Source organism: Salvelinus fontinalis, chromosome 13 (assembly GCF_029448725.1).
Source record: "Salvelinus fontinalis isolate EN_2023a chromosome 13, ASM2944872v1, whole genome shotgun sequence".
NCBI lineage: Eukaryota > Metazoa > Chordata > Actinopteri > Salmoniformes > Salmonidae > Salvelinus > Salvelinus fontinalis.
Window position 1 is genome coordinate 43,395,020 of NC_074677.1, and position 60,948 is coordinate 43,455,967.

At 42.0% G+C, this 60,948-nt stretch overlaps 3 protein-coding genes across 5 annotated transcripts; 1 reads left to right on the forward strand and 2 right to left on the reverse strand.

Annotated features, from left to right (window-relative positions):
- Positions 1-1,783: 1,783 nt before the first annotated feature.
- Positions 1,784-20,786, reverse strand: arcn1a (archain 1a). Its single transcript, XM_055942953.1, has 10 exons — positions 20,600-20,786; positions 11,920-12,183; positions 11,418-11,597; positions 10,980-11,182; positions 10,617-10,778; positions 10,211-10,376; positions 9,820-9,967; positions 3,757-3,865; positions 3,469-3,673; positions 1,784-3,253 (listed from the first exon to the last, which is right to left on the reverse strand). Exons 1-10 carry the CDS (start codon positions 20,600-20,602, stop codon positions 3,164-3,166), a joined length of 1,530 nt encoding a protein of 509 aa, XP_055798928.1. The 5' UTR covers positions 20,603-20,786; the 3' UTR covers positions 1,784-3,163.
- A 12,925-nt stretch (positions 20,787-33,711) lies between these two features.
- hmbsa (hydroxymethylbilane synthase a) lies at positions 33,712-58,256 on the forward strand. 3 transcript variants are annotated; one of them, XM_055942954.1, is made up of 15 exons: positions 33,712-33,896; positions 44,926-45,105; positions 45,208-45,261; positions 50,067-50,139; positions 50,485-50,534; positions 50,698-50,753; positions 51,553-51,630; positions 51,938-52,015; positions 52,339-52,414; positions 53,576-53,689; positions 53,950-53,988; positions 54,972-55,091; positions 55,351-55,404; positions 55,642-55,728; positions 55,956-58,256. In XM_055942954.1, exons 1-15 carry the CDS (start codon positions 33,870-33,872, stop codon positions 56,121-56,123), a joined length of 1,254 nt encoding a protein of 417 aa, XP_055798929.1. In that variant the 5' UTR covers positions 33,712-33,869; the 3' UTR covers positions 56,124-58,256. The 3 variants fall into 3 exon arrangements, with proteins under 3 accessions (XP_055798929.1, XP_055798931.1, XP_055798930.1); XM_055942955.1 differs by lacking the exon at positions 33,712-33,896 and adding an exon at positions 43,425-43,527; XM_055942956.1 differs by lacking the exon at positions 44,926-45,105.
- LOC129868740 (histone H2AX) lies at positions 57,597-58,266 on the reverse strand. Its single transcript, XM_055942957.1, has one exon. It carries the CDS (start codon positions 58,191-58,193, stop codon positions 57,765-57,767), a length of 429 nt encoding a protein of 142 aa, XP_055798932.1. The 5' UTR covers positions 58,194-58,266; the 3' UTR covers positions 57,597-57,764.
- Positions 58,267-60,948: the final 2,682 nt, after the last annotated feature.

Below are 60,948 nucleotides of genomic sequence, written 5' to 3' on the forward strand. Positions count from 1 at the left end.
CCTCTTGAGCTTTAGTCTGGGTGCTGGGTGTGAGGAGAAAGCCTCTCCTCTGTCACTGCAGTATCCTGGGATACTCACCATCCCCGTCTTTGTGCCATCTTCCAACTGAGAATCACAATACATCCCCAGGTGTCTCCCCTTAATGTTTACCTTACAGGTTCACTCCACGACTGTCACACCCCAGCCGCAATAAGAAATAGAGGAAGAAAGCCAATAGTCCAAAAGAAACAGCTTCTTCCTCAGAACTAATAACAGATAACTTTATTCCAGGAGAGCCCTCTCAGGTTGTGGCTACCATCCGACACACCAAACAGCACTGAACTGTACGTCCATTCATTTCCAAAATGCGACACACCCGCTCTCTCGTCCCACGCACTCTACCCCAAAGAAGGAAGTTGCTGCCTCTCCAACCTTCTCCAGATACGAATTCCATGCATTAGTGTGTGTGAGTGGTGCATGGAAAACACTCCCTAGCTATAATAAGTCTGCCTTTCTCTCATTAGAGTTGTAATATCCTGCTTTGATTTAGCTATATCCATTCAACTCAACTCACACTCCAATCTCTACGTATTCCTGATCGTATGTCTCCATCACACACGCTACGAAAGCTGGTCAGGGAAGCCAAATCATTAATCCCTTACTTTCTCTCTCTCTCACACACACACACACTCTCTCAAGTACAGAGCAGTAAACAGATCATTTCGACGTGCATTCTCTGCCACTGAAATCCCTTTATAAAATGCACTTACGACAGAAAAGGGATGGAATAAAAGCAAAATAATGTATTTCCCCCCAGATTCAATCAGAACTTGCCCTGTCCCTGTGGAGGGATCATCCTGTTGCTCGAGTGACATGGCCCGAATATCCTCTGTGGAGGCGGGTTGAGCTCATAGAATGAGCAGTGTTCAGTAGGGCGAAAACGTTTAGAAATTGAGTGAAACCGGGAGGTACTACCTGAACTTGCCCAATACAATCGCTTTGTTTTTCTTTTTGCAAAGCGTTCCGCTACGGTGTTGCCCTACTGAACAGTAGACAGGGACAGGACAGTTCCCTCAAAGCTTCACCTCAAAAACGTTCAACACATACACCATGACTGGGATTATTTGAATCATTGTGTGTACTACCTCAATTGGGCCGACCAACCAGCGCCCCCGCACATTGGCTAACCGGGCTATCTGCATTGTGTCCCGCCACCCACCACTCTTTTACACTGCTGCTACTCTCGGTTTATCATATATGCATAGTCACTTTAACCATATCTACATACTACCACAAACGGCCTGACTAACAGGTGCTTGTATGTAGCCTCGCTACTGTTCATTTTCACTGTCTTATTACTGTTGGTTTTAGTTCTTTACTTACCTATTGTTCGCCTAATACCTTTTTTTTGCACTGTTGGTTAGAGCCTGTAAGTAAGCATTTCACTGTAAGGTGAACCTGTTGTATTCGGCGCACGTGACAAATAAACTTTGATTTGAACGGAAGCAATCAGATCATCAGACATTTGGATCAAACCAACAGGTGCCATTCAACTCTGGTCTTGTCGTTCACTTGTGACTTGTGCATCCATTCCATATCAAATCATGTAAAACTTATTTTCACGTGCTGTCACCACTCCTAGTCATCACAGAACATAGTTCCACATCTATCCCTACTCAAACATACTTTGATTGTGGAAACCATTTTTTTGTATGCAGTCTCTAGATAAGACTGATTATTGAAATGACGACAACTAACCTTGGTAAAGCACAACATTCGGAAAATACTTCCATTATAAAAGATCTGAGTTTATAATACACTTTAATCTTTTTCATGTTTACATTGGAATGTTAATTACCCATGATCATTATTCTATAGGGTTACAAAAGTCTGATTCACTTATTTACCTCCAACCTGAATCCCACATAATTCAGAATAACAAAGAAAAAGAAAATGAAACAAAAAGACAAATGATTTAACTTCCCCCTCTCGCAATTGTATTTCATAAGCAAAGTCAAGGTGAATATGGCCATCTATATAGATACACTCTGAAACAAGAAGAGCCCTGACATTCATTCATACATACATAACCATGGGGGGCTTATTGTAACGGGGCTGGTTTGAGGTTGGACCGTGGGTGGTGTTGATGGACAGGGTTCTCCTGTGGCACAGTTGATAACCTGTTGGGGTTACGTATTTAATAATATGCAAGCACTCACTGTACTGTAAGACGCTTCGGATAAAAGCATCTGATAATTGGCATATCAAGTTTTGATGTTTGGAGTGTTAGAAGGTCATGGTTCTTGGATAGATCATTTCCATTTGATAAGTAGACTCATAACAGTTGAAATCTCAGACAGAACTTTTTCTTTGAATGACCTCCCTCCATTGCAACAAGTGCATACAACTACTGTGCTGCAGTTGTACTGGTCTGGTACAAAAACTTATTTCAGCATTGAATCACTCCATGCATCTGATTGGATAGCATATCACAAACAAAATATGCCATTATACATTAACTAGCCTGTAGACAGATCAGTGTAATGAAAAATAAATTATTTAATAATGAGGTCTTTCAAACTCGAGCGAAGCTAAACTATAAAACATGCCATCTTAATAATTGTAGCTAAGATTTAGCCTTGCGGGAGACAGGTAGTTCAGGTCAGTACCAATCACGCAAAGAGTGGTTGTAGTGTTATACCATGGACCGCAAGCCTGTTTTGTATTGGAGTATGTGTATCAAAGAGTATTTCCGTACATGATTACGACATATCTGTAAAACTATTAGCCAATAGGTTCACAGAATCTGTCTGTCAATGGATTTGATACAAACTGGACCGACGAGAGGGTCATTCACAAAGCCCACCCCAGATGTCATCACCCCCCAGGTCCACCCAACCTAACCCGGATATAGTTACCTAACGTTGTCCTGTTTGACTTTACCATTCCTGCTTGCAGGTGCATCGAGCGGTTCTTTATACATACAGCTATAGGCCGATCAGTTGATAGATTTCTGGTAAAAATGTACAAAGACACTAAATGCTGGCAAGCCAAGCCATGGTGGGAAGGGTTTTTCTTTTCGAAAAGGGTTTCAAGTCCACTTCTCACTTTCATCTTGTTTCATTTTTTTCATATGTCAACCCACTGATCTTGATGTTTGCTGGTAGTACTGCATGTGAATATATTACAGTATTTCATACTTGTCGACCAGGAACGACGTCTCTGAGGAGAACCTCACTGGAACTTCTCCATCTACCTGGGACACTTTGGCCACCTGGAGGGGGAAACAGGAGTCATGACACACCGTCACAATGGAAATATAATCCAAATACCATTAGGTTAATACAATAGATGGAGATCAAAATGGTCTCACAAACTGCTGAAGAGACTTACAGGCCGTCATTGTAAATAAGAATTTGTTTTTAAACCGACTCGCCTTGTGAAATAAAAAAGTGAAATATAATACAAAGAAATAAATGAAACACTGACCGTTATGTCGCAGTAGTTTCCTTTGGAGACGAAGGAGACATTGACAGGGAAGAAATCATTGGGCTGGCCTGCCACGCTGAACTCCAGACTTCCTGTCTTGTTGTTGACGTCCACCACGGGTAAACACCACTCTAGAACATTCCGCCGGCTGTCGTGCCGATACTCTCCGTCCAGGTCGCCAATCACAGGCGCACCCACACCTGACCTGCAGGGACAGATAAACATACGAAATTAAACTCCGATGACAGACTGCAACAGTGAAGAGGTGCTTCAGAGAGGTTTACTTACGGGATGGGAATAGAGATGACTACATCATTCAGTTCAAGTGCGTCTTCCTGAAGCTCGTACTCTATGTTGACATCACAGCCAGTGGCACTCTCAGAGGGCCAGCAGTTTACTGGGGAGAAATAGAAGAACACAACAGATAGAATGTTTAAAGCGGAACTGACAGCATTTTAGCAACATTCAATCTCATTAAAATCTATTCATATACACCCCTAGGAAGATATCATAAAAAAATAAAAAATAATGTATTACATTTTCTGACTTAGAAATAGTCATTTTCACAAATTCATAGAATGTTTGGGAATGACATATAGTAAGGCATTTTGGACAAGACATCAGTCAGGAAGTTAAAGCTTGGTCGCAAATGGGTCTTCCAAATGGACAATGACCCTAAGCATACTTCCAAAGTTGTGGCAAAATGGCTTAAGGACAACAAAGTCAAGGTATTGGAGAGGCCGTCACAAAGCCCTGACCTAGAACATTTGTGGGCAGAACTGAAAAAGCGTGTGCGAGCAAGGAGGCCTACAAACCTGACTCAGTTACACCAGCACTGTCAGGAGGAATGGGCCAAAATTCACCCAAATTATTTTGGGAAGCTTGTGGAAGGCTACCCGACACGTTTGACCCAAGTGAAACGCAGTTGCATGTTTTATTTTTTGTAAATCAAATAGGCTTTGTCTGCCCTGTTTTTTTTGTTGTTTTTTTTTACAAATATTTATTTATTATGTATGCATGTACAGTTGAAGTCGGAAGTTTACATACACCTTAGCCAAATACATTTAAACCTAGTTTTTCACAATTCCTGACACTTAATCCTGGAAAAAAAATCCCTGTCTTATGTCAGTTAGGATCAACACTTTATTTTAAGAATGTTAAATGTCAGAATAATAGTAGAGTGTGTGATTAGTGATTTATTTCAGCTTTTATTTCTTTCGTCACATTCCTTGTGGGTCAGAAGTTTACATACACTCAATTACTATTTGGTAGCATTGTCTTTCCAAACTGGCCATTGTTTTATTAGAAAAAATCTGGCCTTTTATAATGTCCACTTATGTACATAGGATGTAGCATTTTAACATATTAAAACAAGAGATAAATAATATTTGTCCATCCTTTGCTGCTATGCTTGCAGATGTGCATTATATGCTGCGATCCTAATCAAAAAGTAGTTAACTTCAGATAACAAAAACATAGCTGTAGGTTGTTGTAAGAGGTCGACCGATTAATCGGAATGGCCGATTAATAAAGGGCCGATTTCAAGTTTTCATAACAATTGGTAATCGGCATTTTTGGACACCGATCATGGCCGATTACATTGCACTCCACGAGGAGACCGCGTGGCAGGCTGACTACCTGTTATGCGAGTGCAGCAAGGAGCCACGGTAAGGTGCTAGCTAGCATTAAACGTATCTTATAAAAAAAAAGAATCTTAACATAATCACTAGTGAACTACACATGGATGATGATATTACTAGTTTATCTAGCTTGTCCTGCGTTGCATATAATCGATGCGGTGCCTGTTAATATCATTGAATCATAGCCTACTTCGCCAAACGGGTGATTTAACAAGCGCATTCGTGAAAAAAGCACTGTCGTTGCACCAATGTGTACCTAACCATAAACATCAACGCCTTTCTTAAAATCAATAGACAAGTATACATTTTTAAACCTGCATATTTAGTTAATATTGCCTGCTAACATGAATTTCTTTTAACTAGGGAAATTGTGTCACTTCTGTTGCGTTCTGTGCAACAGAATCAGGGTATATGCAGCAGTTTGGGCCGCCTGGCTCGTTGCGAACAGTGTGAAAACTATTTCTTCCTAAAAAAGACACCCAACTTCGCCAAACTGGGGATTAATAAACAAAAGCGCATTTGCGAACAAATCACAATCGTTGCACGAATGTACCTAACCATCAATGCCTTTCTTAAAATCAATACACACAAGTATATATTTTTAAGCCTGCATATTTAGTTAAGAAATCCAGGTTAGCAGGCAATATTAAACTAGGGAAATTGTCACTTCTCTTGCGTTCATTGCACGCAGAATCAGGGTATATGCAACAGTTTGGGCCGCCTGGCTCGTTGCGAACTAATTTGCCAGAATTGTACGTAATTATGACATAACATTGAAGGTTGTGCAATGTAACAGGAATATTTTGACTTATGGATACCACCCGTTAGATAAAATACGGAACGGTTCCGTATTTCACTGAAAGAATAAACGTTTTGTTTTCGAAATGATAGTTTCCGGATTTGACCATATTAATGACCTAAGGCTCGTATTTCTGTGTGTTATTATGTTATAATTAAGTCTATGATTTGATAGAGCAGTCTGACTGAGCGGTGGAAGGCAGCAGAAGGCTCGTAAGCATTCATTCAAACAGCACTTTCGTGCGTTTGCCAGCAGCTCTTCGCTGTGCTTCAAGCATTGAGCTGTTTATGACTTCAAGCCTATCAACTCCCGAGATTAGGCTGGTGTAACCGATGTGATATGGCTAGCTAGTTAAAGGGGTGCGCGCGAATAGCGTTTCAAATCGGGGACATCACTCGCTCTGAGACCGTGAAGTAGTTGTTCCCCATGCTCTGCAAGGGCCGCGGCTTTTGTGGCGCGATGGGTAACAATGCTTCGAGGTTGGCTGTTGTCGACGTGTTCCTGGTTCGAGCCCAGGTAGGGGCAAGGAGAGGGACAGAAGCTATACCTGTTACATTGGTAATACTAAAGTGCCTATAAGAACATCCAATAGTCAAAGGTATATGAAATACAAACTGTAGAGAGAAATAGTCCTATAATTCCTTTAACTACAACCTAAAACCTCTTACCATGGAATATTGAAGACTCATGTTAAAAGGAACCACCAGCTTTCATATGTTCTCATGTTCTGAGCAAGGAACTTAAACGTAGCTTTTTTTACATGGCACATATTGCACTTTTACTTTCTTCTCCAACACTTTGTTTTTGCATTATTTAAACCAAATTGAACATGTTTCATTATTTATTTGAGGCTAAATTGATTTCATTGATGTATTATATTAAGTTAAAATAAAAGTGTTAATTTAGTATTGTTGTAACCTTCATTGTTATAAAAAAAATATAAAAAAAATGTTTTGTTTTTGAAATCGTTCGATTAATCGGTATCGGCTTTTTTTGGTCCTCCAATAATCGGTATCGTTGTTGAAAATACATAAATCGGTCGACCTCTAATTTAAACGTAAAATATTTTTTCCCTTTTTTGCACTGCATGGATCACCGGTGCAGCTGACTGCAGCATTGCTGTACGGTGCACTCAAAATGTATCCAGACTGCAACATTTTAGTAGCCTAGCTAGGACAGTGGCATGTGTCTGTACACTATCCCTCGGGGGGGGGGGGGATTTAAACGGAACACAGGAAAGCAGCCCAAGTGAAGCTGAATTCACATTCAAACTCAACTGTTGACTGATTAATACTCATTTGTGTGTCCCATTCGGTCCTTGAATTTGACACGCGTGCTAGCCTATTAGCCACGTTATGACTGACTTGTGATCATTGCCCTTGCTAGTTTGATTGTATTGACATGCCCATACTTAGTTAGAGTTGTCCGTCTTTGTTCAAAATAGTGAGTCATTGAAACTGAAACAGTGCATCCCGAATGGGTGGCAGCAGCAAAACAATTTACCAGGCCAGCTGTGATTTACAACCTGACAGCAGTATTTGACTACCAAGAAATGTATTGATGAATTGTATAAAACTGTATCCATCTATTCTGCCAGCAATGCCTTTCTGTACATCATGGAATTTTAAGTCAAGTAGAACCCCCTTTTTTTTTTACTCATAAAGTTGGTTTTGAAGCATAAACTTGGAATTTCATATTTTTGACTCAAATGATTGTCTGTTTGTTTCATATCTGCAAAGTAGTTAAAATGCTGTCAGTTCCACTTTAAAAACACACCAGATAGAATGCTGACAATGCCTAGAACATAAGATTTAGAATGTTTCGAACACAAGAGGCTGTTATCAATAAACCGTCACAATACGGTGCAGACCCCCAGCTCCGCTAAAACCACTGACAACTACGTGCCGTTTACACAAGATTGTGACATTTGAACATCTTGGCCATGTTCTGTTATAATCTCCACCCGGCACAGCCAGAAGAGGACTGGCCACCCCTCATAGCCTGGTTCCTCTCTAGGTTTCTTCCTAGGTTTTGGCCTTTAAAGGGAGTTTTTCCTAGCCACAGTGCTTCTACACCTGCATTGCTTGCTGTTTGGGGTTTTAGGCTGGGTTTCTGTACAGCACTTCGAGATATTAGCTGATGTACGAAGGGCTATATAAAATAAACTTGAACAGTACATCGGCAAATGCGCCCTTCTGCTGCTTGACAGGCAGAGCCCACAAAGGATTGGAAATGAACCGACACCACTCATACTTGTTAAGTACAGTTCTTTTTAAAATGTTCTATCACTCAAATATCCAGTTAAATGGTGGAGAGATGTCATGAGTATACCCTCACGTATCTGAAATTACATTATCAATTTGTATTTATTATGGATCCCCATTATCTGCTGCCAAGGCAGGAAGCTACTGTTCCTGGGTTCCCGCAAAATTAAGGCAGTTCATATAATTTTAAAAACATCACAATACATTCACAACACAATGTGTGCCCTCAGGCCCCTACTCCACCACTAAATCCATGTGTATATTATTGTGTGTGTCCATAAGGTGTTTTTTAATCATTTTTTTTTTTTTTTTTATAGAATTGTATTGCTTGTGTCAGTTACTTGATGTGGAATAGAGTTCCATGTAGTCATGGCTCTTTGTTGTACTGTGTGCCTCCCATAGTCTGTTCTGGCATGTCTTATTGCATGTCTTGTGGGGTATGCATGGGTGTCCGAGCTGTGTGCCAGTAGTTTAAGACAGACAGCTCGGTGCATTCAACTTGTCAATACCTCTCATAAATAAAAGTAGTGATGAAGTCAATCTATCCTCCACTTTCAGCCAGGAGAGATTGATATGCATATTATTAATATTAGCTCTCTGTGTACATCCAAGGGCCAGCTGTGCTGCCCTGTTCTGAGCCAATTGCAGTCCTTTTTTGTTGCACCTGACCACACGACTGAACAGTAGTCAAGGTGCGACAAAACTAGGGCCTGTAGGACCTGCCTTGTTGATAGTGTTGTTAAGGCAGAGCATCACTTTACTATAGACAGACTTCTGCCCATCTTGGCTACTACTGCATCAATATGTTTAGACAGTTTAAAATCTAGTGTTACTCCAAGCAGTTCAGTCATCTCAACTTGCTCAATTTATACATTATTGCAGAAATATTTAGGGCTAACTTATTCCTTGCCACCCACTCTGAAACTAACTGCATCTCTTTGTTGAGTGCTGGAGTCATTTCAGTCGCTGTAGTAGCTGACGTGTATAGTGTTGATTCATGCACATACATAGAAACTCTGGCTTTACTCAAAGTCAGTGGCATGTCGTTAGTAAACATTTTTAAAACAAGGGGCCTAAACAGCTACCCTGGGGAATTCCTGATTCTTACTGGATTATATTTGATAAGCTTCCATTAAAGAACACCCTCTGTGTTCGGTTAGACAAGTAACTCTTTATCCACATTACAGCAGGGGGTGTAAAGCCAAAACACATACGTTGTTCCAGCAGCAGACTATGATCAATAATGTCAAAAGCTGCACTGAAGTCTAATTGATGTTTACTGATCATGAAAAGCATGCAGTTACTTGCTGTATAACTCTGATGACAGAGCTAAATCTGTAGTTGTGACTATGCTCTTCAAGAGGTGATGTTACAACCAAATAGTTCATATTTATTTAACAATCCCTCAAATGACACGCAGTTGTCAATGTTTTTAGCGGAGCTGAGGGTCTCCTTGCCCCCCACCAAGCAAATTTAACGCTCTACACCTTGTGATGCTATATTGATAACAACCTATTAGAATGCTTGGAACACAATAGTTGGAATGCTTGGAACATAGTGTTTCTCTCTCTGGAGAGCTGGAATACCTTAAGGAAAAACAGTATACACTAGTATAGAAATACTTAATACTCTAGTAAAGTGTACTGACTCGTTAGTGGTATGAGGGTCTCGTCTGTGGTCTGTAGCCTCCACTTGAGCACGCCCACGTCATTGTTCAGAGGGAAGGACTTGTCTGGGTTCTTCAGGCCCAGCACGGAGTCTGTGGTGAACAGCTTCTTATCCACGTTGGGGTGGGTCTGAACAGAGCAGGGAGGAAAAAAAGAAAAGAAAAAAATCGATAAAAACACATTGTTAAAATTCCCATGGCATCAGGCTCATGCTGCACCAAAAGCAAATACAACGAACTGTGGTTGTGTGCCATTTTGAATCTTGATTTACACAGGCCAAATCCATGAATGCCTTGACATGTATATCTGTTGTGTTGAGGTGGTGAACCTTTCCCCACTTTGGAACCAATGATGTATTTGTTTGGAACCTACCTGCAGCTGGACTCCCTTCTTGTCTCCGTTGTTGATGGTGAGGCGAATGCGTCCGTTCTTGTCGTCGGCCACTCGGAGGGTGATCATACCCAGCACCTCCAGGTTCTGTAGCCCTCCGTCTCTCCCACAGGTCAGGCTGATTTTCTCCTCACAACGCAGGTGCACGCTGGTGAACCAGGGGGCAGAGGTTAGATACAGTTGAACATACCAACCTGCAGGTGTTTGAGTCCAACTACATTGCAGTCGGGACTGTGTAGAATCACTGATCTACAATCACTTTGCATCCCAAATAACACTGCATTATGGGATCAAGATGAGCAATTCTGCGCCTCGCCTTGTGCAAACTGATTCCTCAAACACACTGCATGTAATCGGTGGGATATAATATAAAACCTGGTAAACCCACCTCTCTGTGTTAACTGGTGGAGGCAGGGCTTTGGATGCCTCGGAGGGCCTCTTCCCTGAGCTGGGCATGATGACTTGTCCCTCAGACTTGAGCTTGTCCACAAAGTCATCTACCTCCTTCCCCCTGGCACTCAGCTTCAGGGCCTTACTGGGACCACTAGCCCTACGGAGGAACACATAACTCATGAGGCATAGGCCTAACTTTCTGCAGTATTAAAAATGCACGATGACAAAACAAGTTTCACAACTTCCATTGAGCATAACCAACCAAGAAATATACTAAGAAATACATCACATAGAACACAGGATACATTCACCATAACAATCGAAACATCTCAAAATCCTAATATACCGAGGGTAGTACCTGGCAGGGACAGGTGAGGCCTTGGGTTTCTCTGGCTCCATGAGGGTGTCTGTGATGATGGTAGCGTTGCTGCTGCTGGACATGCTGCCGAACCCTCCGGAGAACCCTGGGGACTTCTTCCCTGAACGGTCCGCGTCCCGCCTGGCCTGTTGCAGCTCCTTAGCCTTTCTCCTCATCTCGGCCTTAGCCTCTCGCTCCTGGGTCTGAGATGGAGAGAGAACAAAGGAGAGAAGAGAAGACTTTAGAAATAAAACATGAATGTCTTTTGGACCAAAACCCCTTCATTCAGACTAGTGTTGGATTTAGCAATTCAGCTACATTACAACAATAATGTAATGATGTTCAGTTCTGCCGCTCCCCTTCATTCAGACTGTTGTTAGCCTCAGTAATAACGTAATGTAAATCTGTTCATTAGTTCTGCTGCTGCTCTCCTTTCACCTCTCGGACGGCGCGGAACACCTTCTCCTCATGAGAGTCCATCTCTGTGAATGTTCTGATCTGGGCCAGGTTGACGTTCTCCCTGTAGCCCAGCGCCACGATCTCGTCAAAGGCAAAGATCAGGTCAAAACAGTGGTCCGAGACCTCCCCTTCCTCCAGCACCCGACAGTACTCTGGGATCTAAGGAAGAAATATATTTGGTAATTTAGTCATCCGTGCTCTTTTCATCACAAATTCCTACTGATCATTTTACTCAGTGGCAAACTTTGTTTAGGCTCTGCCAAACTGAAAAACACTGTTTAGGCTACTTTAAATTTAGCCCAAACAAAGTGTTTCTACGCTTAACAAACACTGTTTACATAACGTGTGTCCTCTGCCACTTCTAGAAGTATGTGTGGGTGAGACCAGGTGAGAGTCTGTGGGTTGGCGACTGAGGATATTTCTGAAGGCGTGTGCGTGTGAACAGGGCATCTAAGGGCATCTGTGAGAGTGTGTGTCATACCACGCGTGAGAAGAGGCGTAGTGTCTCCAGGTCCTCTAGGATGTTGCTGTTCTTGGTGGTGACCAGCACCATGTAGAGCTTCTCCAGGGGCTGGTAAACATAACGCACGCTCTCAGTCTCCACAAACGTGTGCTGCTTGCCTGTGTTCATCAGCTTGGGGAAGGCGGCCAGCAGGCCCTCCACGCGCGTCCGGGTCATCTCCACAAACTGCCGCGACACGATGGCCTTGCCCGCCTTGGTGCACACCGCTGCTGCCAACAGCACCTGGGACAAGAGGAAGAGGACGCCATAGTTACAGAATAGCAATGATTGAGTCCATGCATGGTTAAGATTCAAGACGTGTAGACAAAATATTCAAGTGTTGCTCCTATTCAGCTAATATATTACAATATACACCGAGTGTACAAAACATTAGGACCACCGTATTGAGTTGTACCCCCTTTTGCGCGAGAACAGCCTCAATTCGTCAGAGCATGACTACAAGTTTCGCAAGTGTCCCACAGGGATGTTGACTCCAATGCTTTCCACAGTTGTCAAGTTGGCTGGATGTCCTTTGGGTGGCGGACCATTCTTGATACACACGGGAAACTGTTGAGCGTGAAAACTCAGCAGCGTTGTAGTTCTTGACACAAACCGGAGCGCCTGGCACCTACTACCATACCCCCGTTCAAAGGCACTTAAATATTTTAAATCCTTCTTTAACCGGTCTCCTTCCCTTAATCTACACTGATTGAAGTGGATTTCACAGGTGACATCAATAAGAGAACATAGCTTTCAGCTTGTCCGCGTCATATTCCTAATGTTTAGTACACTCAGTGTACGGCTTTTGAAGTCAGCTATCACAGTGGTCACTTCTAACAAGACACATGAGATTAATGAACATCCAACACCATAAGGGTCAAAAATATCCTGCTTCGGTAACATAGCAGCAGCTGCTCTTTAAGCCCTGAGAGAAAAACAATGTGATTTTCATTCAACCTCAAAAGATTCAGTTAAAAGAGCACTGTGTTACCTTGGTTTTACGTTTTCAATCATCTTTTTCAGAGGTAGGCTTATACTAACACTAATACACACGCAAATACTGTTGACCACATCGTCTCAGTTTCCTACAGGCGTTCTTCCTAATTCGGTTCCCGGAGAGAGAAAAAAAAAAAAAACACTCAATGATTTCCCCATGAGGCTAATGGTGACTCTAAAAACAGTTACAGGAGAAAACTCAAATCAAATCAAATTAAGAAAAGTAAATATTTTCTTAACTCTATTTTCTTAAGTTAAATAAAATGACGAGGCTATATACAGGGGGTACCAGTACCGAGTCAATGTGCGGGGGTACAGGCTAGTTGAAGTAAATTGTACATGTAGGTTGGGGTAAAATTACAGGGGGGGGGGGGGGGCTGGCGTTACTTCCAGGGGCAGTTTGGAACTCGGTAGTGAGTGTTGGGAGAGCAGGTCCGCTCAAACACGTCAGAGACAGTTTATCAAGGTCTGAGTGAGCAGCTCATTTCTAAAATGTGGTTTGTTAGAAGGGGACTAGAATGAAAGTCTGCACACCCACTAGTTATCCTGGAGGATGGTTGACCACCCTTGATGCATAACATTGCAACATTAAAACCAAAACACGTTTTAATGCCTTTTGAAATAATTCACCAATTTAAAATATCAAAAGGCAAATGGATGGCTACAAATATTTTTTTTCAGCTGAAGCAAGCCCACAAATTTTGAGTTAGTTTACCTTTAAAAGTTTAGTCATATTTATTTTAGAAGTGTTTACTTTGCAGGCTGACTAGTAGGGGCGGACTGGCTGGTCCATTTTTAGCCAAGTTGGTCTGTCAACGTTTTAATACATTTTTTGCAAAAGAATCCTCATCGGGTTCATGGTCAGCTCTCAGACCAAGGCCCTTTACCGATTGCTCAGTTTGTCCAGGCGGCCAGCACTTTGAAGAGTCCTGGTGGTTCTAAAAATTCTTCCATCTAAGAATGACGGAGGCCACTATGTTCTTGGGGACCTTCAATGCTGCAGAAATGTTTTGGTACCCTTCCCCAGATCTGTGCCAACACAATTCTGTCTCAAAGCTCTACAGACAATTCCTTTGACCTCATGGCTTGGTTTTTGCATTGACATGCACTGTCAACTCTGGGACCTTATATGGACAGGTGTGTGCCTTTCAAAATCATGTCAAATCAATTGAATTTACCACAGGTGGACTCCAACCAAATTGTAGAAACATCTCAAGGATGATCAATGGAAAGAGGATGCACCTGAACATTAAAAAAATAATAATTGCAAACATGTTTTCACTTTGTCATTATTGTGTGTAGATGGATGAGGAAAAAGTAGTCCGTTTTAGAATAAGGCTGCAACGTAACAAAATGTGGAAAAAGTGAAGGAGTCTGAATACTTTCCAAATGCCCAAAGTGTAGAAAGCTTTCATCAAGGCAAAGGGTTGCTGATGTACTTCTATTCGTAAATCAGGCGCGCATCCTTACTCAACATTGACAAGAGCGCTCCAAACAAAAGACAATGACTAAATTGAAATGACAAAACTCGAAAATGGAATGTAATAAACCATAACTTGTTTCTCACAAGTGTAGCATAGGTTGTGCGCTCTGCAAACAACGTGTCCACTCTGACAATGATAAAAGATTGGAATAATATATTGAATGCATTAACAGAACGAACATTGTCGATTAGAAATTGTAGGAATTAACTGTAAAATGTACTACGTAATAGGGAAGTGATACACACTAACTATCAAATGCAAACAATTCACTCACACAATGAAGTTATGAAACAATGAATGTGCACAAATTGTCAGGTGAGAGCGCATTCTGGATAGAGAAGTGCATTTTGTGTATCTGGGCGCTGCATGGTCAATTCAATGTCTGCATTGGCCATGCAGCATTTATGGTGATACGTCCTCTGCAGAAGTCAGGGCATTCTTCCGTTTCGCAGAGCAGTGCTGTTGTGAAGGAAGTTGTCAATTAAGTCATTTTGTGGTCATACAGGATGTACCGCCCCCACCTACCATCAACCAATCATGTCAATGCGGAGCTATACAGCGCCTCCCGTATTATTACAACATTTGGGAGGAGCCTGGTGATGCAGTACGGATTTGGCCTCTGCATTCTAACAGGCTGACTACACCGCATGTGAGAGCATTGCAAAATAAATTTAGAAAACTATATTATTCAATAATTGCACCCACACTGCTCGTGTGCGCCAACGAGCGTCAGCTTTGCCAAGGGTGAAAATAGAATTCACTTCTATTTCTGACCTAGATCGCGCTGCAAGTCCTGCCTCTACCATCTCCTCATTGGTTTATAGAAGCAGGTACCCACGTGCCATCTCATTGGTTATACCCATGTGGGTGACTGAAGACCAACGAGGTCAATGGCAGTAATGCACTTAATTTATGGAAGTTGCCAATCGCAAAGTCAAGAGAAGAAAAAGCCTGGAAGGACGAGAGATGACTGGAAACGATTCAGTTGACCGTTTTATGTGTGGATTAATTGGTGGACTAGAGGACCTTGTGCATTTCAGGCAAAATAACAACTCAATGGTTATATACCATGACAAATTAGCTATCAAGTGCAAGCTGTATTGTGTGTGTGTGTGTGTAATATGAAGATTTGTGAAGTTATTTGGATTTTTACGAATTATCTTTGAAAGACAGGGTCCTGAAAAGGGGACGTTTTCTTTTTTGGTGTGTGTGTGTGTGTGTGTGTGTGTGTGTGTGTGTGTGTGTGTGTGTGTGTGTGTGTGTGTGTGTGTATGTATGTATGTATGTATGTATGTATGTATGTATGTATGTATGTATATATATATATATGTATATATATATATATATATATATATATATATATATATATATGTCTGTATTGTGTGTGTGTGTGTGTGTAATATGCATATTACACACACACAATACAGATATATATATATCACATACACACACACACACACCAAAAAAGAAAACGTCCCTTTTCAGGACCCTGTCTTTCAAAGATAATCCGTAAAAAACAGTGTTTAAAGGGTTTAAATACTGTTTACAATGCTTGTTCAATGAACCATAAACAATCAATGAACATGCAACTGTGGAACGGTCGTTAAGACACTAACAGCTTACAGACGGTAGGCAATTAAGGTCACAGTTGTGAAAACGTAGGACATTAAAGAGGCCTTTCTACTGAGTCTGAAAAACACCAAAAGAAAGATGCCCAGGGTCCCTGCCCATCTGTGTGAACGTGCCTTAGGCATGCTGCAGGGAGGCATGAGGACTGCAGATGTGGCCAATAAAATGCAATGTCCGTACTGTGAGATGCCTAAGACAGCGCTACAGGGAGACAGGACGGACAGCTGATCATCCTCGCAGTGACAGACCATGTGTAACAACACCTGCACAGGATCGGTACATCCGAACTTCACACCTGCGGGACAGGTACAGGATGGCAACAACAACTGCCCGAGGTACACCAGGAACGCACAATCCCTCCATCAGTGCTCAGACTGTCCGCAATAGGCTGAGAGAGGCTGGACTGAGGGCTTGTAGGCCTGTTGTAAGGCAGGTCCTCACCAGACATCACCGGCAACAACGTCGCCTATGGGCACAAACCTACCGTCGCTGGACCAGACAGGACTGGCAAAAAAGTGCTCTTCCCTGACGAGTCGCGGTTTTGTCTCACATGGGGTGATGGTCGGATTTGTGTTTATAGTCGAAGGAATGAGTGTTACACTTAGGCCTATACTCTGGAGCGGGATCGATTTGGAGGTGGAGGGTCCGTCATGGTCTGGGGCAGTGTCACAGCATCATCGGACTGAGCTTGTTGTCATTGCAGGCAATCTCAATGCTGTGCATACAGGGAAGACATCCTCCCTCATGTTGTACCCTTTCTGCAGGCTCATCCTGACATGACCCTCCAGCATGACAATGCCACCAGCAATACTGCTCATTCTGTGCGTGATTTCCTGCAAGACAGGAATGTCAGTGTTCTGCCATGGCCAGCGAAGAGCCCGGATCTCAATCCCATTGAGAACGTCTGGGACCTGTTGGATCGGAGAGTGAGGGCTAGGGCCATTCCCCCCAGAAATGTCTGGGAACATGCAGGTGCCTTGGTGGAAGAGTGGGGTAACATCTCACCGCAAGAACTGGCAAATCTGGTGCAGTCCCTGAGGAGGAGATGCACTGCAGTTCTTAATGCAGCTGGTGGCCATTCCTGATACTGTTACTTTTGACCCTCCCTTTGTTCAGGGACACATTATTCCATTTCTGTTAGTCACATGCCTGTGGAACTTGTTCAGTTTATGTCTCAGTTGTTGAATCTTATGTTCATACAAATATTTACACAAGTTCGCTGAAAATAAACAGTTCACAGTGAAAGGACAATTCTTTGTTTGCTGACAGTACCAGTCAAAAGTTTGGACACACCTACTCATTCCAGGGGTCCTATATTTTTACTATTTTCTACATTGTAGAATAATAGTTAAGACATCAAAACTATGAAATAAGACTTATGGAATAATGTAGTAAAAAAATATTTTTTAAGTGTCTTTTAACAAAACAAAATTAATGTTATATTTGAGATTCTTCAAAGTAGCCACCCTTTGCCTTGATGACAGAAGTTCCCACATATGCTGAGCACGTGTTGGTTGCTTTTCCTTCACTCTGCAGTCCAACTCATCCCAAACATCTCAATTGGGTTAAGGTCGGGTGATTGTGGAGGCCAGGTCATCTGATGCAGCACTCCATCACTCTCCTTCTTGGTCAAATAGCCCTTACATAGCCTGGAGGTGTGCTGGGTCTTTGTCCTGTTATAAAACAAATGATAGTGGGACTAAGCCCAAACCAGCTGGGATGGCATATCATTGCATAATGCTGTGGAACCATGCTGGTTAAGTGTGCCTAGAATTCTAAGAACATCACAGACAGTGTAATCAGCAAAACACCCCCACACCACACCTCCTCCTCCATGCTTCACAGTAGGAACCACACAGGCGGATATCATCCGTTCACCGACTCTGCGTCTCACAAAGACACAGCGATTGGAATCAAAAATCTCAAATTTGGACTCAGACCAAAGGACAAATTTCCACCGGTCGAATGTCCATTGCTTGTGTTTCTTGGACCAAGCAAGTCTCTTCTTATTTGTGCCCTTTAGTAGTGTTTTTTTTGTGGCAGCAATTTGACCATGAAGGCCTGATTCACACAGTCTCCTCTGAACAGTTGATGTTGAGATGTGTCTTACTTGAACTCTGAAGCATTTATTTGGGCTAAAATTTCTGCCGCTGGTAACTAATGAACTTATCCTCTGCAGCAGAGGTTACTCTGGGTCTTCCTTTCCTGTGGCGGTCCTCATGAGAGCCCGTTTCATCACAGTTCTTGACGTTTTTTACAACTGCACTTGAAGAAACTTTCTTCAAGTTCTTGCAATTTTCCAGATTGGGTGACCTTCATGTCTTAAAGTGATGATGACTGTCATTTCTCTTTGCTTATTTGAGCTGTTCTTGCCATAATATGGACTTGGTCTTTTTCCAAATAGGATTATCTTCTGTATACAACACAACTGATTGTCTAAAAGCATTAAGAAATTCCACAAATGAACTTTTAACAAGGCACTCCTGTTAATTGAAATGCATTCCAAGTGAGTACCTCATGAAGCTGGTTGAGAGAACGCCAAGAGTGTGCAAAGCTGTCATCAAGGCAAAAGGTGGCTACTTTGTTGAATCGCAAATATATTTTGATTTGTTTAACATGTTTTTGGTTACTACATGATTCCATATGTGTTATTTCATAGTTTTAATGTCTTCACTATTATTCTACAATGTTGAAAATTGTAAAAAAAAATAAAAAAAAATAAACCTGGAATGAGTATGTACACACATACATACACAGTACCAGTCAAAAATTAAATATAAATATATTTGCTACTGCTTTACTTAAAAAAATCCCGGTCGACCAACAGCCTATTGACCAAACATTCGACCAGTCAACTAATTGGGGTTAAGAGATTAATGATTGAAATAAAATTACCACCGATGTAATGTAGTTAAGACTGGTAAATTTTGGTATTTTTTTCCATCAAAATTTTCAAATGTAATGATATTGAATATAAAATATCATCCATCAACCTCCTTGACGCCCAAATATCGGTAGCGGCCCTAAAAAAATCTATATTGGTCGTTCTCTAGCTGATATCCTGTATCATGGGTGCACACTACTTAGGAAACGCTGTACAGTGAATATATGTACACCCCCAATGCAATTATGCAGTCTAATAAATCCAGTGCGACAAGTTCTTATAAATTGTTTGTGAAATTAATTCATTATTGTAAATTATCTAACATTCCAACCTTTTTTAGCGTTCTAAAAAAAAAAAATGGGGGGGTGCTCCCGAGAGGTGCAGCGGTATAAGGCACTGCATCTCAGCGCTAGAGGCGTCACTACAGACCCTGGGTCGATTCCAGGCTGTATCACAACCGACCATGATGACTGGGAGTCCCATAGGGAGAAAAACAATTGGCCCAGAGTCATCCGGGTTAGGCCGTGATTGTAAATAAGAATGTATTCTTAACTGACTTGCCTAGTTAAATTTAGGTTAAATTAAATAGCTCTTAACCAAGTGCGCATGCGCCAAATCCACCTTCGGCGCAGTACAGTATCCCGAAAGATCATTGATTTTTATTTAGACTTTTTTTTTTTGTACATACCGTGCATAACGGCAGTAATTCGGGGCGGCGGGTAGCTTAGTGGTTAGAGCGTTGGACCAGGTTGCTACATCGAATCCCCGAGCCGACAAGGTAAAAATCTGTCGTTCTGCCCCTGCACAAGGCAGCTAACCTACTGTTCCCAGGCCGTCATTGTAAATAAGAATTTGTTCTTAACTGACTTGTCTAGTTAAATACAGGTTAAATGAAAAATATATAGTGACAGTTTCTCTGCGTAACTCATTTTAGTAAATACCGAACGTTTTTTGACATAACGTTTGCAGAGCTGGCAAATGTTGGGACGGACTTTGAATTTAAGGATCCTGAGCGTCAGAGATCGTCATATTCATCGTCTCCTCAAGCTCAGGTACTGGTTCAACCTAACCCTTACCATTTTAACATGTCAACTTTAACGGGGTAGGCGTCCCAAGGATTCCGGATAGCATAGACTATTCCAATATTGTGGCGAGCTTCACACAGCTATCAACTTGGCAAGCTTGGTATAGAAGCTGGGATCCTCAATTTTAATTCGAGTCATACTAGGGAATCGAGACATTTCACCTGTCATTTACAGAGTGGCTATGTTGTAAACTCTGCCATCTAACCAATACCAGTTAAATGACTCACAATTAACTAACAGCCAATATAACATTAGCTACCTCGGCCTGCTGATACAAAACAGACGCAAAGGCTAACTAGCTGACGTTGGCTAACTAGCTGACGTTAGCTGAGCTGGCATTTAGCGATGAGATGGCGCTTGGAACTATTGATAGTTCTTGATAACTAGCTAATGATATAAAGCACAATATATACTAAAGGGGAGTATATTTGCCTGCATACGCAGCAAAATTAGCAATGTTAACTTGCTAGCTACTGTAGCTAGATTGTTAGCTATCTGCAAATGCACTGTTCACAGTCAAGCGTAACAAGACAGATAGCTAGAAGCTAAATACAGTAGATCAATTACATTTCATAGCTCACCATTTTGTTGTTATCCCTTGTGTTACAAATCCTTGTGCAGTTTCCGTAATGTAATACCACGTATTAGTGTCTAAAATATAATATTTATGCGGAGTGAAACTTGCGTCTGTTTAATTTACTGTCTCAATATGGAAGGACCTCTAGCCACGTCTCCACCGGAAAGAGCTCGTCAGCAAGGTAAAAGGGTTATCACTTAGTTACCAGAGCCACAAAGACCAAATTGGCTATGTCGTAAAGATTCATGAAAATACAAAATCACTTTTTGGTCTTACTTTAATGTTAGACAAATTTAGCAGTGTGATTATGATCAAAGTTAGGTTTAAAATCAGATTTTAAGAAGAGAAAGTGTATAAATGGGCCGGGTTTATGACTTTGTGGCTGTGGTAACTAGTGACAACCAGAAAAGGCAGCGACGAAAAAAGGAACATGTGGAAGATAGGGTCAATGATGGTGGATAAATGAAGATAGTCCTCTCAAGACGTTACCATTGAAAAATGATCAGTTCCGGTCTACCTAACGGGGTGGGTCTCCCATAGACACCAATGCAGCTGGGTCTGGTCCACTAATGTATAATAGAGCTCGCCAGCATGTAGTCATAAAACCCGGAAATTAGTTATCTCTCTTCGTTCAGCCATGGCAATATGGAATAATAGGGTTTGGGGATTAACGCCGAAAATAAGATCTGAGGTTAACGTAGAGATCTAATACGTTTTTTCAATGATTTATCTGTCAGTTAACATGACCTTCATGAATTATACCCTTTTTATAATTACACAAATGCTTTAATATTCACCAAAAGTGATGTTAGCTGATGTAGGTTATTTCATAGAAAACAAAATGTATAAGAACTCAATTTTCCCACTAAACTTTGTCTAACGAACCATTGCGGAGTTAGAGCCTACAAAAAGACGCCATTGCTATCGCTCTTTTTAATAGGAATTGGAGACTGTGTCCAAGATGTCCGACCGTTGTTTTCAAGGTAATCTTTTTATTTTTTATTAACAACAAATCAATACAGAAAGTACATGAGGGAACACAAGTATATATAGATTATATACAATGGACAATTGAGCTAGGGGGTACAATATCACAAGGACCTTAAGGGACACACATACACTTATAATTCTAACAGCTTTTTTGTTAGTAGAGTATTTAATTGTCTTAAAATACAGTTCAATTTATTTTTGTAGGGTAAGAAAATGTGTTTTTTTTGTTTGTAAATTTACATTTGTGAATATGAAATTTGGCCAAAAGAATAATGAAATTAATTACATAAAAATGTTTCAACTTATTCCTATCGTAGGTAAAGAATCCAAGCAGTACATCTCTCCACATGTCATGACTGCCGCCGAAGTTGACTCCCCTGCCTGTTCGGGCGGTGCTCGGCGGTCGTCGTCACCGTCCTACTAGCCGCCACCGATCCCTTTTTCGTTTGTCTGTTTGTTTTGTCTTATTAGTTGCACCTGTTTTTTGTTTCGTAATGAGTATCCCTATAATTAGGAGTTTGACCCGCCCTTGTTTTGTGCAGGATTGTTTTTTGTTACGTGTGTGTATGTTTGGGTTTTGGCAAGTGTTCTCTCTGCGCCCTTGATGTTCGGGCTTATTCAGTTTTGAATTAAGAAAAAATATAAGGAATATTTTTTTCCAAAGCGGCTCTCTCTCTCTCTGCGTCTGGTTCTTTCGCCAACCTAGTTCCGCGTGACAGAATCCCGCACCTACACAAAATGGAACCAGCAGGAGCAGCCGCGTCTCCTCTCCCATCGATGGAGGAAAGGGTCCTCCATCACACCAGTGTTCTCCACCGTATTGGGTCGGCTATGGACCAAATGATGGAGAGGATGGATCGATGGGAGAGGAGTGGCCTTCCCACCTCATCTCCAGCACCCCCTCCTCCAACACCTCCTGTTCCTGTTTCAGCATCCGGCTCCGGGGCTCTTCGGCTGGCGCTCCCACGGGAGTATGATGGAACGGCGGCCGGGTGTCAGGGGTTTCTTCTTCAGCTGGAGCTTTACCTGGCGACCGTTCGTCCTACTCCCTCCGGAGAGGAGAGCGTGTGCGCCCTCGTCTCCTGTTTGACTGGACGAGCTCTTGAATGGGCCAACGCAGTGTGGAATGGCCCAGACTCGGCGAGGGATCATTACCCTGAGTTCACCCGCCGATTCCGAGCTGTGTTTGACCACCCACCAGAGGGTCGTGCGGCGGGTGAACGGCTGTTCCACCTGCGTCAAGAGACGAGGAGCGTACAGGACTTTGCCCTGGAGTTCAGGACCTTGGCTGCAGGAGCAGGGTGGAACGACAGGGCCTTAATAGACCATTTCCGATGTAGCCTTAGGGAGGACGTCCGCAGGGTGCTAGCGTGTCGGGACACCACACTCACGCTGGACGAACTTATTGACATGGCCATCCGTCTCGACAACCTGCTGGCTGCCCGCGGACGTTCGGAACAGGTCCTGTCGTTTCCACCTCCCAGCCCTCCTACTCCTATCCCTATGGAGTTAGGGGGGGCAGCGTCAAGGGGGACCGGAGGAGGAGTGTCCTCCTGTACCAGTTGTGGTCGGCGAGGGCACACGGCCGACCGGTGCTGGAGGAACTCTTCTGGGAGTCGGGAGGGCAGGCGGAACACTACTCGATCACCCCAGGTGAGTCAGCACCAGACTTACCCAGAGCTTCCTGTTAGTCATATGTTTGTGTTAACCTATTTCCCCGGGTTTTCTCCCTCTCTACAGCATAAGGCGCTAGTCGATTCAGGCGCAGCTGGGAATTTCATTGATCGGGGGCTCGCATTAAGGCTAGGGATTCCCCTTGTGTCGTTAGAGTTACCTTTCCCCGTGCACTCCTTAGATAGCCGACCATTAGGGTCAGGAATGGTCAGGGAGGCCACGGTACCACTGGACATGGTAACGCAGGGTAGTCATAAGGAGCAGATTAGTCTGTTCCTTATCGACTCACCTGCGTTTCCAGTGGTGTTGGGAATTCCCTGGCTAGCTCAGCACAACCCGGTGATTTCCTGGCAACAGAGGGCTCTGAAGGGGTGGTCAGAGGAGTGTTCAGGCAGGTGTCTAGGAGTTGCCGTTGGTGCGACTACGGTGGAGAGTCCAGACCAGGTTTCCACCGTGCGCATTCCCTCTGAATATGCCGATTTGGCTATCGCCTTCAGTAAAAGGAAGGCGACCCAATTACCACCCCATCGACGAGGGGACTGCGCGATAAACCTCCTGGAGAACGCTGCACTTCCTAGGAGTCACGTGTATCCTTTGTCTCAGGAGGAGACAGCGGCTATGGAGACATATGTTACTGAATCACTGGGACAGGGATACATTCGGCCCTCTGCATCACCTGTCTCCTCGAGCTTCTTTTTTGTGAAAAAGAAGGATGGCGGTTTACGCCCGTGCATTGATTATCGAGGTCTAAATTCCATCACAGTGGGGTTTAGTTACCCCCTACCTCTCATCGCTACGGCGGTGGAATCATTTCACGGGGCACGCTTCTTCACAAAATTGGACCTGAGGAGTGCGTATAATCTGGTGCGTATCCGGGGAGGAGATGAGTGGAAAACTGCATTTAGTACTACATCTGGCCATTATGAGTACCGCGTCATGCCATATGGGTTAAAAAATGCTCCAGCTGTCTTTCAATCCTTCGTAGATGAGATTCTCCGAGACCTGCTCGGGCAGGGAGTGGTAGTGTACATTGATGACATCTTGATCTACTCTGCCACCCGCGCGGCGCATGTGTCTCTGGTGCGTAAGGTACTTGGGCGACTGTTGGAGCATGACCTGTATTGCAAGGCGGAGAAATGTGAGTTCTTCAAACAGGCCGTTTCCTTCCTGGGTTATCGTATTTCCACCTACGGGGTGGTGATGGAGGAGAACCGCGTTACAGCCGTGCGTAATTGGCCGACTCCGACCACGGTGAAAGAGGTGCAGCGGTTTTTAGGGTTTGCCCATTACTACCGGAGGTTTATCCGGGGTTTTGGTCAGGTGGCTGCTCCCATTACCTCACTGCTGAAGGGAGGACCGGTGCGCTTGCGTTGGTCAGCAGAGGCGGACAGAGCTTTCAGTCGTCTGAAGGAGCTGTTCACCAATGCGCCCGTGTTGGCGCATCCGGACCCCTCTTTAGCGTTCATAGTGGAGGTGGACGCGTCCGAGGCGGGGGTCGGGCCGTGCTGTCCCAGCGCTCGGGCGAACCACCCAAGCTCCGCCCTTGTGCCTTCTTTTCGAGGAAGCTCGGTCCGGCGGAGCGAAACTATGATGTGGGGGACCGGGAGTTGTTAGCTGTAGTCAAGGCTTTGAAGGTGTGGAGACATTGGCTTGAGGGGGCGAAACACCCTTTTCTCATCTGGACTGACCATCGTAATCTCGAGTACATACGGGAAGCGAGGAGACTAAATCCGCGTCAGGCTAGATGGGCCATGTTTTTCACCCGGTTTCAGTTCACCATCTCGTACCGACCAGGCTCCCAAAACACCAAGGCCGATGCGCTGTCCCGTCTCTATGATACCGAGGAGCGGTCCGTTGAGCCAACTCCCATCATTCCACCTTCATGTCTCGTGGCACCGGTGGTATGGGAGGTGGACGCGGAGATAGAGAGAGCCTCACGGTTAGAGCAGACCCCTCCTAACTGTCCAGCAGGGGTTCAGTACGTGCCGGGAGGGGTCCGGGATAAACTAATCCGTTGGGCTCATACTCTCCCCTCCTCGGGTCATCCTGGCATCGAGAGGACAGTGCGGAGTCTTAGAGGGAGATACTGGTGGCCCACGTTGGCTAAGGACGTGAGATTTTATGTCTCCTCCTGCTCGGTGTGTGCTCAGAGCAAGGCTCCTCGGCACTTGCCTAGAGGGAAGTTACAGCCCCTCCCCGTTCCACAACGGCCGTGGACACACTTATCGGTGGACTTTCTTACCGATCTTCCCCCGTCCCAGGGAAGTACTACGATTTTGGTCGTTGTGGATCGGTTTTCTAAGTCCTGCCGTCTCATCCCGTTGCCCGGTCTCCCTACGGCCCTGCAGACTGCGGAGGCCTTGTTTACCCATGTCTTCCGGCACTATGGGGTGCCTGAGGATATCGTTTCTGATCGGGGCCCCCAATTCACGTCCAGAGTCTGGAGGGCGTTTATGGAAAGACTGGGGGTCTCGGTCAGCTTGACCTCGGGTTTTCACCCCGAGAGTAATGGGCAGGTGGAGCGCGTAAACCAGGATGTGGGCAGGTTTCTGCGGTCATATTGCCGGGACCGGCCTGGTGAGTGGGCGAGGTATGTTCCTTGGGCTGAGCTCGCTCAGAACTCCCTCCGCCACTCCTCAACGAACATGTCCCCGTTTGAGTGTGTGTTAGGTTACCAGCCGGTCCTGGCCCCATGGCACCAGAGTCAGACCGAGGCTCCTGCGGTAGAGGAATGGGTACAGCGCTCCAAGGACACCTGGAAAGCCGTCCAGGAATCGCTAAAGTTAGCAGGACAACGGCAGAAGAGGAGCGCTGACCATTACCGCAGTGAGGCCCCCGTGTTCACACCGGGGGACAGGGTCTGGCTCTCGACCCGAAACCTGCCTCTCCGCCTGCCCTGTCGGAAGCTGGGGCCGCAGTGTGTGGGGCCGTTTAAAGTCCTGAGGAGAATAAACGAGGTGTGTTATAGGTTACAACTCCCTAGGTATTACCGTATTAACCCCTCGTTTCATGTGTCTCTCCTCAGGCCGGTGGTGGCTGGTCCCCTGCAAGAAGGTGAGGTGCCTGAGGTCCCTCCACCCCCTCTGGAGATCGAGGGGTCCCCGGCGTACACAGTACGTGCCATTCTGGACTCGAGACGCCGGGTGAGGGGCCTACAGTACCTCGTGGACTGGGAGGGGTACGGTCCGGAGGAGAGATGCTGGGTTCCGGTGGGGGACATTTTAGATCCTACTTTACTGAGAGACTTCCACCGCCTCCACCCGGATCGCCCGGCACCTCGCCCTCCGGGTCGTCCCCGAGGCCGGTGGCGGCGCGCTGCGGGAGCCGCGCGTCAGGAGGGGGGTACTGTCATGACTTCCGCCGAAGTTGACTCCCCTGCCTGTTCGGGCGGTGCTCGGCGGTCGTCGTCACCGTCCTACTAGCCGCCACCGATCCCTTTTTCGTTTGTCTGTTTGTTTTGTCTTATTAGTTGCACCTGTTTTTTGTTTCGTAATGAGTATCCCTATAATTAGGAGTTTGACCCGCCCTTGTTTTGTGCGGGATTGTTTTTTGTTACGTGTGTGTATGTTTGGGTTTTGGCAAGTGTTCTCTCTGCGCCCTTGATGTTCGGGCTTATTCAGTTTTGAATTAAGAAAAAATATAAGGAATATTTTTTTCCAAAGCGGCTCTCTCTCTCTCTGCGTCTGGTTCTTTCGCCAACCTAGTTCCGCGTGACACCACAATAGTGTAAGACCTTCATAAAAGTGTTCAGTTATAAATCTACTGATGTCTTGCCACAGTTTACTTACATGAATACAATGCCAAAAAAAGATGCAAGCTGTTTCTGGGTGGTCATTACAAAAGGAGCAATTTGAGTTGATGTTTAAACTTCTTCATATAGTGGTTGGCAGGATAATATTTATGAATAATTTTAAAGGAAACTTCCTTAATTTTGTTAACAAGTAGGTATGTGTGTGGCAACTTTTTCCCAACAGATATTATCAATAAATCCATTCCAATAAGGCATGACATAAGGTGTAGATAGATACAACATCCTGCTGAAACAAGGTTCGTATCGCTCTGTTGTTGAATGGACCAAAAGAGAAACAAATCTTTCCTACTGATGAGTCAACAGGGTCAATAGAAGGTAGGCTCTGAGGGTCAGGTCTTGACACGTTCCTGAATAATAGACCAACACCTGAGGGAATGGCATCTAAAACAATTGCAAAATCTTGAGGTGTTAGAGGGACCTTGCAAAGTGATAAGAATTCCTTATAACTGAGTAAAAGACCCTCTGCATTTACCAGTTGGCTCACCAACAGGATATTATTTCGGAACCAATATTCTAAAAACAAAGAAGTATTTTTATACAATATATCCCGATTATTCCATATATAATATCTGTGTGGAGAAAAATTATGTTTATAAATTAAGGACCATGACAAGAAAACCTGCCGATGAAAAGCAGAAAGTTTCACTGGAACTTTGTCAATATTATAATTGCAAAACAACATGAAGTTAAGGCCACCAAAAGTAGAGAAGACATGATGAGGAATAAAATTCCAGATAGAAGTGGGTCTTCTTAGGAATTGTTTTATCCAATTGATCTTAAAAGTATTATTTAAGGTAGTAAAGTCCAGAAAATTCAGCCCACCATTCTCATAAGTGTTCATTACAACAGTTTTCCAAATGTAATGGGTACGGTTTCTCCACAGAAAGTTGAAAAGAATCTGGTCTATCTCCTGTCAAGATATAAAGATAGAGCGCCATATTTTAGTCTAGAGATACCTTCAGTCTTGGTTATTAGGACTCTACCTTTTAAAGATAAGTCCCTCTGTAGCCATTGATTTAGCTTCTTCTGGGTTTTTTTAATAAGAGGGTTCAAATTTAGTAAGCCTCTATACTTCTGATCCTTTGCAATTGTTATGCATAAATATGTAAGTTCTTCTTTTACTGGAATACCATAATATGAAGGTGTCACACAATCTTTGACAGCTATGAGTTCACATTTATTAATGTTAAGATATAGACCAGACGCTTTGGAAAAGGATTGTATCACATTGATCGATAGGGGAATTTGGTTAGCGTCTTTCAGAAAAAGTGTAGTATCGTCAGCCAGCTGGCTTATAATCATTTCTTTACCAGCTATGGAAATACCTTGTACAGGACTAGTATTTAAAGAATTTGCAAGAAGTTGGGTGATTAATAAAAACAGGTACAACCTTGCCTAATTCCTCTCTTTAACTCGAATCTAGGTGAGGTGCCATATTTCAATTTGATAGAGCTGTTAACATTTGCATAGAGAGTCTTAATAGCCTTACAGAAAAAAAATCCCCAAAGCCAAGTCTCTCAAGGTGCTGCCCATGCTAATACAGCCTTTTGGCCACTAGAAGCCTCTCATTCTCCATGACCTGGTCTACCTACTGTAGTTCAATGGGCTCGTTTGAGTGGTAAGGCTGAAGCAACCGACTGCAGACGAAAGTCGGAGTGAAGTAGTGGGAGGTGCATCTACAACAACCGAAAGTCAGACCGTAACCACATTTCCCTCCACAGTTTTTATGCGAGTAAAGTCATACCGTATTAAAAAAATCACGACAGCTGTGATGGAAAATAGGTAGTGTCAGTACAATTTTATAATTGCAGACAGATAATTTGTTCGTTTGACATGGTGGGATCTTTTTGTCAGTAAAATGAATTAGGCTATGTGAGAAATGGTGGTGGAGATGCCTTTATGCGTAAATATTGATATAAAGACCATCATATCGAAGTCAACTTTGTGAGTTGCGATGGTATGGTGTGTGGTCTTCCCACTACGACTCGGTAAAGCATGCCGTTTATTAGGCTACAGATGAAATAAGTTATGATGACCTTCACAGGGTGGTGAAAGTGCACAGTGATTTTGATGCCTTTTTCCAATAAATATTGAGGGTCTTATTCTGGGGATGATGATCGATGCTTGACTGCCGTTTGACCCAGTCTTTTTGACGTCATGAAAAATACGTCTAATATTGGTTGTGATCTGGTTTTTGGTTGAAATCTGATTAAACTGCTGACCAGTTATCTAAATGTTACTCAATTAATAGACACCAATTTATATAAACATGTGCATACTCATTGTGGGCACTAGAACCATTACAATTATTAAAATTGGGTAATGTTCTTTTTTTCAGCAGGGTTTGTATGCATGGTTCAGCTTAGCACAGTTGGCAAACAGCTGGCCAGCGTTATGCGCGGTCCTTAGGGGGCCTGGCCCACCCTACCATACCTCCTTGCCCATCCGAATAAAATATAAAAATATTGATCATTTATTTGACCGAGACGCACACCGACAGAAAGACGCATCAATATCAGATAAAACATCCGATCGAGCGAAACAGCCCGTTTGGAGTTTGCTCAAATCAAATGTTATTTGTCACATGCGCCGAATATAACAGGCAAGTAAATGCTTACTTACAAGCACCTAACCAACAATGGGGTTTAAATATGAATAAGAATAAGGAATCAAGTAGTTAAAGAGCAGCAGTGAAATAACAAAAGTGAAAATCCACTTCCGGGAACCCCTCGTTGGAGCCCTATTCACCATCAGCAGCAAGCAACACTCATTCAAAAGAATGCATTGAATCAAAGATATTTACAACTAATCCAAGATGGTTCATCTGTGTCGTTTACAGTGGGAGCAAATGAAACATAGTGGGCAGAACAAGCAAGAAGGTGGTTAAATCACGAGCTAGCGAGATCCCATTGGCTCATTGTAGCTTGTATTTGCATATTTCCGTTAGGGAACGTCTCCTCTGTGAAGTCTGTGTGTGCACAAACTCAATTCGACCTTGCACTCCTTTTAATTAAACAACTTTTAATTTTAAACTTTGGCAAAGTGTCAAGTCTATAAGGCTTAGTGCAGTGTGTTTGTAACAGATTCTAGTTTTGGGAACAGATTTTTTTTGTTTGAGATCAGATGTTTAATTGCTGACAAAATCTCCCACTACCTACGGCTGGACTTCCTGTCACTACCATTTTTGGTGGTAAGAAAACGTTATTCTTCTGCAGTGGGCTTTAATGGCAGTGGGCATCCAATATGGTGCATTATCGTCCCCAACTGGACAATAGTATAAATCCGTTACACTTTGTTATACAAAATGGAAGAAAACAAATGTATAGAAAAAATATATACACCCTTCCAGCTAACCCTACAGTCATTAAAAAAAACACTACCCCATCCCACTACTTTGACCCTATCTGCTACTCCACCACGCCAAAGGCCTGGGTGGATGGGACACCACCTCTCAACACACTCTGTAACTCTTCTGAAGTCAAATCTCTTTCACCCAAGTACAGGTTGGCCTATCCCTCTGTGCTGGCACAGATCTACTACTCACAGGGATCCTCTCAGCATCTCACCCTTGAGCCATCTTCCTCTACTTTCTTGACTGCCTCAGCATAAAACACCTTCTTCACTTCTGACCATGGCGACTTCAACCTGCCTCTCTCCTACCAGACACTTCCGATCCCTAGCAACATGGTTACCCCTACAGATGACACAACTTTTCCCACAGAAACTATGCAATCCTCTGCCCAATGCCCTCCTGCACACTTCCCACATTTTGGAATCTCCCTCCTACTCACAATCGTGGCACCTGAAACACCGCAGTGGGAATTTGGCACAAAACTTATATATCCTAACATGACTTTGTTAGGTAAAGAATCAAAACTCAAAAGGACAGACTGACACCTCTGTTTCACCACGCTCCCAACGAGTCTGTGTCTCACCAAATGATGGGCATTACAAATACCAGGAATCTTCAACTTCGGTTAATCCATCTTCCCACTTACCACTACCCCAGAAATCACTCATTTCAATGACCTTTAGTCAAGTTGCGTGGCACGGAGCGCACCATCTCCCTTCTTTGACACGCCGTCTCCCAAATTCAGATTCAACCGCTGCTTTCCTCATTCTCTTCTACCACTTCTTCCTCTTTTTCCTCCTCCGAAATCAACCTTTCCGTGTCCCTGTTCCAATATTCCTCTTCTCCGGGCTTTGCTAGCAGTGGCATACCGATGTAACTCCATCTTCAGCTCTGTGCTGAGAAAACGTTCTGAACAGATGCATCAGCTTTATAGCCCCTGTGACGTGTCTGGGTTTCCCCTTTGGTCTTTGATTGAATCTCTTCATTGGGGTTTAGCAGCGGACTACGTCCAAAAAGTTGTATTGCCGCCACCTACTGTGCAGCATAAAAAAAATATATATATATAAAATGTGAAAAAAAAAAAAAAACTCATATTAACTACCCCAAAATCATTCATCAAAATGCTCCCTCCTTCATCTGTTAAAATTAATTATCCAGGAGGCTGGGAGGGCATCACATTTTCCGTCGCCAATAACCCTTCCAAATCTGAATTCCTGAAGCCCGAGATATTTTTCCTCCGCACCCACAAAGATTTTGCTTCGTCTTCCTTTTTATTTGACCCGCGCAGTTTATCATAGTTGCAATGAACGCCACAAATCCACTTTCTTCACATGCAGCATATCCGGTGCTCTTGATTGACGGATATTCACTGTGGGCTCTGGTACATCCACTACCATATCTTCAACACTAGTGTCACTAGCTCCCTCAATTCTTTTGATTGCCTACACATAGCAAATCTGATGGACCACCCTAACTTTTGTCACCTCAACCTCCTACTTTCTTTAGCCTGTTGGATGCTTCCCAGTCGAAACAGTTTGCGCATATATTATGCCAACATTTTTTGAAGTTATTGTTCAAATTTTTGTCTTCCCTGCCACACTATTTTTTTTCTTGACACAAGTCGAAGCTCGGTTGCCAAAGTCTACACCCCTTCGGTCGGTGATTGGTCAACAGTACTACTCCTTGTAGGAATGAACTATGGAAGGGGATTCTTCAGTGAAGTGTTTGTTGTCATTCAACAAGAGACTACTAGTTTTCATGCAGATTTTTTCACTTGAGAAAAACTGCTCCAAACATCTTTGTTAGATTGAAAAATTCCTTGACTAAGACCTCCTCGGCAAAAACATACATCTATTACAGATTTCTTGATTTATCTTAGACAAATTCGGACTATTTTGAGGAAGTGTTATGGCTATGTTGTTGCTACAGTAGCTCAAACAACAGTAATGTTGCTGAGTTTTTTCTCGTTTTTCAAGTGAAGGTCTTTAGGAAGTATTCGAGCACAGATATTCGCTTCACTTAGCCAAGTTCTGCTAGAAGTAAACCAACCCTATGTATGAGAATGCCTTTACAGGGCATTCCATGAACTCTGGGTCATGGTCCCCACCACAATTGCATTATGGCCGTGAGGGTCAGGCCCCCCAGATAGCATATAAACACGTCATAAGCCATGATAAAACATTTTTTTGGGGGAAATTTGCTTTAAAACTGCAAAATGTTCACAATGTGTAAAATAGAACTAGATTAACTATAAAACTGGGGGGGGGGGGGGGGGGGGGGGGGGCTTGCTCAGACCCGCAAAACTGTGCCCATGCCACTGCGACGGGCACTAACCACACCTGTGATTCTTGTCGCAAGGATATCCAACGACACCCCAGAGGTGACTCCTTTAACAGGTGCTCTACTCCGGAGTTCGAAGCACTACACAACTCTTGTGATGCCCACACACTGGTTGAAACAACATTGTTTCCATGTCATTTCAATGAAATGATCTTGAACCAATGTGGAATAGATGTTGAATTGATGTCTGTGCCCAGTGGTCACTGCCTTCTTCCTCTGTTCCTCAGACACACTATTAATCAGGACAAGCCCACTCGTGGTCACACTGACTGATGCCACTTTTACCAGCACAAGATTCACCTTCTTCGAAACCCCCAAACTGATCTCCCAGATAAACATTGTTATCCAAAAATCGCATCCAAACAAGAAACAAAAACTTGTCTGACACACATTCATCATCCCCTTCAGTTTTCAACACTTTCTTCTTTTCATTCCATTCTTCAACACTATTGTTTTCCATTCATCTTCTCCAACTCCACTCGACTCGCTTCTCGTTTCAATATTGACATCCAATTTTAACATGATTCCCCGAAAGTGCATTGAATCCAAATCACACAGACTTATTAGCTAAGTGCACTGCAACCCATCAGCCATCATCTTATTTCCCAGGTTTGTCCATTACAATAAACAAACAAAATGGTCATTCTACAAATAAATGTGTTTACACAAGACTGTCAATTGAAATAAGTAGCTAATGTTCAATACAATATATTACTATTAGCAGAGAAACCATTGTCCATGTATAAATATTATGGGAAAATATGCCTTTTATATAGCTGCACTAGTTATGAACTACATGCCATGCTATCAGTAAGAAAAGTAGGCCTATGCCTTGGGTCTCTCAACTATGGTGAGCAAAGAAACAAACGAACAGACAGACAGAGCAGCGCTGCCTGCATAGTCAAACTCCCTTGAACGCGCCACATAACTACACTCGCCACGCCTCATTTTTACTCTGACGGAAATGACATAGTCGTCGAGGTCACTGATCCAAGGTGGACTGGAACTTGACATTCATTTACTATTTCGTTACGATAACAGCATATATATTTTAATGATTTTCAACACCATTTTGATAACATCTCTGGGCAGTTTGTTTGCGAGGAGATGTCTGGTGAAGTTCTAAACGCACAGGTAAGAATCTGAGAGTACGGTGCACGAGGAGTTTAGTTTTTGGGACTGCCTTCATTGAACATTGATTGGTGGAAAATTACATATTACGCGCTGCTATTGGCTAAACAAGTGAAGGGGTATTTGTTATTGGCTCCTCGAGGAGGAAACCTTCAAGAAATAATCTAGAATGCGATTAGGTAATGCCGAAACATATCAGAGTTATAAAAACATGTATTCCTCTGAAGTGGTTAGTTGTGGTTCAATTAATCACTCCAGATATATATCGCACATTGACTTGTTTCTGTGTAGCTAGCTAGTTAATAGCCTAATAAAAGACGCCGCCCATGGGCGTCCTGGGTGGTTATAATGCAGCGCCCGAAAAATAACTGTCGAAATGTTTTTTTGGGGGGGGATACCTTTTTACGAAAATCTAGTTATTTAAAGAATCCGTAATCCTATAATTGTATAATGTGTGGATATCTGTATAGAAACAGTTTGAACCGCATTTTTCTCCAAAACGGCACCTATAACTATGATGTGGTAGAATACGCGTTGTTCGCTCCGTCTAGCACAGCAGCTAATTTGGAGAAGGATGCTATTCTGGACGTTCCTGTGTGTGGGCATTACCGCATCTGCAGGACCCCCCAATGTATTGATATTGAGTGTGTTACTACAAATATTTGTACTACTCCCCTCACAGACCACAGGGCCATTAACATTGATATCAAAATATTTACCCCTGATACTAACCTTGATAGAGCATCCTACTGGAAGCTAAATAGCTCATTAAATAATGATATAGTTAAGTTTGAGGTTAAAGATCTGCTGTCACACTTTGGGGAAAGGGCTTGTGAAGAAAAATCTTATTGCAAAAACTGGGAGCTCTTTAAATTTGAGGTGTCCAAATACCTTAGAAAATATGGTAGTAATCTTGCAAAGACCAGAAGAGCTGAGGAGGAAAAGGTGATCATTAAGATAACTTCCCTTTCTCAGAGGTCCCCAGCCGGCCTCTCGGGGGAGGAGAAGATGGAGAAGATTGAGCTATAAAATAAACGGGATAATATATATATATATATATATATATATATATATATATATATATATATAGATTAAAAGCAGAAGGAGCCTTTATTAGATCTATGAAAAAAAATGGATTGAGGAGGAGAACAGAATTCATCCTATTTCTTTAGACTTGAGAAATTTCACTCTAAATGTAACACTATCCATAAGTTAAACATTGATGGTGTTATTACAGATGACCAAAAATTCATCGCTAAATACTGTATCAATTTTTACAGAAAATTGTATAGCTCTACGTACTGTCAGGAATCCACCAATGTTTTTTTTAACTCACTGAATAATGTTCACTCTATCAGTGATATAGAATCTAAACAGTGTGATGAACCCATCAAAGTTGAAGAGATTATAGAGTCTATCAAACATCTAAAGAACAATAAATCACCAGGTGTTGATGGAATTACATCAGAATTTTACAAATTATTTTCTGAAGAAGTAGCTCCCTTCCTACTTGAAGTCTTTTTAGAGAGTATTAAAAACAATGTTCTCCCTCCTACAATGAGTCAGGGGTTAATAACACTGATACCTAAGCCTAAAAAATAAGTACTGCTCATCGATAACTGGCGTCCATTTTGTCTTCTTAATAATGACTATAAGATTATAAGCATTACTACTTGCATAAAGAATTAAAGAAGTCCTGGATGCAATCATTGATGAAACACAGTCTGGCTTTATGAGGAACAGACATAGTTCTAACAATATCAGACTAGTATAAGACATACTTGACTACTCAGACCTAATAACCGAGGATAGCTTCATATTATTTTTTTATTTTTATAAAGCATTTGACACAGTAGAGCATCAGTTCCTCTTCCACTCCCTTGAGAGACTTGGCTTTGGGGATTTTTTCTGTAAGGCTATTAAGACTCTCTATACAAATGGTAACAGCTCTATCAAATTGAAATATGGCACCTCACCTAGATTTGCGTTAAAGAGAGGAATTAGGCAAAGTTGTCCTATCTCTCCGTACCTGTTTTTATTAATCACCCAACTTCTTACAAATTCTTTAAATAATAGTCCTGTACAAGGTATTTCCATAGCTGGTAAAGAAATGGTTATAAGCCAGCTGGCTGACGATACTACACTTTTTCTGAAAGACGCTAACCAAATTCCCCTGTCGATCAATGTGATACAATCCTTTTCCAAAGCTTCTGGTCTATATCTTAACATTAATAAATGTGAACTCATGGCTGTCAAAGATTGTGTGACACCTTCCGATTATGGTATTCCAGTAAAAGAAGAACTTACATATTTATGCATAACCATTGCAAAGGATCAGAAGTCTAGAGGCTTACTAAATTTGAACCCTCTTATTAAAAAACCCCAGAAGAAGCTAAATCAATGGCTACAGAGGGACTTATCTTTAAAAGGTAGAGTCCTAATAACCAAGACTGAAGGTATCTCTAGACTAAAATATGGCGCTCTATCTTTATATCTTGACAGGAGATAGACCAGATTCTTTTCAACTTTCTGTGGAGAAACCGTACCCATTACATTTGGAAAACTGTTGTAATGAACACTTATGAGAATGGTGGGCTGAATTTTCTGGACTTTACTACCTTAAATAATACTTTTAAGATCAATTGGATAAAACAATTCCTAAGAAGACCCACTTCTATCTGGAATTTTATTCCTCATCATGTCTTCTCTACTTTTGGTGGCCTTAACTTCATGTTGTTTTGCAATTATAATATTGACAAAGTTCCAGTGAAACTTTCTGCTTTTCATTGGCAGGTTTTCTTGTCATGGTCCTTAATTTATAAACATAATTTTTCTCCACACAGATATTATATATGGAATAATCGGGATATATTGTATAAAAATACTTCTTTGTTTTTAGAATATTGGTTCCGAAATAATATCCTGTTGGTGAGCCAACTGGTAAATGCAGAGGGTCTTTTACTCAGTTATAAGGAATTCTTATCATTATTATTCAGGAACGTGTCAAGGCCTGGCCCTCAGAGCCTACCTTCTATTGACCCTGTTGACTCATCAGTAGGAAAGATTTGTTTCTCTTTTGGTCCATTCAACAACAGAGCGATACGAACCTTGTTTCAGCAGGATGTTGTATCTATCTACACCTTATGTCATGCCTTATTGGAATGGATTTATTGATAATATCTGTTGGAAAAAAAGTTTGGATGTTGCCACACGCATACCTACTTGTTAACAAAATAAAGGAAGTTTCCTTTAAAATTATTCATAAATATTATCCTGCCAACCACTATATGAAGAAGTTTAAGGAAAACATCAACTCAAATTGCTCCTTTTGTAATGACCACCCAGAAACAGTGTTGCATCTTTTTTGGCATTGTATTCATGTAAGTAAACTGTGGCAAGACATCAGTAGATTTATAATTGAACAATTTTATGAAGGTTTAAAACTATTGTGGAGAGGTGTACTGCTTGGATTCTTTACCTACGATAGGAATAAGCTGAAACATTTTTATGTAATTAATTTAATTTTTCTTTTGGCCAAATTTCATATTCACAAATGTAAATTTATAAACAAAAAACAAATTTTCTTACCCTACAAAAAGAAATTGAAATGTATTTTAAGACAATTAAATACTAACAAAAAAGCTGTTAGAATTACAAGTGTATGTATGTCCCTTAAGGTCCTTGTGTAATGTGATATTGTACCCCCTAGCTCAATTGTCCATTGTATATTATCCATATATACTTGTGTTCCCTCATGTACTTCCTGTATTGATTTGTTGTTAATAAAAGGAAAAAAGGGAAGGGAAAAAAAGTGTCACAAATTAGTTATGTAGTACCTGCAGAAGGCCACAGGGAGGAGCAAGATGGCTATAGACCCATACTTGTTTTTGCCTTAAAAACCCTAAACCTACTTACAGTGGGGCAAAAAAGTATTTAGTCAGCCACCAATTGTGCAAGTTCTCCCACTTAAAAAGATGAGAGAGGCCTGTAATTTTCATCATAGGTACACTTCAACTATGACAGACAAAATGAGAGAAAAAAATCCCAGAAAATCACATTGTAGGATTTTTTATGAATTTATTTGCAAATTATGGTGGAAAATAAGTATTTGGTCACCTACAAACAAGCAAGATTTCTGGCTCTCACAGACCTGTAACTTCTTCTTTAAGAGGCTCCTCTGTCCTCCACTCGTTACCTGTATTAATGGCACCTGTTTGAATTTGTTATCAGTATAAAAGACACCTGTCCACAACCTCAAACAGTCACACTCCAAACTCCACTATGGCCAAGACTAAAGAGCTGTCAAAGGACACCAGAAACAAAATTGTAGACCTGCACCAGGCTGGGAAGACTGAATCTGCAATAGGTAAGCAGCTTGGTTTGAAGAAATCAACTGTGGGAGCAATTATTAGGAAATGTAAGAGATACAAGACCACTGATAATCTCTCTCGATCTGGGGCTCCACGCAAGATCTCACCCCGTGGGATCAAAATGATCACAAGAACGGTGAGCAAAAATCCCAGAACCACACGGGGGGACCTAGTGAATGACCTGCAGAGAGCTGGGACCAAAGTAACAAAGCCTACCATCAGTAACACACTATGCCGCCAGGGACTCAAATCCTGCAGTGCCAGACGTGTCCCCCTGCTTAAGCCAGTACATGTCCAGGCCTAAAGTTTGCTAGAGAGCATTTGGATGATCCAGAAGAAGATTGGGAGAATGTCATATGGTCAGATGAAACCAAAATATAACTTTTTGTTAAACTCAACTCGTCGTGTTTGGAGGACAAAGAATGCTGAGTTGCATCCAAAGAACACAATACCTACTGTGAAGCATGGGGGTGGAAACATCTTGCTTTGGGCCTGTTTTTTTGCAAAGGGACCAGGACGACTGATCCGTGTAAAGGAAAGAATGAATGGGGCATTGTATCGTGAGATTTTGAGTGAAAACCTCCTTCCATCAGCAAGGGCATTGAAGATGAAACGTGGCTGGGTCTTTCAGCATGACAATCATCCCAAACACACCGCCCGGGCAACGAAGGAGTGGCTTCGTAAGAAGCATTTCAAGGTCCTGGAGTGGCCTAGCCAGTCTCCAGATCTTAACCCCATAGAAAATCTTTGGAGGGAGTTGAAAGTCCGTGTTGCCCAGCAACAGCCCCAAAACATCACTGCTCTAGAGGAGATCTGCATGGAGGAATGGGCCAAAATACCAGCAACAGTGTGTGAAAACCTTGTGAAGACTTACCGAAAACGTTTGACCTCTGTCATTGCCAACAAAGGGTATATAACAAAGTATTGAGGTAAACTTTTGTTATTGACCAAATACTTATTTTCCACCATAATTTGCAAATAAATTCATAAAAAGTCCTACAATGTGATTTTCTGGATTTTTTTCTTCTCATTTTGTCTGTCATAGTTGAAGTGTACCTATGATGAAAATTACAGGCCTCTCATCTTTTTAAGTGGGAGAACTTGCACAATTGGTGGCTGACTAAATACTTTTTGCCCCACTGTATGTGGACACCTGCTCGTCGAACATCTCATTCCAAAATCATCATATGGAGTTGGTTTCCCTTTGCTGCTATAACAGCCTCCACTTTTCTAGGAAGGCTTTTTACTAGCAGAATATTGCCGCGGGGGACTTGTTTCCATTCAGCAACAAGAGCATTAGTGAGGTCAGGCACTGATGTTGGGCGAAGTCAAGTTCTTTCACTCCGATCTCGATAAAACATCTTTGTATGGACCTCGCTTTGTGCACGGGGGCATTATCATGCTGAAACAGGAAAGGGCCTTCCCTAAACTGTTGCCACAAAGTTGGAACCACAGAATTGTCTAGAATGTCATTGTATGCTGTAGCGTTAAGATTTCCCTTCACTGGAACTAAGGGGCCTAGCCTGGACCATGGAAAAACAACCCCAGACCCTAATTCTTACTCCACCAAACTTTACAGTTGGCTCTAAGCATTCGGGTAGGTAGCGTTCTCCTGGCATCCACCATACCCAGATTTGTCCGTCAGACAGCCAGATGGTGAAGCGTGATTCATCACTCCAGAAAACGCGTTCCCACTGCTCCAGAGTCCAATGGTGGCGAGCTTTACACCTCTCCAGCCGACGCTTGGCATTGCGCATGCTGGTCTTAGGCTTGTGTGCGGCTGCTCGGCCATGGAAACCCATTGAAGCTCCCGACTAACAGTTCTTGTGCTGATGTTGCTTCTAGAGGCCGTTTAGAAATCTGTAGTGAGTGTTGCAATGGAGGACAGACCATTTCTCTACGATTCAGCCCTCGGTGGTCCCGTTCTACGATTCAGCCCTCGGTGGTCCCGTTCTACGATTCAGCCCTCGGTGGTCCTGTTTTGTGAGCTTGTGTGGCCTACCACTTCGCAGCTGAGCTGTTGTTGTTCCTAGATGTTTCCACTTCACAATAACAGCGCTTACAGTTGACCGGGGAAGCTCTAGCAGGGAAGAAATTTGATGAACTGACTAGCTCTTATCACGGTGCCACGATAAAAGTCATTGAGCTCTTCAGTAAGGCCATTTTACTACTAATGTTTGTCTAGTGAGATTGCATGGCTTGGTGCTCTATTTTATACACCTGTCAGCAACGAATTTGGCTGAAATAAACTAATCCACTAATTTGAAGGGGTGTCCACATACTTTTGTATATATAGTGTGTCTTGTCAGTATTTCCATCTTTGGCTTTCCCAAACTTTGGTCCCACCCTGTTCACGCTTCCTCGCCCATAGATACTCACGGCGTGGCATGGCCTAACGTGACCACGTACCCGAATGGGTTACAGCCATAGGGTACTCCTGTTACTCCCATGTTAAATTGCCGACATTGTGCATAACCCGTCAACAGCTGCATACATTATTTTTATATCATTCTATAAACATTTTGGATATGCATGATTGGTCAATTTTAACATACTTCCATGTCGTCTTAATCAACAATCTATATAATTCCCTTCATTGAACAGAAGGGGACTCCGTTGTTTTATTTCCCCCAACGAGCAAGGTGGATTTCCGGTGTGAAACAACAGACCCCCATTAATTTCCAAATAAGGGAAGCGTAGTGGGCATGGGACCGTTGGGCGACGCAAGGGTGTGTGAACAGTGTGTGACCAAAGTTGTGGAAAGCTGATTACCTGTTGACACCTAGCCTACTTGCTAGCACCAACATAAGGTTGAAGCTAGCGTAGCCACAGATGGAACAATGAGCCAGATGTTTCACCGGATGTATAATTATCCAGTTGTCATTTCCACTCGCCACCAAATATGGTGATAAGAGGAAGCATAGTGGCCGGCATTGGGAGAAGATGGAACAAGATTAATTTTAGCCAACATTCTGCAAATGTTCTGATCAATGAAACATTTGTTCTCAATACGGTTTTCTTGTTCCCAAAACTACACTGAACAAAAATATAAACACAACATGTAAAGTGTTGGTCCGATGAAAAAATCCCAGACATTTTCTTATTTCTCTCAGATTTTGTGCACAAATTTGTTTATATCCCTGAAAGTGAGCATGTCTCCTTTACCCAGATAATCCATCCACCTGACGGGTGTGGCATATCAAGAAACGGATTAAACAGCATGATAATTACACAAGTGCACCTTGTGCTGGGGACAATAAAAGATCACTTTAAAATGTGTAGTTTTGTCACAACACAATGCCACAGATGTCTCAAGTTTTGAGGGAGTGTGCCATTGGCATGATGAATGCAGGAATGTCCACCAGAGGTGTTGCCAGAGAATTTAACTTTTGTTTCTCTACCATAAGCTGCCTCCAATGTCGTTTTAGAGAATTTGGCAATATGTCCAACCGGCCTCACAACCGCAGACCATGTGTACCCATGCCAGCCCAGGACCTCCACATCCGATTTCTTCACCTGCGGGATTGTCGTGGGGGGTATTTCTGTCTGTAATAAAGCCATTTTGTGGGGGAAAAGCTCTGATTTGCTGCTACTGGCTCCACAGTGGGTGAGCCTGGCTGGCAAGTGGGTGGGCCTATGCTCTCCCTGCACACCTGCCCAGTCATGTGAAATCCATAGATTAGGGAATAATTTATTTATTTGACAGATTTCCTTATATGAACTGTAAATCCGTGTATTTTTGTTCAGTTACGCACAGAGTGGAGTACGTTTTGTAGACTTTACCCTTTTGCCTAAATCAGGGGCTAAAATTAACAGCCGACACCCGTCAAATGCGGGTAGATTTTGACATTGGCGGGTAAGATTATCTAATTCACCAGCCACATTGGCGGAGGTTCACAGTCAAGGCTCTACAGTGCAGCATTTCATACAACTAAATGCAGCAATATCTGTTTTCAAAGTATTTCTGCCGTTTTGTTTCATATCTTGTAATGCACAAAGAAATCTGAATCTTAACGTTATCCCACCTCACGCAGCAACACTGCCTGTCTGGGGGGCTGTGAGCACTGCGAGTGAAGTGCTAAAATATATGTTTTTAGAAGCAATGCGCACAGGCATAAAAGTTGGTCTAATTTACTAAAGTGTGCCTTTCTCCTTATGTATCTTGGATATTTACATTGTTTTGTTCACAAGCTAGCAGAAAGAGACATCGTCAGCCTCTACTAGTGAGATTCTCACAGGCACACGTGATGATGACTCGAGTCATATATTTGTATAACTAATGCAAGATAGACCACATCCTGTCTTTTCAAATGGAAGCAAATTAATCATGGTGGGCAGAACAAGCAAGGAGGTGAGAGCCTATTGGCGCGCTCTAGCATCTATTTGCATATTTCCCTTATGGAACGCCTACTCTGTGAAGTGCAATAACTCAATTCGCCCTTGCACTCCTAAACAACCCATTTGTTTTTTACTTTGGCAAAGGGTAAAGTTTACAAAAGGTAGGCCACTCTGTTAGTAACATATTCTAGTTTTGGAAACAGAACTGTATTGACATCAAATGCTTCATCGATGAGAAAATTTGCAGGACGTCGACCAAAATTCTATTTCTCGCCACTGGGCTTCCTCTCACCACCATATTTGGTAGTGAGTGGAAACCAACTGGATGCGTCACATTTATATATGAAATATTCTAATTGTTCTATCTATGCTCAGTGGCCCTGTTACAAATTAAAAGGAACTGCTGAACATTTTAGTCTCTGAAGACTCAGGTCACAGAATATTAAATCAAGCAATATACCACATTTACTTCTTAATAGTACAGCATTTGTTGTTTTAGAAGCATAATTAACAATGCTCATCCATCTTTTTTGTGATTATGGCGGGGAAAAAATATTTTGTCTGGTAAAAAGTCTGAGTGGCTGGTAGATTTAAAAAAATCTAAATAATAAATCTAACTGCCACATTGGCTGGAATACAAAACAGTTGTTTTATACCCTGACGTTGTTTGGAGTGTAAGGGCGAATTTAGTTATTGCACACACGCACTTCAGAGCAGGCATTCCCTAACAGAAATATGCAAATAATGCTAGAGCGTGCCAATAGGATTTCGCTAGCTCGTGCTTGGCTCTGCCCACCTCCTCGCTTGTTCTGCCCACTTTGATTCATTTGCTCCCATTGGAAACGACAGGCTGTGGTCTATATTGGTTTAGTTATAAACATCTTTGGCGTGGCAATCTGAATTAACGAGTTCAAAGTGTCTTGGCCGTGAGTATCTGCAATTCATCAGGGCCCGGTTTCCCAAAAGCATTTTAAGGCTAAGTTTAATTTATAGAACCTTCTAAGGAGCATTGTTAAATCGACAAGCTGTTTCCCAAAACCCTACTAAAGTTGCTATTTATTTACTGATTGCCTCAGACTACTCGTAGAACAGCGTCGTTAGATTTTTTTTTTTCAATTCCGCATCACTTTATACACAGAAGATCTCGGCTCAACATAGAATCAAGCTGTTTGTTTGTCTCTCTGTGACCGTTGATAATTCGGAAACAAAGTTGACTAAAATACAAAATTGTCAATGTCTTTGCAATTGAACAAGCAAAGGATAAAAATATATTTCAAATGCTAACTGAGATGGCTGCATTAAAAAACGAAATCCAGTCGGCCTATAGGCTATATACAGTGCCATCGGAAAGTATTCAGACCCCTTTTCTTCTACTATATTTTGTTACGTTACAGCCTTATTCTGATATAGATTTTTTTTTATCCTCATCAATATACACAGATTGCCCAACAATAACAAAGTGAAAACAGGTTTTTAGAAATGTTTGCACATATTTTGAAAATTAACAGATAACTTATTTACATAAGTATTCAGATATTTTGCCATGAGACTCGAAATTGAGCTCAGGTGCATCCTGTTTCCATTGATCATCCTTGAGATGTTTCTACAACTTGATTGGAGTCCACCTGTGGTAAGTTCAATTGATTGGACATGATTTGGAAAGGCACACACCTGTCTACAGTGCATTCGGAAAGTATTCAGACCGCTTTACTTTTTCTGATTTTTGTCTCAGATGGGTCTATACCCATGCCCCCTGTCCAGTGGCTATGCAAGGTGGCCATCACAGGGGTTCGGTGTCCGGCAAGGAAGCTTAATCCTTCTTTACGCAATCCATGCATTAGGCTAAATTCACAAGATAAGCATAGGCCTATAAGGCTACTTCATAGGAAGTGTACATAAAATGCCATTATGTGCAGATTTGTACGTTAACCTTCCGTTTCGACATATAGCCTAGGCCTAGCTGTTAGACTCTACAAACGAAAAAAGATAAACTAGAAAATTGGAAAAACTATATCAATCTCAATTTTGCAGGGTTGAACATTTTAAATTTTATGAGTGGATCAGACTTTTTTTTTTAAACATTTAAAATAATATTCTGTTATTCAATTTGAATGATTGTATTATTATTGGATTGATAAGTGCTACATGCACAGAACATGCACTGGCAAATAGAAGAAAAAGTGCGAAAAGAATAGCCTAAACTCTTAATTTGTTCCTAAATAATACAGTGTGAAGGCTATGTGTAGGCTTACCACACACACACACACGCGCACACGCACGCACCCAACAACTGACACAATGAATCTGCATTCTTAATTTATCAGCATATGCCAGGAGACCGAGGGTGGAGGCTAGAGTCTAAGACACTACAGGGCAATACTCCTCACAGACACATCATTGTAGAGCCTGAGGAAGAGCTCTCGTCTTCTTTCACCCTTACCAGGAAGATCTCCCTTTTTAAGTCGCCCGAAAGAATGGAGGAAGGACCTTATAAGTGTGTTAGAGTGAGTGATTTAAGGTTTAACCTGGTACTTGCCTAATATGCTGGAGTTATTAGGAAGATGGCTTATAAGGAAGTTGATGTATTTTTATTATTTTCTTAACAGGATGGAAACGGAACAGTGAATCGGGTCATTAGGATGGGGACCAGGAAGAGCCAGGTAAATTCATTCATTCATTTAGTTGTAAATGTATATCATTATAATAATACTTTTTGTTCACACCTGCACTGTTGGCCCTCAGAGCTTAAGAATTTCACTGTACACAGCAACTACATCTGTGCATGTGACTAAATAAAAATTGAATCATTAATTGATTCACAAGCTTGTGCAGATGCTCTACTGTAGGATATTTGATCACTTCATGTCATTAATATTACCGTTCACTAATTCTGGTCACCAAATGTTGACTTAAAATCATTCAGTCATCATAGTAAAATGTCCTCTCAAAAAGCCTCTATTAACCTCCATATTAGTAAGGATTTTTCAGTTGAGAGGTTAGGAAGGGAGGTCAACTTGAAAAGGGTGGGTCTGTGTGTACTCATCTGATAAGAGCTCATCCCTGATCTGTCACCATTGTGATAGTCACACAAGTGTCTGTGGCCATGTGTCACAGATACTGCACAGGCTATTTAACTGATGACAATGCATACATTTGTGGTTAACTTGATGTTTATTCGTATCCCAATTAGCTGTTGCACATGCAGCATTTACTCTTCCTTGGGTCCACATAAAACATAAAATACATGGAAGGGTAAAGAACAGTTATAGACAAGAACGGCATTAGATATTATTACATTAAAACTAAAAGTAATATATTGTCAAGGCACCAAGAGACAATTATTTAAAAACTATTTACACTTCATATATACATATTCACATACCTACAGTTGAAGTCGGAAGTTTACATACACCTTAGCCAAATACATTTAAACTCAGTTTTTCACAATTCCTGACATTTATCCTAGTAAAAATTCCCTGTTTTAGGTCAGTTAAGATCACCACTTTATTTTAAGAATGTGAAATGTCAGAATAATATTAGAGAGAATGATTTATTTCATATTTTATTTATTTCATCACATCCCCTGTGGGTCAGAAGTTTACATACACTTTTCTATGGGATTGAGGTCAGGGCTTTGTGATGGCCACTCCAATACCTTGACTTTCTTGTCCTTAAGCCATTTTGCCACAACTTTGAAGTATGCTTGGGGTCATAGTCCATTTGGAAGACCCTTTTGCGACCAAGCTTTAACTTCCTGGCTGATGTCTTGAGATGTTGCTTCAATATAATTTAACTCCCTCATGCCATCTATTTTGTGAAGTGCACCAGTCCCTCCTGCAGCAAAGCACCCCCACAACATGATGCTGCCACCCCCGTGCTTCACGGTTGGGATGGTGTTCTTCGGCTTGCAAGCATCCCCCTTTTTCCTCCAAACATAACAATGGTCATTATGGCCAAACAGTTGTATTTTTGTTTCATTAGACCAGAGGACGTTTCTCCAAAAAGTACAATCTTTGTCCCCATGTGCAGTTGCAAAATGTAGCCTGGCCATTTTATGGAGGTTTTGTAGCAGTGGCTTCTTCCTTGCTGAGCGGCCTTTCAGGTTATGTCGATATAGGACTCGTTTTACTTTGGATATAGGTACTTCTGTACCTGTTTCCTCCAGCATCTTCACAATGTCCTTTGCTGTTGTTCTGGGATTGATTTGCACTTCGCACCAAAGTACGTTCATCTCTAGGAGACAGAACGCGTCTCCTTCCAGAGCGGTATGATGGCTGCGTGGTCCCATGGTGTTTATACTTGCGTACTATTGTTAGTACAGATGAACATTGTACCTTCAGGGGTTTGGAAATTGCTCCCAAGGATGAACCAGACCTGTGGAGGTCTACAATTTTTTTCTGAGGTCTTGGCTGATTTCTTTTGATTTTCCCATGATGTCAAGCAAAGATGCACTGAGTTTGAAGGTAGGCCTTGAAATACATCCACAGGTACACCTCCAATAGGCTAATTGACATCATTTGAGTCAGTCAGAAGCTTCTAAAGCCATGACATCATTTTCTGGAATTTTCTAAGCTGTTTAAAGGCACAGTCAACTTAGTGTATGTAAACGTCTGACCCACTTGAATTGTGATACAGTGAATTATAAGTTAAATAATCTGTCTGTAAACAATTGTTGGGAAAATTACTTGTCATGCACAAAGTAGATGTCCTAACCGACTTGCCAGAACTATAGAGTGGTTGAAAAACGAGTTTTAATGACTAACCTAAGTGTATGTAAACTTCTGACTTCAACTGTATATACAGTACAGTTAAATTAGATCTTTAGAAAGAGGAGAGGTGTGCAATTTTTTACTAAACTTGCTTTTTGCCTGAGTAACCTCTGGTGGCAGAACATTCCATGATGACATTGCTCTACATAACTGATTGACGCATTAAATCAGTTATTTTTTTTGTTTGGGTACCGTGAAGAAACCCATAGTGGCGTGTCTAGTGGGATATGTATGTCTATCTGAAGTGTATGCAAATAGATTATACAAGTGCTTTTGGAATTTTCAATACACAAATGTTTTTAAAAAGACTAGAAGAGAAATAGTCAATCTTTCTTCAACCAGGAAAGACTATCATGTATGTTGTTGATGTTAGTTCTGTGTGTGCAGTTAAGGGCAAGTTGTGCTGCTCTGTTTTGAGCCAGCTGCAGCTTTACTAGGTCATTCTTTGCTGCAGCTGACCATAATACTGGACAGTAATCAAGATCGGACAAGACCAGCGCCTGAACTACTTGTACAGTCGAGTTTAGTCAAAAACACAGAAACTTTTTGTAACAGACATACCTCACCCCTTCTTTAATGCAACTTAGTCAATATGGCTTACTTGACCATGATAACTGACCATCCAATGTTACTCCTAGGAGTCCAGCTTCCTCAACTTGCTCAATGGTCACACTCGTTATGCACAGCGCCACTGACCCATTTACTGTGTTGGTGTTGCTCATAAAATGTATCATCACTTCAGAATTAGCAGAGAGCCTACTCTGGAAATGTGACATGTTTAAAGAGTATATTGTTCCAAATAATGTTTAAAAGGCTAAATAAAAAGTGTACTTTTTGAGATATTAATATTTTTTATGTTCAATGAATGTGAACATTTTTATTTCAGAATCTAGATATACTCCATATGTTAGTGCACACTATAAGGAGGATAATGACACCAAGATGTTGTCTGTCTCATGTACGATTCACATATCATAACATCGTACAGGAAGCGAAAGGACCTAAAATGGCCACTTTCATCATGATTAAAAAATATACACATTGTGGCCTGCTGGAGGTCATTTTGCAGGGCTCTGGCAGTGCTCCTCCTGCTCAAAGGCGGAGGTAGCGGTCCTGCTGCTGGGTTGTTGCCCTCCTACGGCCTCCTCCACGTCTCCTGATGTACTGGCCTGTCTCCTGGTAGCGCCTCCATGCTCTGGTTACTACGCTGACAGACACAGCAAACCTTCTTGCCACAGCTCGCATTGATGTGCCATCCTGGATGAGCTGCACTACCTGAGCCACTTGTGTGGGTTGTAGACTCCGTCTCATGGTACCACTAGAGTGAGAGCACCGCCAGCATTCAAAAGTGACCAAAACATCAGCCAGGAAGCATAGGAACTGAGAAGTGGTCTGTGGTCACCACCTGCAGAATCACTCCTTTATTGGGGGTGTCTTGCTAATTGCCTATAATTTCCACCTTTTGTCTATTCCATTTGCACAACAGCATGTGAAATTTATTGTCAATCAGTGTTGCTTCCTAAGTGGACAGTTTGATTTAACAGAAGTGTGATTGACTTGGAGTTACATTGTGTTGTTTAAGTGTTCCCTTTTATTTTTTTGAGCAGTGTATATGTTTGTCAAGCATCCTTCCTCTCAATTAAGTTTATATGTGAAAATTGCCAGAAGAATCTGAGATAACAAAAATATTTTCTGCCTATTGCCGGTGTGGACTCCCCCTTGTACTGTACTGTACTGTACTGATTCAGATGACTGCTGATTGGCAAAAGGAAATGTATAATAAGATGCTAGTTGGAGCTGTTTTGTTAGATTTCAGTGCAGCCTTTAATGGTATTGATCCGCATTTGTTATTGAATCAACATCACCTGCCATCACATGGTTGGAGAGTTACAGGTAGCTGCCTAAATAATGCAAACGTTTGAGTAAATGAGGGATACAAAGTATTTTGAATGCAGGTGCTTCCACACAGGCGTGGTTCCTGAGTTAATTAAGCAATTAACATCGCATCACGCTTAAGGTCATGTATAAAAAATGTTGGGCGGGCCATTATTTTCGCTTCCATGGCTATGCCCTCATAGGATGACATAGCCCCCATCCACAGGACGCGAGTGGTCACTGAATGGTCAGTAGTTAACTTGTTATTTAGAAAAATAGCATTTACTAAGAATAGGCAGCAAACTAATTGGATGGCTGTTAGAGACAGCAAATGGTGCTTTACAATTTTATGTAGTGGAATTACTTTAGCTTCCTTCCACGCCTGTGGGGACACACTTCCTTTTAGGCTTTGGTTAAAGACATGACAAATAGGGGTGGCAATACAGTCTGCTACCATTCTCAATAGTTTCCCATCTAGGTTGTCTATACCAATAAATGGTGGCTTATCATTATTGATGGATAACAATAGTTCCTCAACCTCTCCCACACTAACTTGACCAAATGCAAAACCCGCTATTCTTTCTCTCATTATTAGATCTTTTATACAAAAATACAATGGCTCACTGTTCAATGTTGTAATTTCACAATTTTTTTTCTTCTTCTTCACTTTAATGTCCATGTCGTAACTTTCCTTGATAAAGGCTAAGTGCCCGCATTTGCTCTGAGCAATGACGATCAATCAGTTTCACCTGGCACATCATTCCTTACATATCTACATAATGTATGTAATAATATAAAATAATGTCTTTTTTATATTTCAGTTGGCTCGCATCCAGACTGATTATGTGGCAGAGAAACTGAAGACACTTTATCCAGATGTCCATCTGGAAATAGGTGAGAAAAGTAGAGATGCGTAATACAAGAACACTCATACAGCCATACACACTCTCTCTTTCTCTCACTTTTCCTCTCGCTCTCTCTTTCCCTCCCCGACTCTCTCTCGCTCTCTCTATTTCTTTCCTCTGTTTGTCAGCCTTTCAGTTTCTGAACAAATAGTAGATTGTGTTTGGGAGAAGATGGTGTAAAGCATACAACTGTACTGACACACAGTTTACTGTCTTTCGGCTTTGTTGCTCTGACTGTCTGTTAAAGAGAATCTGCTGAAATGGAACTGATGACCTCACTACCACTGTCATTCATAGTCATGATTGTAATACACTACTTTTTCATTCATTCCAGTTGCCATGTCCACAATTGGTGACAAAATCTTGGACACTGCGTTATCAAAGGTTAGTTCAGAAAAAATAATGCTTGAAATGTATTTGTAGGTTTGGGATCATTGTCAAGCCATTGCAGGATGCTATTTTTATTAACTTTATCAGTGCTGGTGGTATGGCAACGTGGCTGATATGCCTGTATTTAGCGTCTCAAAATGTGTCTTGGTTGTTTCAGATAGGTGAGAAAAGTCTTTTCACAAAGGAGCTCGAGAATGCGCTGGAGAGGAATGAGTAAGTATGGACAATGTTAATGAAAGTATTGATTTGAGTGACACTCTCCTGGTGACAAGTAGCAAGTCTGATAAATAGCTCTGAACTTTATCAAATTTCATTGCGTAAGAACACGTACAGGTAACTGCCCAAAATAAAGGAAACAAGGAATACAAAGAATATTGAAAGCAGGCGCTTCCATACATGTGGTTCCTGAGTTAATTAAGCAATTAACATTGCATCATGCTTAAGGTCATGTATAAAAATGGTGGGCATGCCAATATTTTGGCTACCATGGCTATGCCCCCAAAGGATGACAAAGCCCCCATCCCATCATGCTTAGAGTCATGTATAAAAATGCTCAATTGCCCATTATTTTGACTACCATGGCTAGACCACCAGATCTCAACCAACTTGAACACTTATGGAAGATTCTGGAGCGGCGCCTGAGAGCATTTTCTACCACCATCAATAAAAAACCAAATGATGTAATTTCTCGTTGAAGAATTGTGTTACATCCCTCCAATAGAGTTCAAGACACTTGTAGAACTTATGCCAAGGTGCATTGAAGCTGTTCTGGCAGCTGGTGGTGGCCCAACATCCTATTAAGACACTATGTTGGTGTTTCCTTTATTTTGTCCGTAACTTGTAGATGAGTGCGTTAGAGGTTGGAAAATAAAGAGCAGTTCTTTATTATAGTAATATCTATATTGTGAAACGGGGGTTTATTTTGGTGTTTTGAAATGACAAGGCTGTGGAGTTAATGCAAAAAACTTGGAGTGTATGACTATTCTGTAACCAGCATTTCTCTTTCTAACAGGGTAGACCTAGTAGTGCACTCTCTTAAAGACCTCCCGACAACTCTGCCCAATGGCTTCACTATAGGAGCAGTGCTTCAGTGAGTACAAACCCTACTTACTACATCATCAGCACTGTCCATTGTCATCCACACTCTTCTTATAGTTGGACTAAGCAGTGACAGTGTTGTGGGATGGATAGTACCAACAACAACAACCGGAAGATGCTGTCTTCCAATAAATGTCCATTCACACAAATCCATTTTGAACTGATCGATGGAAATTAGTTGTAGTTTTCACATTCATTGAGACTGGGCCTATGTCTTTTTTGCAAAAATAAGTTTCCCTTTTGAATACTAAGATTCTTTGTGTGTATGTTTTCTCTTCCTTTCCGTTGTTTCTCAAAAGGCGTGAAAGCCCACATGATGCAGTGGTGCTACATCCAAAGAACAGTGGACTGACCCTGGACACTTTGCCAGATGGCAGGTAGGTGTGCCACTATGCCAGGGAGAATAGTGAATGAAAGAGACCAATTCTCGGTGTTCTGGGGTAAACTTGACACATCACACAGCCTATAATGTCTTCGTCAACCTTTAAGACTAGGACATGGCATATCCTATGATATTCAGTTGGAGTAATTGCAAAAAAAGACAAAACTTAGTAAAGAAAATAATAATTTCCGACCATGTCCTTTTGAATTACTGACTGTTACAATGCAATGGTCAATGTGTATATCTATATTTGATCCTTTTGAGAACTTCAATGGATGATTTTCAGACCAAACTCCACGTCTGTGTCTGTTCTCACAGTGTGATAGGTACTAGCTCTCTGCGTCGGGCTGCTCAGCTGAAGAAGAGGTTTCCTCATCTGGAGTTTAAAGACATTGTATCGTTTTCTAATGCAGAACTGCAATGATTTACTGTCTGTCCATCTGTGTGTCTTATTGCTGTCAGTATTCATGCACGTAGCTATTGTAGGGGAGACTGGAGGCAATTATAACCGTTTTTGTCCTACTCTATTGCTCACAGAAGACTTGAACTAGGCCAGTCATTCAAGTTTCTTATATATCTGTCACCTAATCATTCATACCTGTCGGATCACAATATTGTTTTTATTCCGAAAAGTCATGCGGGGCAATTGTAACAGTAGCTGGGGTCAAATGTAACACCTACAAAATCAACCAAATTAATGTATTAAATGAAAAAAGTAATGTTTATAAATAATCATATCAGAGATGTATGATTTTGCAAGAAATATGACTATTTCTATGTACGTAACCAATAATTACATGGCCATTTGGTTCCTCTCAAAACACCTGAATAGTCGATGGTACTGAGATTATGTCCGTTTACAACTTATTTGGCACTTTACAGGACCCCTATTTACAGTTATAATATGTATAATTCATACAATCTTAAAGTTAAATTCACCTGTTTTCATCATTTGGCTGCTTGGCTCAGGGTCATTTTAACACTGCGTTACGAATGCCCCCCAACCCAGCAGCTGTGTCACAACCTCATGTGCCTAGCAAGAGACAGCAGATTAAATCAAGTTTTATTGGTCACATACACATATTTCGCAGATGTTATTGCGGTGTAGTGAAACGCTTGTAAACATTTTTATGTAAGAAATAACACACAAAAAAACTAAATACTGCAAAGTTGCTTAGGCGCTAGAAGCAGAGCTGCCATATCTGGCGTGCCATCTTGAATAGTGACCACATTTCATTCTTGTCAATGTTTAGCCAACATATGGTGAACAAATTATGCTAGTTGGATTTATTGGACATTAATGCTCAGCGCAATATAAGAGAAATACAGCCAATTTTTTTAAAAACACGAAACTACTTTCACCCCTAAAAAAATATTTAAAAAATTGCCCATATAATGTGAGATATTTGGCTGTAACTTTTTAAGCAGGAAAAAAACTAAATGAGCATGTACTGTGTGTTTCATCACTCTAGCTAGCTTCTGTTTGGGGGCAATTGTAACACCTTGAATTTTGCCAGTCTCCCCTAGTAATTGTTCCTTAACCTGAGCACTATAGCGAGGTAACCTCAACACTCGTCTGAAGAAGCTGGATGAGAAGGAGGACTATGCTGCCATCATCCTGGCGGCAGCAGGGCTGAAGAGGATGGGGTGGGAGGCACGAGTCAGCCAGGTACAGTGCAACCAGCCTTCCCAAACATCTCCGATGTGCCTGGCCCTCAAGGAAAATGTCATGGCATAACACAAGACACAAAACGTTTCACCAAACAATACAATTTCACAGTGCATACCTATAAATTGACTAGGTATCCCTCTTTCCCTAAGTTAATAAATATGCTAGGAAAATTGATTTGATAATGTTGTGTTGTATGTCTCTTGGTAGCTATAGAAGCTGCTGTAGAATTTAAATGTTTGTTGGGTTTGTCTCTACAGGTTCTTGGCCCTGAGGACTGTATGTATGCTGTTGGCCAGGTGGGTACAGTTTTTAGCTATTGTTGATGTTTACAGGAAGCACCTGGGGTGCCAGCCGTTATAACCGTTACACCATGAGTGCCACACTGTGCCTTCCATTCTGCATGTTGGCGTAGATTCACTGTAAAATATTTAATCTTGGAAGACCGAAGGCATATGAATCCTTTGATGATATTTAAAGGTCCAATACAGCTGTTTTTATCTCAATATTAAAAAATGTCTAGGTAACAATAAAGCACATTACTGTGATTGTTTTCAATCAAAATATTCAAAAATAAACAAAAATAGCAGAGACATATCTCAAGCAAGAATTATGTTAGGACTGTCTGGGAATGGTCTGATTGGGGAGGGGGAAATTGAAAACTAGCTATTATTGGCAGAGAACTTTGGATCTCTTTCTTGTTGGTTTATTAACTAATTTACTAAAAGGGCATTATCATTTTCACAATTTCACAAAATTATTCCAACCTCAATGTAGAAATATACACTCAGTTGACAGTTTATTAGGTACACCCATCTAGTACTGGGTCGGACCCCTCTTTGCCTCCAGAAGAACAGCCTGAATTCTTTGGGGCATGTGCCAAGAAAACATTCCCCACACCATTACACCACCGCCACCAGCCTGTACTGTTGACACCAGGTAGGATGGGGCCATGGACTCATGCTGCTTTAATTCGTTTAAATGAACAGGTGCGCCTTGTTAAAGGTACATTTGTGGAATTTCTTTTCTTCTAAATGCGTTTGAGACAATTGTGTTGTGACAAGGTAGGGGTGGTATACAGAAGATAGCCATAAATGCAATCAATGTTTCAGAGTTCAAGTGACAGACATATCTCAACATCAGCTGTTCGGAGGACACTGCATGAATCAGGCCTTCGTGGTCGATTTGCTGCAAAGAAACCACTATTAAAGGACGCCAATGTGTCACAGGGAAATCACATTTTTGACTGCACTGAGACTTTAAGAGAGTCTGCATCCCCCAGGGTGCCCTTGCCGTGGAGGTGCGGGCGCGAGACTGTGACATCTTGGAGATGGTGTCTACCCTGCACCACTCAGAGACTGTGCTGCGCTGCATCGCAGAGAGGGCCTTCCTCAGACGCCTGGCAAGTTAACCATGCGTTTCCCCATACACACGCCTGCCAAAAACATAAACAAGACACCAGCTGCACCTGCTGATGCTGAATAGTTGCGGTTCAAAAGCTGCAGCTTATAGAATTGTTATAGAATTGAATATGTGTATTATTCTTGCCTCACACAATCAATTTATTTGGTGCATGATCATAATTTGTGTGCATCAATATTACAAAGCCTTCTCCTATATTATCACTCTGACCCTTGCTGCTTGGTCCTTTTTGTACACAGGAGGGAGGTTGCAGTGTACCAGTTGCTGTGAACACAGAAGTGAAGGACTCGGTGGTAAGGAAATAGTTAGACATCTAATCAGAATCGGGAATAGATGCAGAAACCACCAACCATAGAGCTGAGCAGAATTACCTCTAAGCAGATTGCTGACCTGTACTGATTTTATTCAGTCACTTCCAATGGCCTATTTCAAATAATTAGTAGACTAGAAATTATCTACAGATGGAAGTTTTCTGTAATTTATGAGACTGGGTGTGCTCATGAGTTGAATGCTCTTCTCTCCTGTTCCAGCTCTCTCTGACTGGTGCTGTGTACAGCCTGGATGGAGCTGACAGCTTGAAGGAGGCCATGGAAACCAGTGTAGACCCAGGAAATAAGGTTGGGGACAGGACCTGTTTTTATATGGCCGTCATGCCATATTCCTAATGTTTTATTTACTGTATGTGATATTTTGTATGGTTGTCATACTTACGATTATCCTGGAATCTAAACTGATATGCTCAGTTTCGAAATTGTGGTGAAAGTTTGGATTTATGGCTAGTTTCATTTTATTCCTAGAATGTGATATTTTAGCCAATTGATTGTCTCCATTTTCCTCTTCTCAGTTAGAGTCGGCGGCAGACATCCAGCATGTTGGGGTAACAGCCCACAATGTGCCTCAGTGTGCCCAGGTAGCAGCTGAGAAGCTGGGGGTGGACCTGGCCAATCTCCTGCTCAGCAAAGGAGCCATGGAGATACTGACCACTGCTCGGAAACTCAACGACGCACGCTAAGGCCCTCTCTCCACTCCTACAGCGGGTCCCAATGTGCTCTCGACCCCTTCCTTTGGCTCTCTAACCTTTTGGCCAAGGGGAACAAGTAGGGAGCGGATTGGGACTGGCTGCCAAACACTGTGCAAGCCATCATCAGCATCCAAGACCAGCAGAAGTCGGCAGGGTCTTGAATAATGTTTACTCTGAATATGTACAGATTCACCTCAGTTGTATAAGCTAAATGTACATGATCCTATTTATGTATGAGCTACTACTCTTGAGAATGGGTAAATACTAGGTGAACATTTGTATAGATGCTGAGGGTTAAGAATGTACCAAACAAAGATTTCTGTGAGTATGACTGACCAACTCCACACACAGTATTACAATTGAACCGTATGACACATCTCAGGCAAGGCCCCTGGCCTTTTTTTAATCACTTTTCTAAACCAGAACAAAATGATGTTCAAACCTGGAATATATTGACAGCAAGAGAATATATAACTATCAACTCTTACTGGAAAATGTCTCATACCGATAGTGCCATGTTTGTATACTATGTGCTTTCTATGAAGCCTTCATATCTGCTTCAGCTCTATAAATACCGACCAGTTGTACTGAGTGATTACTGCTTTTTGAGGTCGTTTCGATTATTTAAAAAATGATCACTGGTTTAGATTTAAATGTTATACATTAAATGCTCTATGCATTGTGGGTTGAATGCAGTAACAGATTAAAACAATAAAAGTCCCATGATGGTAGTGACTGCCCATCAGTTTACCAAATGTAATTTGTGTATATTACATGTTTGATATTTCATTTGGTGAGCTGCTGCCATTTTAGTTATTGAAGGGCATACTTTTGACTGAATACCGACTATCAGGTAGAGCTCCTGTATCCCTCTTGAATGTCTGTAGCAGGTGTAAAAGAGAAACAGAACGCGTATGCGGATAATGGTCATTGTAGTTAATTACGTTTTCTGCATAAAACTACAACTCCCTAAATCGCTATTTGGGTTTGATCTGATTTATCTCTATAGAGAAACTGCGCACTATGCGCACAGAAAGAACGAAATTGAATTCAAATTGAACCGATGTAGGTCAGTTATTCGTTTAATTGCTCAGCACTACAAACCAGTGCGGCTCCTGAACACTTCATTGGGTACAAACTACACATCGCCTTTGTTTCATCAGATTGTTTGGAGTCCACGCGAACCTTTCACATCCAGGGCTAGCGGAATTTCCCAATATGAGATGTAGAGACATTACACCTAGTTAATGTGGTCTGGACAAACTAGGCAAAGGTAATCGCCATGGCATGTCCTTTGAGAACTACGGTTTGTATATTGGTTAGCCAAGTTCCCCCAACAGTAGTGTAGTGGCTATTGTTAGCATGCTCAACCCTGTCGCAAACGCTTACGGTTAGCTCTTTAAATCAAACATTGATTTTACTCACTTGTCTAGCCTTCGAATGCATACAAAACGTGACAAGATGTATCAAAAGAATATTTATTGCAACCTAAGAATTTTTAGCGCGAAAAAACAGCACATTTTCAACAAAGGAAAATAGGAATGGAAATTTAACAATTTTCAGAATGTGTGGGTGGCCCTTAAAAGGGCCTTTTGGTTGAAGAGTTCGGTGGAGGTTTATTTAAATCGCCAACTAATATTCTTGGGACTGTGAGGAAGCCTTCTTTCCCGCCTTCCCGCTTGGTGCAGCGGCCGCCCCTGTCTTCTTTGGTAGCAAAACAGCCTGGATGTTGGGCAACACACCTCCCTGGGCGATGGTTACACCGCCGAGTAGTTTGTTCAACTCCTCGTCGTTACGAACGGCCAGCTGCAGATGGCGGGGGATGATACGGGACTTCTTGTTGTCCCGAGCGGCATTGCCAGCCAACTCCAGGATCTCAGCCGTCAGGTACTCGAGGACAGCAGCCATGTACACAGGAGCACCAGCGCCTACTCTATGGGCGTAGTTGCCCTTCCTCAGCAGACGGTGGACACGACCTACGGGAAACTGAAGACCCGCGCGGGAGCTGCGGGACTTTGCCTTAGCGCGGGCCTTTCCTCCGGTTTTGCCTCGTCCAGACATGATGCAGATTCTCAAGATTCAGGTATAGCAGATAAACAAACAGATTGTGGTTCAAGGAAATAATGAATGCGAAAGGAACTACTGCGGAATATAAACACTACAATTTAATCCCGCCTTCAAATCCTATTGGATATTGAAATGAGAAGGCGCATCTAATTGGCGTTGAGAGGTAACTGCTTGAAGAGATGAACACTCATTGGCCTGGAATTTCTGTGCATAACAGAGTAGTCTGAGGACCGTGTTTGATTGGTTTGTTGTTCTTATCGCTGTTGTCATTGGATCACATTGTTCTCGATCAAATTTGGGGGGGAAATGTCACGCCAATCAAATACCCTCCCTCCCAATTTAAATTTTTGGAGGAAAGCCAGCAGTCTATGAAGACGAAACAATTATTTGTTACATGAATCAGCGTGTTCGTAGCAAGGTGTTCTTTCAAAGTATATCACAGATGAATATGGCAAAGTATATTTTGGTAAACAACGAATTGTTGGGGAGCGGGGGTAGAGCTACTGCTACCAACGATAGAGAGAAATATTAATGGCGTCTTTTTGTAGGCAATGGTTCGTTGGACAAAGCCTAAGGAAAATGGATGGCGTTTTTTGGATGAACGCCGTTCGGTCTATGGTTAACACAGGTTTAGGCATCTTATATGTTTTGTTCTATGAGATAATCTGAATCTAACCTCACTGTTTTTGAATTTGGAAGAATTTAGCCTATGTAACAATACAAACAAATCACAAAGGCTTCATAATTCGTAAAGGTCATGTTAACTGACTGCCATTATATCATAGATCAAAACATAACATCTCATAAACACGGTGGGAAATGTAACTTTTTCTTTCAACAGCCAATGTGGCAGGTAACGTTAGATACAAAACAATCTAGCAGCCACTCAGATTTTTACCTATCAAAATAATATTTTGCTCCATAATTACGCAAAGAAAATACATAAACAATGGTGAGCATGCTTTCTAATGTTTAAAAGATGAGATGTATTACCATTAATAGGGTATAATGTTTATAATAAAAATGTTGTGACCTGTCTCAATTTGTGTTAAAATAAATAATTTAGATCCAATAATAAAAAGACAAACATCAAGAATCAACAAAGTGCATGTCCTTACACAAAATGCTGAGTGATACACCTTATTCATTATTATAGGTCAGGGGTCTATGATTGTTTTTTTTTTACAAGGATAGGGCCTACATGATGTGCTCCTAATTATAAATGTAGAAGCACACAAATAAATCTAGGAGAACAATGACTAAAACTTAATGAATAAACATTTTGGGGAGTGATCCATAATCAAGCACAATCATTAGGTGAGCCAAAAACATTTCAGGTGGCCCGTGGTAACGACTGTTACTGAAATTGTAACTCCAGTTCTATGAGTGGCGTGGGGTCCCATAATGGAGTTCTGCTCTTGTTGGTTTACCCTGCTGCCGAGGCAGTGAATAGCCTGAGAAATGTATTATGCACACACCTGCAGCCAATGGGAGTACAGGTGTCCCTATATATGGGGATTGCCTCCCCACAATCAGCCTCCTGAAAATGATCTTCAGCGAGACTGGGGGTCGGCAGGGCCTTAAGGCCTATGGGGCTCTGCTCGACTTATAGAGCTGGAGTTACAACTTCAGTAACTATCGTTCTATATCGTGGAGCTCCGCCTCTGCTCCTATTGGTTTAATGCGGAGCGAAACGCTCCGAAATGTACTCCCTGCCGAGCACAACACTTCCCACGTAATGACAAGGTTGGGCCTAGCAATAGCTGTGACCGAGTCCAATGGTGGACTGGCCGTCAGGAGCACCGAGACATTTCCCGGTGGCCTGAGGGTCGTTTTAGCCTGCCGTGAATAGTCAACTTGACCAGCAGGAATGAGTTGACGGAGAAGCCACGCATCAAGCGCTACACTCTCTCGCTGCAGTGTCCCTACGCCAAAAATGACATCGGGTTCCTCCGCGACGCACATAGCAACCGTCTACCTGCTTCTCTACCGAGAACATTTTAGAGAAGTCGTACGGTGAAATGGACGGTCAGAAAGGGAAAGGTGTAGGAGAGAATAAAAAAGAGAAAGGCCCTTGCCACAGATGCTACAAAATAAGCGACATGTTCGCCAGTAAGGGACCAGGTCAGTCAAAAACACACGACACCCAGCATGGCTAGCTAAGTAGCCTAGCTAAAAATGGTGACAACGTCTTCGTGGAGGAATTATATCATAGCAATGAGTGCAACATAGCGATCATAATATGACATTTGAAGGCAATATGTTTCAACTAGTAAAAAATAGTAAACCTAGACTATGGACTTGCCACCATTCGGGTCATGACTCATGCTACATAAGCTAGGGAAAGTGCACATACACTGTACAGAGAAACAGGCTATAGTCATTTTCTTTGCAAAGGTGAAGAAGGAAGCAGCAGCAGCACTAGAGCTTCAGGTGCTCCTGCACAACTGGAGATGGTGGTCAGTTCAGAGTCAGACTCAGAGCAGGAACCTTCAGGTACAACTTAAGAGCACAAACCTAAACATGTAGGCTATGATTTTAGATTAATATGTGCTTTAATTATGAGATTGTCAGTAGGACTGTAATCGGGGGCATACCTTATACATTTGTGTGTGCTATGATTGGTGTATTCCTAGTGAGTTTTTGAGGGTGCACCCATAGCAATAGCATACCTTGAAAACTCAGTCTTCAGATAGGCTTCTTGTTGGTCAGTCCCAAATGTTTGTATTTTGTAATGTGGATAACTTTT

Coding starts and splice junctions, on each gene's coding strand:
- arcn1a (XM_055942953.1), bottom strand. Junction 11,598..11,919: donor TACGCCTCTTCTCACGCGTG/GTATGACACACA, acceptor TTTCTTCCTTAG/ATCCCAGAGTACTGTCGGGT. Junction 3,254..3,468: donor GAAACTACTGCGACATAACG/GTCAGTGTTTCA, acceptor TTCCCCCTCCAG/GTGGCCAAAGTGTCCCAGGT.
- hmbsa (XM_055942954.1), top strand. CDS start 33,870: ATGTCTGGTGAAGTTCTAAACGCACAG. Junction 50,535..50,697: donor TGGACACTGCGTTATCAAAG/GTTAGTTCAGAA, acceptor TGGTTGTTTCAG/ATAGGTGAGAAAAGTCTTTT. Junction 50,754..51,552: donor AATGCGCTGGAGAGGAATGA/GTAAGTATGGAC, acceptor TCTTTCTAACAG/GGTAGACCTAGTAGTGCACT.
- LOC129868740 (XM_055942957.1), bottom strand. CDS start 58,193: ATGTCTGGACGAGGCAAAACCGGAGGAAAGGCCCGCGCTAAGGCAAAG.